General features: G+C 50.7%; 1 protein-coding gene and 1 long non-coding RNA gene across 4 annotated transcripts; one reads left to right on the top strand and one right to left on the bottom strand.

Annotated features, from left to right (window-relative positions):
- The first annotated feature begins 4,606 nt into the window (after positions 1 to 4,606).
- On the top strand, positions 4,607 to 22,985 carry LOC133216900 (uncharacterized). The gene is made up of 3 exons (XR_009726751.1): positions 4,607 to 4,824; positions 22,172 to 22,291; positions 22,859 to 22,985. It is a non-coding gene; the product is annotated as an uncharacterized LOC133216900 (long non-coding RNA).
- Positions 22,986 to 26,370: 3,385 nt separating this feature from the next.
- LOC133216901 (endothelin receptor type B-like) lies at positions 26,371 to 36,801 on the bottom strand. Of its 3 annotated transcripts, none has more exons than XM_061361996.1 (8): positions 36,416 to 36,801; positions 32,767 to 33,294; positions 30,917 to 31,029; positions 30,232 to 30,436; positions 29,425 to 29,574; positions 28,355 to 28,488; positions 27,587 to 27,695; positions 26,371 to 26,816 (listed from the first exon to the last, which is right to left on the bottom strand). In XM_061361996.1, exons 2-8 carry the CDS (start codon positions 33,277 to 33,279, stop codon positions 26,667 to 26,669), a joined length of 1,374 nt encoding a protein of 457 aa, XP_061217980.1. In that variant the 5' UTR covers positions 33,280 to 33,294; positions 36,416 to 36,801; the 3' UTR covers positions 26,371 to 26,666. The 3 variants fall into 3 exon arrangements, with proteins under 3 accessions (XP_061217980.1, XP_061217979.1, XP_061217978.1); XM_061361995.1 differs by having other exon boundaries at positions 36,398 to 36,801; XM_061361994.1 differs by having other exon boundaries at positions 36,492 to 36,800.
- Positions 36,802 to 70,237: the final 33,436 nt, after the last annotated feature.

Genomic DNA, 70,237 nt, shown 5'->3' on the forward strand with positions numbered 1-70,237 from the left:
AGCGCTCCTCAGTTTGTGCTGAGTGGCTGGGGCCTTGCTGTTGGCTGCACGGACAGTGGCTGCTCTTGCTTGTGTCCCTGCAGCCCTGCTGTGTGCTGGTTCCTGCCGTGCCACTGGCTGCTGGCGGGGTCCCTGGCTCGCAGTGCTGTACCTGTGCAGCACTGTGTTCGTGCTGCCTGAGCTCTTAGCTGTGGGAGCAGAGGCTTTGGACCGTGCATCTCTGCTGGCGTAACTGGGGACGCGGCGCAGCTGGGAACCAGATTTGAGAAGCTGCCGTTGGTTGCTGCTTGCGCTGCTCCCATGGCCAGAAGCTGCAGAGGCTGCTGCTGTTACAGGTGGCTGCCTGCAGGAGCTGCCGACTGCTCTCCCTGAGCGAGGTGGCAGCTGGGGTGCCATTGTCACCGATGGTGACAGATGGAGGGTCTGCTCCTGTCTCGACCCCCTGGTGCTGGGCAGCACCACTCGGTGCCCCAGGCTGCCCATCTGCAAAAGAAGGTGAGCTGAGGCTGTGTGACGGTGTCCCCTGTGCCCGTGTCCCAGCTGGCTGAGCTCAGGCAGTTGGGCTCCCCTGCCAGCCCCAGGGCAGGGCTCAGCCCCGCAGGCAGCTGCCACCTGCTCCCAGAGCCGGCTCGGGAGAGGGCTGGCCACCCGCAGCCCACGGTCACTGCCCAGAGCACGCCCAGCATGCCCGGGCAGCCTGCGGGGCACGCATGGGGGGCTCAGCTTGCTCCCTCCTGCACCTCCCGCCCGCCCCTCAGCATCTCCCGGGGTCGGGAAGACGTTTGGCCCCGTCTCCCTGGGGCTCCCTACCTGTGCCTGCTGGCTGACGACAGGCCGAAACCGCTCTGGGTAGGGCACCCGCGGCAGCGTGATCCCGTGGCGGGATGAGGCCTGGCTCCGGCTGCCCTGCGGCGCTTCCTCGGGCTGCCTGTGGGCCACCTGCAGGCAGGAGGAGGAGGAAAAGGTGTGTGATGGAGGCGGCTGCCTTGGCACAGCGGCCCGTGCAGTGCGGGCAAGCCTGGCGCTGTCACCGAGGCAGCTCCGAGCGGCCCCGTCCCACCACCGGCCTCTCCCTCCTGCCCCCGGCCCTCACCTGCCGCCTTCTCTGCTCGCTGGGCCTGCCCTCAGCGGGCTGGGAATGGGCGTTCGCCTCTTTACCCACGGGCATCTTCCACGTCCTGGGACGCTGAACTGCCGGGGGCTTCCAGGGGATTGCTGCCTCCTGAGGGAGGCTGCTCCTCTGGACTGAGGTACTCCAGGGCTCTCGCTCCTCATCTACCCCACGCTCAACACCGTGTCACAAAGACCTGGCGGTCGCCATGGAGATGCCCATGCCCGTGACTGGTACCACCGAGTCCCAACCGGTGACGGGCATCTCCACAGTGACCAGCGAGGCTTTGTGATGGTGGCACTATAGTGTCAGTGACCACTGGGCACACCAGGGCTGCTGCAGGCAGTCAGAGCCAACCAGGTTGGAGAAGACCTTTCAGATCATCAAGTCCCAGTGTTCCCCAGCAGTGCCAAGGTCACCACTGACCCATGGCACTCAGGGCCTGGTCTACACAGCATGTGAACACTTCCAGGAACGGCAACTCCAGCACTGCCCTGGACAGCCTGTTCCGGTGCCTGACTACACCTGAAGAAATGCTTCCTAAGCTCCAGTCTATACCTCCCCTCCTCACCTTGAGGCCATTTCTCCTTGTTCTATCCCTTATTCCCTGGGAGAGGAGAGCAGGAAACTCCTGGCTCCAGCCTCCTCTCAGGTAGCTGTAGAGAGCAATAAGTTCCCCGCCCCAGCCTTCTCTTCTCCAGACTAAGCCCCCTCAGTTCCCTCAGCCGTTCCTCATCACACCTGTGCTCCAGGCCCTTCACCAGCTCCGTTCCCTTCTCTGGCCCCGCTGCAGCACCTCAACGACTCTCCTGTAGCAGGAGCCCAGGTCTGAACACAGGGCTCGAGACGCGGCCCAGTACAGGGGGGCAATCATTGCTCTGCTCCTGCTGGCCACACCGGTGCTGATACAGGCCAGGATGCTCCCAGCCAAGTTCAGGACACGGGACTGTGCCTTGTTGAACCTCATAGCACTGGCCACAGCCCATTGATCCAGCCTGTCCAGATCCCTCTGCAGAGCTTCCTGCCCTACAGCAGATCAACACTCCCACTCAACTTGGTGTTGTCCACAAACTTACTGAGGGTGCACTTCATCCCCTCATCCAGATCATCAACAATCTGGTTCTGTGTTTCTATGATTCCAATGAAGAAATTAAGCAACACTGGCCTCAGTACCTGGGGGACACCAGTAGAGAGCAGTTGGCAACTAGATGTGACACCATTCACAGCTGCTCTTGGGGCTCAGCCATCCACCAGTGTCCAGCCCAGGGAAGAATACACCTCTCCTGACCATGAGGAGGCAGCTTCTGTAGGAGAAGCTTCTTGGCAGAGGCGAGCAGCTCCAGAGAGGAAGCTTCACCCCCGAGCGTGTGGACATCGCAGAGCCCAGGAGCCTCACTGCTGTATGGCCAAAACCAGCACAACAGAGGAACAACCCATTCCTGCACCAATGAAGAGGAAAACTGCTAGTGCAGCCAGGAAACTGTGGTGGAGGATAGGAGATTCTGCTTTGGAAGGTAGAAGCACTGCAGCAGGTTGCCCAAAGAAGTGGTAAAGGCTCTGTTCCTCCTGGTGAAAGAGACCAGGGCTGGAAGGTCCTTAAAGCTCCTCCAGTTCCAAGCCCTGCCACGGGCAGGGACCCCTTCCACTAGAGCAGCTTGCTCCAAGCCCCTGTGTCCAGCAATTTAAACTGCCCTGCCAGGGATGGGGCAGCCACAGCTTCTCTGGGCACCCTGTGCCAGCGCCTCAGCACCCTCACAGGGAAGAGCTTCTGCCTAAGAGCTCAGCTCAATCTCCCTCAAAAGCCCTTCTGTGCGCATTCAGCTGAGATAACACCCGAGGTCCCTACAGAAACACCAGCTTTAACGGAACAAATATTCTGCAAATGTTCACTGTCTCACAGTTAGACTCCACCTGAGCTCTGTGGCTTCAGGAGAAGTCGAGGTGGGCCTCGTGTTACTTAGCAACTTTCAGAGGAGAGAGGGAGAGAGAAAGGGGGGTGTTGGGGAGGCAGAGAAAGGAGGGAGAGACCACCAGTCTGCCAATGGGGTGTTTGTGGTGTGGAGAGAGTGCCCCAGGGGCTCACACGTGTCCCTGTTTATTGGCCCTGGTTCCTGGACTCCTGGAAGCTTCTCTCGCCCAGTTGCAGGAGTGCCTGACACAGCAGACAGTCAAGAGAAGCTGCTCCAGGCCCCTGCCCATGATTTCCCTTTCTGACCACTGGGACCTTCTGTTGATGCATTCTGTCTGTGCCTGCACAGCCACAGGCCCCGAATGAGGAAATAGCTGGGCACATGAGGTTGATACATGGGTAGACTCCACAGCTCGTTAGAGTTGTAAAGTAGGTATGCTTTTATTCAGCGCTGAGGCGCATGGGGGACTGCTCTTCCAAAAGCATGCGCGCCCTTCGTTTGCCACTCTGTTTGTTTATATTACATATAATGATTACATAAACATGAGATTGCTTCACACCTAATACATATGCAAAACCTATTCCTGTCTAGTATTATAATGAATTTTCTGGCATTCGTCCCATTGATGCGCCTGTGCAGTGCCTCCTGGTGGTGATCGTTAGGGGGTCGTGAGGATGAAGGCCTGTAGTTCCTCTTCATCACTGAGAGTAACCTTTTGTTCTCACACAGACTCAATAGGGTTTCGGCTCCTATCCAAACCTCAGGTTCGGTACAAGGCGGTTTTACGTATCTTAAAGCAGAAACTTGTCAAGTTTGCAAATTTTGTTACTCTGGTTATCTCTTGTTCCTTTTCTTTCTATCGATCCTATTTAAACAAGAATGTCTTAAAGTTATGAATCTTATCTACTACAATCCGGCCCAGCAGCTGTAACTCCTACAATTCTGCTTCACCGTTCTAGCAACTTGGACTCCTACAGTTCTGCTTCACCAAGCACAGTGACTGCTTAAGCAAGCAGGCACAATGTTAACCCTTTTTTCACAGGTATCAAGGTCAGGGAGGGAAGCGAAGGCTAACATGAGCTCATGTTAGATCTTCCAGGACAGCGTCTTTAGAGCTGGTTTCCAGCAAGATCAAGTTGTTCTCTTCTTGCTCCAGTTGCACTATGGAGCTTTGCCTGCCAGACGCACACAGGGTGTCCAGGAGTGCAAGGTGATTTCCCAACCCCAAACACAAACCAAGAGCTGTGTGCGCATTCCTGCACAAGTACATCTGGAGCCTCAGGCCCACCTCCCTGTCCTTCCTCTGCTGCAGCCCTGGGGACACAAGGCCATGGCTCGGGGCAGCTGCAAGACCCACCGCACTCGGTTGGTCAAACGCTGCAGGATGGGGAAGTGGGGGATTGAGCGGAGTCACTCATGTGCTGCCCATTTACAGTTCTGCTTCTGGAAACACTGCCAGCTTCTCACTGCATCGCTCCAGTGCTTGCGTGCGCAGGAGGAGCAGGAGAATCACAGTCTCTCGGCCCTTATCTCTGGCCTTAGCAACTCTAAGCCTCGCACTTTATTCCTCCAATCTGCTGCACCAGGCTGCAGCATGCACCGGGCTTCAAAAGCCAGCTGACATGGGAACCACTGCATCACACACTGTTTCATTGCATCGGGATGCGCTTTTCCTACTTGGCCAACATGTGCTGCCAAGAGCCAGCAGGACTGCAAGCGCAGCAGCTGGGAAGTGCTGCAAGGAAAGAGGTCGCTCCGCAGGCTTCTGTTACTGACACAAGGGAAAAGCTGGAGCGGGCAGAGGTGAGCACTGTGGGGATGGAGATCGGGTTTATCAGCCCGAGAAAATGTCCACAGCGAGCACAGGCTGGGGCACGATGTACTCAGCGCAGCTCCCTGGGGTCTGGAGGTGGCAGTGGGGCTCTACTCCTCCACTTTCGGGTTGATGCAGGAGCAGCGGAAAGCCCTGCGCAGAGCCTTCAGCGTCCTTCTGAAGCGGGATACTTGTTGCTCTTGGACATGTTCATGACTGATGTCACGAAATCCTTCGTTTGGGTCAGGGGCTTCCCCACTATAGGTGGAGGAATGGGGATGGACGCGTAGCAGGTTTCGTCGTGTTTGCAGCTGCCCCTTTTGCATTTTCATGCGGGTTTTCCACTGAGAGCTTTCAGTCCTCTCACAGGTAGTGGAGGACCTGGCACTGTCCATCTTGCGCCAACGGTGCCACCAGCCTGGCCTGGGTGCCAGTCGAGTCGAGGATGTAGTTGTCTTCTCCTTGGTGTCCTGAGCTGCTGCCGGTTCATCCCAGTAGAATGGCGCGGAGGTAAAGGTTTTGCTGGCCTCTCCTTGATGCTCTTCCGGTGCTTCCCTCTCTTTGTGCCCGAACATAAGCTGCAGAGCCCTGTAGACAGCTGAGCTCCTTTTTGGGGCCTGTCTCTGGGCCTGTGGTGGTAGCTGGCTCAAGCTTGCTACTGATCCTTGTGTCCAGGTCTGTCCTGGTCCCTGTCTATCTGTGCACAGGTGCCTGGCCTGTGCTGGTGTCTCTCTCTCAGCCATGTTCTGCCCTTCCAGACGTTGCTGGATAGTTTTCTCCCTCACAGCAAAAATCCTGTGAATGGTTTCCTTTGCGAAGCAGCTGGCTTCTTCCTCTGAAGCCAAAACAGAGGGTAGGGTGCGGAGCATAGCAAGTATTAGCCTCCGGGGACTCTCATCTTCCTCCTGTTCGCTAAAGGCATGGGAAGCTCGTGCTGGTGCCGCCTTCTCCTTTGCCACGGCAGCGAGAGGTGCGTGATGCTTCCCTTCCTCATCAGCTGGGGAGACAACTACTGTTACAGGCACTTCTTGATGTTCTCTAGACACAGTGGACACCATGTCTTCTCCAGCCTCATGTGCTGCTGGGACAAGAGGGGCTGTGCTGGGCTCTGCCTGAAGCTCTGCAGCCGCAGGAGACTCCGTGTCCTCAACTGCTGCAGGCCTTGTTGCTGCCATTGGTACACGCACAAGGTTTTCATCAATGTCCTGCTGTTCCAGAGGCTGCTTGTCGATTTCGAGGACGAGAGACAAAGCCTTGGGCAGGATGCCTCTCACAAAGCTCATGGCTCTTTCTGATCGTATCAGCTCAGAGGCAGTAGGGCTGAGCAGGGCAAATGGCTTTCTCCGTGCCTCTGCTTCTACCTCCTGCTCATCAAAGCCATGGGAATGTGGTTCCAGTGCCTCCTCCTGCTCTTGTTCCATGGAAGCGAGAGGTGTGTGGCACTGCTCTTCCTCAGCAGCTCCAGCCAGGGGAGGAGATGCCAGCTCGGTTTCCGTGGGAGCGGCCAGGGCAGGAGACACTCTCTGCACGTCTCCAGCTGCCTCTGATGTCGCATCTGTGCCCACGTTGCTGCGGATCCTGGATTCCACCTGGATGTCTGCTCGGGGGTCCTGGAAGAGCTCTGGCTCCAAAGGGCTGACGCAGATGTTGTACATGGTGACGGCTTCCCCTTGGGATAGCTCTTTGTCACTAACACATTCCAACTCCTCCTTCGCCTCCTCATCCTTCTCCTCAGGGAAGGCCGCTGGCTCCTCCTGTAAACACACAGCAGAACATCAGGAGCTGACAGCTCTCCCCAGCCCTGTCTCTCTCAGGGCTGCACGTAGCTGTGTGGGTGCTGTGCCATGGGCTGCCTTCTCCCCTGCTGCCCTATAACCAGCGCCAGGGCTGGGTGGTGCATTGGCCCGTCACATGGGCTCTGGGGCTGCTGCTGGGGGCTGCTCACTGGGGAGGTCCCTCACGGGCTGCTCTCCTTCAGTGCCTTTGCTCCAGAGGAGCGGTGCCGGATGGGAGAGCAAGAGCACAGGCAGGGGAGGGAGGGAATGTCAGCGGGATGACACAGGGAGCACCAGCAATGTACCTGCCACACTTGCTTTAGGATCTGGGGTTGCCTCCAGCACCTTGGGATCCCCAGTGCCGGCCACATGGGTGTCACTCACCTGGGGCTGAGAGCCCTGAGTCAAAGGTGAAGCTCCTGCTTCTCCTTCATCATCTGCTCCAGGCACAAGGTGAGATATCCCAGACTCTGCCCCAGGGATCATTGTCACTGAAGCCAGGATTTCCTCCTCGTGTTGTGCTGAGGAGACAACAGCTCTGCTGGCCTCCTCTTGATAGTCTCCAGACAGAGGAGAAACCATGTCTTCTCCAGCCTCATCTGCTGCTGGGGCGAAAGGGGATGAGCTGGGCTCTGCCTGAGGCTCTACAGCTGTAGGAGTCTCGTGAAAGCCAGGGGAGGCTGATGCCGGTGCCTCCTTCTGCTCTTGTGCCACAGATGATGTCTGTTCATCTGTTCCTGTGGCAAGGTGGGGTTTCTCACCCTCTGTCCCAGCGTTCTCTGTCAATGCAGCCGCTTCTTCCTGTTTGTCTCCTGCCAGAGATATTATGGCTCTTCTGGCCTCTTTTTGGTCTGCAGACATGGGAGACACCATGTCTTCTTCAGCCTCATCTGCTGCTGGGACAAGAGGAGTTGCACTGGGCTCTGCCTGAGGCTCTACAGCCATAGGAGTCTCGACGTCCTCCAGTGCTACTGGCATCACTGGTGCCACTGACACATCCACATGGCTTTGGGCCACATCCTCCTGCTCCTGAGGCTGCTCATCTGTTTCCTGGATGGCAGCCACAGCCTTGTGCACAACGCCCCTCACAAAGTGCCTGGCTGTTTCCTGCATAAACAACTCAGAGGCAGGAGGGCTGAGCAGGGCAAATGACTTTCTCTGGGCCTCGGCTCTGACCTCCTGCTTATCAAAGCCATGGGAAGGTGATGCCGGTAATCTCCTCCTGCTCTAGACAGAGGACAGAATAGTTGAAGGTGAAGCTGCTTACCTTCAAACCTTCTCTCCAGGCGCAAGGTGAGATATCCCAGACTCTGCCCCAGGGATCATTGTCACTGAAGCCAGGATTTCCTCCTCGTGTTGTGCTGAGGAGACAACAGCTCTGCTGGCCTCCTCTTGATAGTCTCCAGACACGGGAGAAACCATGTCTTCTCCAGCCTCATCTGCTGCTGGGGCGAAAGGGGATGAGCTGGGCTCTGCCTGAGGCTCTACAGCTGTAGGAGTCGCAAAGCCAGGGAGGCCATGCCGGTGCCTCCTTCTGCTCTTGTGCCACAGATGATGTCTGTTCATCTGTTCCTGTGGCAAGGTGGGGTTTCTCACCCTCTGTCCCAGCGTTCTCTGTCAATGCAGCCGCTTCTTCCTGTTTGTCTCCTGCCAGAGATATTATGGCTCTTCTGGCCTCTTTTTGGTCTGCAGACATGGGAGACACCATGTCTTCTTCAGCCTCATCTGCTGCTGGGACAAGAGGAGTTGCACTGGGCTCTGCCTGAGGCTCTACAGCCATAGGAGTCTCGACGTCCTCCAGTGCTACTGGCATCACTGGTGCCACTGACACATCCACATGGCTTTGGGCCACATCCTCCTGCTCCTGAGGCTGCTCATCTGTTTCCTGGATGGCAGCCACAGCCTTGTGCACAACGCCCCTCACAAAGTGCCTGGCTGTTTCCTGCATAAACAACTCAGAGGCAGGAGGGCTGAGCAGGGCAAATGACTTTCTCTGGGCCTCTGCTTCTACCTCCTGCTTATCAAAGCCATGGGAAGGTGATGCCGGTACCTCCTCCTGCTCTTGTTCCACAGAGCCCTGAGTCAAAGGTGAAGCTGCTTCTCCTTCATCACCTGCTCCAGGCACAAGGTGAGATATCCCAGACTCTGCCCCAGGGATCATTGTCACTGAAGCCAGGATTTCCTCCTCGTGTTGTGCTGAGGAGACAACAGCTCTGCTGGCCTCCTCTTGATAGTCTCCAGACACGGGAGAAACCATGTCTTCTCCAGCCTCATCTGCTGCTGGGGCGAAAGGGGATGAGCTGGGCTCTGCCTGAGGCTCTACAGCTGTAGGAGTCTCGTGAAAGCCAGGGGAGGCTGATGCCGGTGCCTCCTTCTGCTTTGAGGCCCGCGTCCGTGTCTGTTCCATCCTGTCCCCCCTGCAAGGTGGGGTTTCTCACCCTCTGTCCCAGCGTTCTCTGTCAATGCAGCTGCTTCTTCCTGTTTGTCTCCTGCCAGAGATATTATGGCTCTTCTGGCCTCTTTTTGGTCTGCAGACATGGGAGACACCATGTCTTCTTCAGCCTCATCTGCTGCTGGGACAAGAGGGGCTGCGCTGGGCTCTGCCTGAGGCTCTACAGCCATAGGAGTCTCGATGTCCTCCAGTGCTACTGGCATCACTGGTGCCACTGACACATCCACATGGCTTTGGGCCACATCCTCCTGCTCCTGAGGCTGCTCATCTGTTTCCTGGATGGCAGCCACAGCCTTGTGCACAACGCCCCTCACAAAGTGCCTGGCTGTTTCCTGCATAAACAACTCAGAGGCAGTAGGGCTGAGCAGGGCAAATGACTTTCTCTGGGCCTCTGCTTCTACCTCCTGCTTATCAAAGCCACGGGAAGGTGATGCCGGTACCTCCTCCTGCTCTTGTTCCACAGAGCCCTGAGTCAAAGGTGAAGCTGCTGCTGCTTCTTCATCACCTGCTCCAGGCGCAAGGTGAGATATCCCAGACTCTGCCCCAGGGATCATTGTCACTGAACCCAGAACTTTCTCCTCATGTTGTGCCTGGGAGACAATGTCTGTGCTGGCCTCCTGTTGAAGATCTCCAGACACGGGAGAAACCATGTCTTCTCCAGCTTCATCTGCTGCTTGGACGAGAGGAGCTGGTTTTGGCTCTCCCTGAGGCTCTGCATCCACAGGAAACTCAGTGTCCTTAAGTGCTGCCTGTGACAACGCTGCCATCTCCACATGCAATCTTTGGCTTATCTCTTGCTGTTCCACCTGCTTCTTGTTGGTTCTAGAGACCACAGCCACAGGTGGGAGCAACGGCTTCATCTTTTTGACCGGTGGTCTGACCTGCACAGCTGTATTCCTGACTTCGATGGTCTCCACAGCAGGTGCATGTCTCTGTCTATGTGGTGCTGCCTCCTTCTTGCCAGCATTATTAGAAGCCCATCCCGGTGCCATGGGAATGAGACGTGCCTGGTGCTCCTCTTTCTCAGGATCTCTGACCAGGCAGCTCCTCTTCGGCTGCTCCAAAGGCTTGATCTTGCTGAGCAAAGCGGGCAAACGCTCTGCAACAGGCCTGTAGTGCACACTGAGGAGCTTGGTGTTGATGCACGTAGTGATGCGTTTCATTGGGATTGGTGGCAGGTGCTCTGTTGCTCGCCCAGCGCTCCTCAGTTTGTGCTGAGTGGCTGGGGCCTTGCTGTTGGCTGCACGGACAGTGGCTGCTCTTGCTTGTGTCCCTGCAGCCCTGCTGTGTGCTGGCTCCTGCCGTGCCACTGGCTGCTGCCGGGGTCCCTGGCTCGCAGTGCTGTAGCTGTGCAGCACTGTGTTCGTGCTGCCTGAGCTCTTAGCTGTGGGAGCAGAGGCTGTGGACCGTGCATCTCTGCTGGCGTAACTGGGGACGCGGCGCAGCTGGGCAGCAGTTTTGAGAAGCTGCCGTTGGTCGCTGCTTGTGCTGCCAACAGAAGAGATGCTCCCATGGCCAGAAGCTGCAGAGGCTGCTGCTGTTACAGGTGGCTGCCTGCAGGAGCTGCTGACTGCTCTCTCTGAGCGAGGTGGCAGCTGGGGTGCCATTGCCACCGATGGTGACAGATGGAGGGTCTGCTCCTGCCTCGACCCCCTGGTGCTGGGCAGCACCACTCGGTGCCCCAGGCTGCCCATCTGCAAAAGAAGGCGAGCAGAGGCTGTGTGACGGTGTCGCCTGTGCCCGTGTCCCAGCTGGCTGAGCTCAGGCAGTTGGGCTCCCCTGCCAGCCCCAGGGCAGGGCTCAGCCCCGCAGGCAGCTGCCACCTGCTCCCAGAGCCGGCTCGGGAGAGGGCTGGCCACCCGCAGCCCACGGTCACTGCCCAGAGCACCCCCGGCATGCCCGGGCAGCCTGCGGGGCACGCACGGGGGGCTCAGCTTGCTCCCTCCTGCACCTCCCGCCCGCCCGTCAGCATCTCCCGGGGTCAGGAAGACGTTTGGCCCCGTCTCCCTGGGGCTCCCTACCTGTGCCTGCTGGCTGACGACAGGCCGAAACCGCTCTGGGTAGGGGACCCGCGGCAGCGTGATCCCATGGCGGGATGAGGCCTGGCTCCGGCTGCCCTGCGGCGCTTCCTCGGGCTGCCTGTGGGCCACCTGCGGGCAGGAGGAGGAGGAAAAGGTGTGTGATGGAGGCGGCTGCCTTGGCACAGCGGCCCGTGCAGTGCGGGCAAGCCTGGCGCTGTCACCGAGGCAGCTCCGAGCGGCCCCGTCCCACCACCGGCCTCTCCCTCCTGCCCCCGGCCCTCACCTGCCGCCTTCTCTGCTCGCTGGGCCTGCCCTCAGCGGGCTGGGAACGGGCGTTCGCCTCTTTACCCACGGGCATCTTCCACGTCCTGGGACGCTGAACTGCCGGGGGCTTCCAGGGGATTGCTGCCTCCTGAGGGAGGCTGCTCCTCTGCACTGAGGTACTCCAGGGCTCTGCTCCTCATCTACCCCACGCTCAACACCGTGTCACAAAGCCCTGGCGGTCGCCATGGAGATGCCCACGCCCGTGACTGGTTCCACCACAGAACCACTGTGGCATCTCCACAGTGACCAGCGAGGCTTTGTGATGGTGGCACCATAGTGTCAGTGACCACTGGGCACACCAGGGCTGCTGCAGGCAGTCAGAGTCAACCAGGTTGGAGAAGACCTTTCAGATCATCAAGTCCCAGTGTTCCCCAGCAGTGCCAAGGTCACCACTGACCCATGGCACTCAGGGCCTGGTCTACACAGCATGTGAACTCTTCCAGGAACGGCAACTCCAGCACTGCCCTGGACAGCCTGTTCTGGTGCCTGACTACACCTGAAGTTATGCTTCCTAAACTCCAGTCTACACTTCCCATACTCACCTTGAGGCCATTTCTCCTTGTTCTATCCCTTATTCCCTGGGAGAGGAGAGCAGGAAACTCCTGGCTCCAGCCTCCTCTCAGGTAGCTGTAGAGAGCAATAAGTTCCCCGCCCCAGCCTTCTCTTCTCCAGACTAAGCCCCCTCAGTTCCCTCAGCCGTTCCTCATCACACCTGTGCTCCAGGCCCTTCACCAGCTCTGTTGCCCTTCTCTGGCCCCGCTCCAGCACCTCAACGACTCTCCTGTAGCAGGAGCCCAGGTCTGAACACAGGGCTCGAGACGCGGCCCAGTACAGGGGGGCAATCATTGCTCTGCTCCTGCTGGCCACACCGGTGCTGATACAGGCCAGGATGCTCCCAGCCAAGTTCAGGACACGGGACTGTGCCTTGTTGAACCTCATAGCACTGGCCACAGCCCATTGATCCAGCCTGTCCAGATCCCTCTGCAGAGCTTCCTGCCCTACAGCAGATCAACACTCCCACTCAACTTGGTGTTGTCCACAAACTTACTGAGGGTGCACTTCATCCCCTCATCCAGATCATCAACAATCTGGTTCTGTGTTTCTATGATTCCAATGAAGAAATTAAGCAACACTAGCCTCAGTACCTGGGGGACACCAGTAGAGAGCAGTTGGCAACTAGATGTGACACCATTCACAGCTGCTCTTGGGGCTCAGCCACCCACCAGTGTCCAGCCCAGGGAAGAATACACCTCTCCTGACCATGAGGAGGCAGCTTCTGTAGGAGAAGCTTCTTGGCAGAGGCGAGCAGCTCCAGAGAGGAAGCTTCACCCCCGAGCGTGTGGACATCGCAGAGCCCAGGAGCCTCACTGCTGTATGGCCAAAACCAGCACAACAGAGGAACAACCCATTCCTGCACCAATGAAGAGGAAAACTGCTAGTGCAGCCAGGAAACTGTGGTGGAGGATAGGAGATTCTGCTTTGGAAGGTAGAAGCACTGCAGCAGGTTGCCCAAAGAAGTGGGGAAGGCTCTGTGCCTTCTGGTGAAAGAGACCAGGGCTGGAAGGGACCTTAAAGCTCCTCCAGTTCCAAGCCCTGCCACGGGCAGGGACCCCTTCCACTAGAGCAGCTTGCTCCAAGCCCCTGTGTCCAACCTGGCCTTGAACACTGCCAGGGATAGGGCAGCCACAGCTTCTCTGGCCACCGTGTGTCAGCGCCTTCAGCACCCTCACAGGGGAGAACTTGTCCCTGATGTCTTAATGTGAATCTCCCTCAGAAGCCCCTCTGTGTGGATTCAGCTGAGGTAACACCTGAGGTCCCTACACAAACACCAAATTCAATGGAACAAATACTCTGTAAGTGTTCACCTTCTCACAGTTAGACTCCACCTGAGCTCTGCGGCTTCATGAGAAGTCGAGGTGGGCCTGGTGTGACTTAGCAACTTTCAAAACAGAGAGAGAGAGAGAGAGAAAGTGGGGTGGTGGGGTGGCAGAGAAAGGGAGAGACCACCAGTCTGCCAATGGGGGTGTTTGGTGTGGAGAGAGTGCCCCAGGGGCTCACACATGCCCCAGTTCATTGGCCCCAGTTCCTGCACTTGTGGAAGCTTCTCTCGCCCAGTTCTGGGGGTGACTGACACAGCAGTCAGTCAAGAGAAGCTGCTCCAGGCCCCTCCCCATGACTTCCCTTTCTGACTGGTGGGGCCTTCTGTCGATGCATTCTCTCTCTGCCTTCACAAGCACAGGCCTTGAGCAAGGAAACAGCCAGGCACATGAGGTCAGGGAGGGAAGCAAAGGCCATGTGCGTGATCATGGTACAGCTTCCCAGACACAGTCTTTAGATCTGGTTTCCTGGAAGCAGGGGTGTCGGTGGTTACTGCACTGGGACGGCAATGACAGTGGTCAGTCCCTGCCCTTCCCGATGCTCCATGCCCTTTCCGGAGCTTTGGCATCATCCATGACACCCCCACCCCCCCCTTCCCGTTAACACCAGTCTGGGAACATGGCGCACCTGGCGGACCATTACCGAGAGTAGTGCTGCCGAGCTGGAGAACTGCTGCTTCTTGCTGAAGCTGCGCAAGCGGACGCCAGACAAGAATGTGGCGTGGTCAAGTGACACCATGGACAACAAGCACCTGGGCCACCTCTCTTCCAAGTGCTGCTGTGTGGGGGTTGGAATGTATTGAAAGTGTCAGGAACCATGGGAGGGAGGAACTACCACAGGCAATTAAGAGTGACCCATCCCTGACTGGTACTTGGAAGATGTTGGAACTGACAAGGAACAAAGATGTCAGAACTCAGAAGAAGAAAATCCAATAGACCTTTTGCCCAATGTCATAAATGTAACCTCAAGGCAAACACAGATCTGTTTTGCTAATTGCTTGGAAGCATATAAATACTGTGTAATCCTTGTAATAAACTATCCAGCTTCTACTCTTCCTCTGGGTCCTTGCCTTCAATCCTCACAAATGGCACCCAAACAGGGACTTGATGGAGAGCCGTGACTTGGCAACTGGTGAGGAAGCCCAGCTGAACTCTGAAAGACCTGCACAGCAATTGAATACCTCTGGCTGAGGTAAACGGCTGGGAACATGGGAAACTCAATATCACCTGAGCACAAATCAGTGCTCAAAGTCATGGCAATGTGCTGGGGCTTGGCCTGTGCTTACAGGGCCTTTTCATCACTAACCAGCACCTTCAAAAGGAAAAAAATTTCCCTAGATCTGACAGCAAAGCAACAGTCAGCGCAGCTACTCCAGCTCCAAGCACAGCAGCTACACCACCCCCAGCGACAAGTACAGTTGCTACTCAAACCACAGTGATAATCACTGCAGCTAAACCAGAGGACCAATTTGTACCAATATCAGTTGCCCCTGTACACAAGAGAAAAAGCAAAAAAGAGGCAATAAGCGTGAAGCAAGATAAAGAAACAATGTACTCAGCACCCGGTACAGCATTTGGTCAGGAGTCATCATCACATGACAAAGAAGAAGAAGAGGTGACTTCTTGACCTCAGATCTCAACTGAGCTACGAAATATGCAAAAAGATCTTACCCATCAACCAGGGGAGCACGTCATCACCTGGTTGCTCCAATGCTGGGACAATGGGGCCTAAGGTCACAAACTAGAAGGTACAGAAGCCAAGCAGCTGGGATCACTTACTAGAGAAGGGGGAATTGACAAAGCAATTGCAAGAGAGAAAAAGTCCCTCAGTCTTTGGAGGCAGCTCTTGGCAGCTGTGAAAGAAAGGTTTCCATACAAGGGCGATGTTATGAATTGTTCGGCCAAGTGGACTACTTTAGACAAAGGCGTCTAGTCTCTGAGGGAATCGGCCATCGTCGAGATGATCTATCACATCAAGCCAAATAACAGGGATATACCCATAGACCCAGCTGAAGTTGAAGGTACACGACCCATGTGGCAAAAATTTACATGGAATGCACCATCATCATATGCCCATTCATTGGCAACAGTAACCTGGAATGACATAGTACCACTAACAGTGGATGAAATGATTCATAAACTCTGAGAGTTCAAAGACAATCTCACCCCTTCCATCATCTCAGCTGCGGAAAAACTGTCCCAGAATCTCAAACAATTGAGGTACGATCTATCTAATCTATCCAGCTCTTCACGTGTACCAACACACGTCTCAGCTATTAGCAAAAGGCATCTTATTGCTCGAGAGAGAATATATAGAAGGTATATACCACGGGCCACCCTATGGTTTTACCTGCGGGATCATGGAGAAGACATGAAGAAGTGGGATGGAAAACCTACTTCAGCTTTGGAGGAATGGGTGTGTGAATTGAAGAGGGGAACAAGGGTCAAGGCTGATCATCCCATGAGAGCTCTGGCTTCAGTCTCTGGTGAGCAGGTTCTCAGATGGAGTGGAAGAGCAGATTTTACTCCAGCTCCTGTGATAACAAAGAATAATCCCTTTCAACACGACTTAGGTGTCCAGCACTGTGATGACTATTAGAGGGGCCCTGCCTCCAGCCAGGTGGAGGTAGGGGACAATCAGATTTACTGGACTCTGTGGATCAGATGGCCTGGCACATCAGTTCCACAGAAGTATAAGGCTCTAGTAGATACCAGAGCACAGTGTACCCTGATGCCATCAAGCTGTCAAGGGGTAGAACCCATCTATATTTCTGGAGTGACAGGAGGATCCCAAGAGTTGACTGTACTAGAGACTGAAACCAGCCTGACTGGGAGGAAATGGCAAAAGCACCCCATTGTGACTGGTCCAGAGGCTCCATGCATCCTCAGCATAAACTACCTCAGGAGAGGGTACTTCAAAGACCCAAAAGGGTACTGATGGGCTTTTGATATTGCTGCTTTGGAGACTGAGGAAACTGAGCAGCTGTCCACCTTGCCTGGTCTCTCAGAGGATCCTTCTGTTGTGGGGTTGCTGAAGGTCGAAGAACAACAAGTGCCAATTGCGACCACAACAGTGCACCGGCGACAATATCACACCAACTGAGACTCCCTGATTCCCATCCATAAGCTGATCTGTAGACTGGAGAGTCAAGGAGTGATCAGCAGGGCCAGCTCACCCTTTAATAGCCCCGTACGGCCAGTGCGAAAGTCTTAACGGAGAGTGAAGACTAACAGTAGGCTATTGTGGCCTGAATGAAGTCACACCACCATTGAGTGCTGCCGTACCAGACATGCTAGAACTTCAGTATGAACTGGAGTCAAAGGCAGCCAAGTAGTATGCCACGATTGATATTGCCAATGCATTTTTCTCAATTCCTTTGGCAGGAGAGTGCAGGCCAGAATTTGCTTTTTCTTGGAGGAGCGTCCATTTCACTTGGAACCGACTGCCCCAGGGGTGGAAACACAGCCCTACCATCTGCCACGAACTGATCCAGACTGCACTGGAACAGGGACAAGCTCCAGAACACCTGCAATACACTGATGACATTAGCATGTGGGGTGATACAGCAGAAGGAAGTTTTTGAGAAAGGGAGGGAAATAATCCAAATCCTGCTGAGAGCCGGTTTTGCCATAAAACGGAGTAAGGGCAAGGGACCTGCACAGGAGATTCAATTCTTGGGAATAAAATGGCAAGATGGATGTAGACAGATCCCCACAGATGTGATCAACAAGATAACAGCAATGTCTCCACCAACTAGTAAGAAAGAAACACAAGCTTTCTTGGGTGCTGTGGAGTTCTGGAGAATGCACATCCCAAATTACAGTTCAGTTGTAAGCCCCCTCTATCATGTGACCCAGAAGAAGAATGATTTTAAATGGGGCCCTGAGGAACAACAAGCCTTTGAGCAAATTAAACGCAAGATTGTTCATTCAATGGCCCTTGGACCAGTCCGGACCAGGCCAGATGTAAAAAACATACTGTACATCCAGCTGGGGAGAATGGTCTTACCTGGAGCCTCTGTGGGGATGGTTGCAGCAATGGAAGCAGAGCAACTGGCAACACAGAATTAAACCCATCTGGGCTGCTGCACTGTGGCAAGGTATCACTGGCTGGGTGCAGAACCTGCTGGTGAAGGTACGCCGTGTAAATGCCTATGCACCCAAGAGTCGGGCCACTGAGGAACACCAGAACAACCAACAAGTAGCTAAAGCTGCTAAGATTAAAGTGGCTCAGATGGAATTAGATTGGCAACATAAAGGTGAATTATTTTTGGCCCGGTGGGCCCATGACACTTCAGGCCATCAGAGCGGAGATGCAACATATAGATGGGCCCATGATCAAGGGCTGGACTTAACAATGGACACTATTGCCCAGGTTATCCATGAGTGTGAAACATGTGCTGCAATTAAACAAGCCAAATGGTTAAAGCCTCTTTGGTATGAGGGACAATGGCTGAAGCATAAATATGGGGAGGCCTGGCAGATTGATTATATCACACGGCCACCAACCTGCCAAGGCAAGCGCCATGTGCTTACCATGGTGGGAGCAACCACCGGATGGCTGCAAACATACACTGTGCCCCACACCACTGCCCGGAACACTGTCCTGGGCTTTGAGAAACAGATCCTGTGGGGACACGGCACCCCAGAGAGAACTGAGTCAGACAATGGGACTCATTTCCGGAATAACCTTATAAAAACTTGGGCCAAAGAGAGTGGGTATATCACATCCCCTACCATGCACCAGCCTCTGGGAAAATTGAAAGGTACAAGGGGCTGTTAGAAACTACACTGAGAGCAATGGGTGGGGGAACTTTCAAGCATTGGGATACACACTTACCACAGGCCACGTGGCTGGTCAACACCACAGGATCTGCCAACAGGGCTGGCCCAGCCCAGTCAGAACTTTCACATACTGTAGAGGGGGACAAAGTTCCTGTGGTGCACATGAAGAATTTGCTGGGGAAGACAGTCTGGGTTATTCCTGCTTCAGGTAAAGGCAAACCCACTTGTGGGATTGCTTTTGCTCAGGGACCCAGATATACTTGATGGGTAATGAGGGAAGATGGGGAAGTCCAATGTATACCTCAAGGGGATTTGATTTTAGGGGAAAACAGCCAATGAACTTAATTGTATGCTGTTGCCTGCTGTGTAATACTTTTACAGCCCATCAACTAGATGTCTTCAGATCACCAGCAACTGGGTCTGACTTTCCTCTGACCATCATCCCAACCGAGAATGAACTTTGATAGAACCAGACAAGTTCTGCAGTAAAGGAACGATCAGTATCAGCAGGCAACAATCCAAGACTGCACACAGCCTCTCCTGCCCCAGAAGACTGCTACAAGAGATGGAACCTGACATCATGGACCAAATGGACTCAGCAGCATTATAGGAATCAGTCCATGCACTAAGAAATGACTTCTTTGTCTGTGTGTGTATGTGGATGTATATATATATAAGAGAGATGGCATATTGAAAATGTGGGATCTGAGCATGACCTGAATTGTATGGAATAAGGGGTGAATACTGTCCTGGGTTTAGCAGTAGCAGACATCTTTTCTCCTTCTTAGTAGCTGGTGCAATGCTGTTTTTTACTTTTGGCCTGGGAACAGATCTGATAACACTGATGTTTTTAGTTACTGCTCAAATGTTTGGTTTGACCAAGTGTGAGTCTCATGTTCTGCCAGGGAGGAGAGGAAGCCAGGAGGAAGCAGAGACAGGACACCTGACCCAAACTAGCCAAAGCAGTATTCCATACCATAGCACGTCATGCCCGGGATGCAGCTGGGAGTTACCCGGAAGGGCACTCACTGCTCAGTCAGCCTCAGTCGGTAGGTGGTATCGTATTCTCTTCGCTTGTTATTTCCCTTCTCAAGCAGCAGTGGTTTGTGTTATACCTTAGTTACTGGACTGTTCATATCTCAACCCGTGGGAGTTACATTCTTTTGGTTCTCCTCCCCATCCCTCCAGGAGTGGGGGGGAGGGAAGAAGAGGGGTGGGGTGTGAGCGAGCAAGACTGCGTGACTGACTGGGTTTTAAACCACGACACCTTCTCCTCACTAAGTTGCACCTCAGTTGCTGCTGGAAAAAGGCAAAACTACCTCTGTGCATGCCTGTTGGAGTATTTATATCGGAGCTGGTGCCAGATGCTCCTTACCTATCCCGTCTCTTAACAGGATTAACTTTCTCCTTGTGCTGTTAGCCCGGAGAGCACTCGGGCCCCCCCACACACCCTGCCTACAGGCTCAGGAGCCCCATTTAAGCTCAGTTCGGGGCTTTCAATCCCTCCTGAGCTATGCTGTATGAATATGGGTCTTCAGCTCATCCTGTACTGGACTGTTGGATGCTGACCCATGGACTGACTTCCTGACCTGACATCAGCCTCTCCTCGTTGTACACTGTAGACCTGCTTGGTGGTCATAGGTTTCGTCTGACCCTCATTACCCTCAGCTGCCCTGCAGATTGTCTTCCCGGCCTGGCCTCAGACCTATTTCACCCCCACAAAGCTGCCTGGTGACTTGGACCCTTGGCTGGCCCTGGCTACCACCTTTGCACCCGCCTTACTCCCCTGCTTGGATGCTGTGGGACAGGGCTGGCCAGTGAGTTCTCTGCCCTATTGGCTGGCATACAGTTCATGCTTTCAGCTCCCCATCCCTTAAGGAACAGCCAACCCTCACTGTGCTTATGGTTACAGAGGAAATTGAATGACAGACATGAGACAGACTTCTGAATGTCTTATGTGGCTCTGGGTAAAATGATGTACAGAGGGATGTACAGCTGGTCAGGCAGTACCTATGTCACCTCTTGGGCAAGTGCTGTCAGAAAAGAGTAGGAACAGCCAGTATTAAGCAAGTCGATCATCTTTAATGCTTCCATCAAGATGCAGGAATTGATGCTGGAAATTAATAATCCTGCTGCCCCCATTAAAATATACAAATGGCTTCACTCTGATTTTATCGAGCTGGGAGGCACTGGGGGTTTGTGAAGACTCACTGGTAAGGCTCAGAAGAGTTCCAGCAGGAAGTTCAGTGCATCATCTCAAATGACAGCTGCATTGCAAATGTCATGTGGATTCCTCTGATAGATCACCATGACAAGAAAAAGAGCAGCCTTCTTGTGAGGGGCTGTGCTTTCTGCTGTGTGCACAAATGTTCTACCAACCACCTTGGCTTGTGAAAGCAGATGTCGTGCAGTCTGCAAACATCTTGTGGTGCCCTAGAGCCATCTGCCTCCTCTGCCCAGCAGAACTGCAACAGGTCTGTGTGGAGAGAGGTTTCCACGCTCCGAGGAACCCCTGCTTGAGCAACATGCCAGCCAGGTCTTTCCCCTGCAAAGCTCCAGCTGCAGCTCAGAGATAGATGGAAGGGTTAACCATGAATAAGGTTGCACGGGTAGTGTCCTTTCAGGACATCCTTCATGTAAGACCCTCAGTCATGTTAGAAACATCCTGAGCCCCAGCAGGTCTGAGATGGCCCAAGCCTCTGACTTCCCTGAGATTTGCTGTGGATTGGCCTGGGTTTCACTGCTCTCTTCTCCTCTCGCCCTTCCTTCACCCCTGATGTGGAGTTCTGTGGCTACTGCATCACGCACCCCTCTGAAAGGAAGATCAACTTCCGAATCCAGACCAGAGGTATGGGATGTGCATTGTTTTCATGCTCAGGGCCATTCTTTTATGGAAACCCCTCTGCTCATGTCAGGTTTCCACCATGAGTCATTTCAATAAAGAAAACCACTCTTCTCCCTCTTCTCTGCAGGCACGGTACTGTAGTGCTGGGGTAAGGTCGATCTGCTACGTCCTGTCAGAGGTGATGGGTGCTTCATTTGCCCCTAAATCAGCAGAAGTTTTGGAAGGCCAACCCAAAGTGTGCTGGCATACTGCAATGAGATAATTTGCTTCTGCTTCTCCTTCTTGCTTGTCTGTCAGCTTTGGTCATCAGGCTGTGAACCAAAGCTCTCTTGAAAAGCCACATCAGCCTATGCTATCTTTTGACTTGCCTCCCAGAGGGGTCTGTGTTCCCTGTTAATAGGCAGCACTGACAACTCTGAGCCTCAGGCCATCACTCACTCCTTCCAGCACACCAACCCCTTCAGCTCAGTCCACTGCCCTCCATCTAGGCTCCACAGCTTTGTCTGCTGCCGCAGGAGGACAGTGTTATTTCATTCCTTCCTTAGGGGGCTGTTCCCCTGAGTATCTAGTTCGTGCTTGCTGACACTTTAATTTCCTAAAAATGAGTAGTGCTGAGGCTCTTCTTGTCAAGGGAACCCCTTCCCTGTGGAGTTACCTGCAGGATTTGACTCTGCCCTTCCTGCACCATAGCCTGGGCCTTAGCTCAGCTCTCAGGGTGCTGATGGTGGGCTGGTAGGAGGGAAGTGTGTGGCATGTGCCTGGTATAACAGCCTGTTCCCATCACGGGGGAACAACCACACTGCCCAGAGCAGTGAGGGAGAGGGCCACCAGTCCCTTTGGAAACCACTGACCCATCTTCTTTCCCAAAGGGGCCCTTCCTGCTGTTGAGCCATTCCAGAAAGGGCTGAACATGTGCTCAACACCTTTGAGGTGAGACTATTCCTGAAGAGTTCAGGGGGCTTTTCTGTCTCTTGGTCTCAGAGGTGAGAGAAAAGGGCTGACAGCTGTGTTGTAGGTATAAAGAACCTACAGTTATCTCAGACCTTCTCTGCATGACCTGCAGCATGGCCTGGCTTCCCGTTTGTTGAAGTGAATGTAAAGCTCAGTCACTTCTGAAGGTACCTGGAGCTCTGTCAGAGCTGCTCAGGGCCCTCTGCACTGGACAGAGAAGTCACAGCACAGAGCAGGGTGGTGGCAGGGGGTGTATGAGCCACTCAGGTATGTGCTGTTAACATCTGTTCTTTGCTCTTGCTTGCAGAGGAGCATGAAGAAGTACAGGGCCCAGAGGGAGGAAGAGATACAGTAGCATTTAGGGATGGCAGTCTCCATGGACATGGGTAATGTCTGTGTGTTGAATTCCCTGTGCCAAGTATTTCTGGTTGTGTATTTATCCTGGGTTCAGCAGTAGCAGTCATTTTTTTCTCCTTAGAAGCTGGTGCAGTGCTGTGTTTTTTACTTTCAGCCTGGGAACAGCACTGATAACACCGATGTTTTTAGTTGCTGCTCAGTAATGTTTACTCTGACCAAGGACTTTCTGAGTCTCATGCTCTGCCAGGGAGGAGGGGAAGCTGGGAGGAAGCAGAAACAGGACACTTGACCCAAACTAGCAAAGAGGTATTCCATACCACAGCACATCATGCCCACTATAGAAACTGGTGGAGTTACCCAGAAGAGTTGGATCACTTCTCAGTCGGGCTGAGTATCAGTTGGCGGGTAGTGAGTGGTTGTGTTCGCTTCCCTTGTTTATTTATTTCCCTTATCATTATTATTATTGGTGGTAGCAGTAGTAGGTTTGTGTTATATCTTAGTTACTGGACTGTTCTTATCCCAAACTGAGGGGGTTACATTTTTTCCATTCTCCTCCCCATCCCTCTGGGAATGGGGGGGAAGGAAGAGGGGGAGTGAGAGAGAGACTGCATGGCTGACTGAGTTTAAAACACTACAGTGTTTTATGACTGCTTTGATGCAAACCTGTATTTTCTCTAATAATGAAGATTATGGAGGCTGATGTTGCAGAGGTGACACTGTGTTCAGCTCAGCAAGGTATGAAAAATGATAGAAGGCAGTTCTTCCACTCTCTCTTTCCAAGCGTCATTGCTGTTTTCTGCCCAGGATTTTGAGATCACACAGTTTTCAGGTGGCCTTTTGCACAGGGCTAGTCTGCCCCACGTCCACAGGGAGCAGAGGGGCTCAGCACTGTGCAAAGTCCAGCTTTTAGAGAGGCAGCACCTTATCCCAGTTTCAATCTTTCTGTTGCAGGCACTGCTGCCGTTGACTTCAACAGATACAACCGGCTTTCCTTTTTAAACAGAGCACTATTCGCTTGCAGCCCAGAACCCCTCTGTGCTGGGCCGCATCCCCAGAGCATGAGCAGCAGTTGAGGGAGGGGATTCTCCCCCTCTGCTGTGCTCTGGGGAGACCCCCATGCAGTCCTCATCCAGCTCTGGAGCAACACCACAAGAGGGATGTGGAGCTGCTGGAGTGAGTTTAGAGGAGGCCACGGAGATGCTGTGGCGGTTTTGGAGATAGGCTGAGAAACCTGGAGAGGGGCTTTTTACAAGGCAATGTATGGACAGGACAAGGGGGAATGGCTTTAACCTGTCTGAGGGGAGATTGTCACTTACTGAGAAACAGCCAGGAGAAAGCCTCCTTTCAAACACCACCACATTTTATTAACATACAGAGGAATAAGAAGGAGTATAAGAGAAACAGTGTTGGTTTTGCATACTTGGGGATAGGGCTTTGCAAGATTTAGGCTTTCCAATATTAAGATTTTCAATACTGGGGCTGGGGCTGTTACTCAAGGAACAAAACAAAGGGTTTGAGATACCATAACTTAGAAAGACACACTCTGTGGTTAAAGACAATATCATCTCTGGATGAAAGATACACTCTGTGGTTAAAAAGAATACTATCTTTGTACAACCTATGACTAAACAGGTGCAGGTTGGTTAAACATAAGTCGGGGTACCACATGTCTGCCAGAGAGTTATGAAATCGAACCATAAAAAGAGATAAATAAATGAGAGGAAGGGGCATACAAAATCGAGTAAGGGGAGATGTAACCAGAGGTGGGACAGTTGGCATGCAGATTATACGCATCGGATAGTCTGTAAACCTTGGAATACCCAACCAATGGGGAAACAAGGGAGGGAACTTGTAGATGGGATAGGAAATGTAAATCATTGTTCTGACTTTGCTGTGCATGCCTACTTGCCAGGATACCCGTTTTTGCAATGACATTAATAAACCACTGCTTCACTGCTGTCTACCCTGAGCTTTTAGAAGAAAAGTTTTTTTTCTCACAGTTTCCTCCAGAGCCCAATGTCCCCACCCAGAGCCGCTTCACAGCTCTGCAGGGGGCTAACAGAGGAACAACCCCTTCCCGCACCAATGAAGAGGAAAGTTGCTAGTGCAGCCAGAAGCCAGTGGTGGTGTATAGCAGTAGGACATTCTGCTTTGAAGTAGAGGCACTGCATCAGGTTGCCCAAAGAAGTGGTAAAGACTCCGTCCCTTTCAGATGAAGAGACCAGGGTTAGAAGGGACCTTAAAACTCATCCAGTTCCAACCCTGGGCACAGTCAGGCACACCAGGCACACCCAGGAGTTGCTGTGAGTGGACCTGCCCTCGGCACAGCTCACCTATGAGAATGGGAGAGTGACCAAGATTTGCAAATAGATCCCAGAGTGATTTGGGTTGGGAGGCTCATCTAATTCTTACCCCCTGCCATGGGCAGGGACACCTTCCACCAGAGCAGTCTTCTCACAGCACTGTCCAAACTAGCTAGGAGGGGAATTGCCTGCAAGATTATAAGCAAAATCATTAAAAAGATTATCTTTTTACTGAAGTGTCTACACTGGGAGTTTTCAGTCTTCATCCTTTTTCTTCATTAACTTCATTTGTCCTCCAACACAACGCAGACAGCTCTGGGGCAGAGCACAGCAGCAGCGCTGTGGCATGGACACAGCCACATCTGCTCCTCTGGGTGGGTTGGTTTATGGAAAGGTACTGGTCTAGCTACTCGTCAGCCATTCTGCTTTCCTTGAAACACATTAGTCTTTCAGAAATGTCATTTGTTTGTAAAATATTTGCATTTCGGTGAAAGCAAAGCTAAGAAAACCCAACACCTGGAAAATTCTTTTCTTTATTTGCAAGTCTGTTCCCCCTTTGTCCTCTCTTTGGTTTTTCCCTAGGCAACATGAAAAGGGGAATGAAGAAAAGAAAGAGAGAGGTAAAAGAGAGAAGGGAAAAACAACAACAGTAATAAAAACTTGGTAAGTAGAACTTTCTCATACAGGTTTTAAAGTTTTGGCAAGATATGCAAGCATGATTTTTTTAGAAAAACACAGTGGGAAAGCACTCAGAAATTAATTAAATAATAAATTTGTGAACACTCTTTGCCATATTTTGGTTAGCTCTAGCAGCTCTTTTAGCTGATGTTGGATCTCCTCCGCTGGCTTTTCCACCACAGTTTGACCATGAGGATAAGCAGGAGTGTCATCCTTACAAATGGATGAACCTGGTGTCATGATGCTGTGGCCAAGAGACATCAGGGTCCAGCTCTGCTGCCCTTTGGAGCTTGGCCTTGTTGGCAGCAGCAAAATGCCCCTTCTTTCCCTTCAGAGCTGTGCTTTTTCAGGCAATCCCCCTCCCCAGAGCCAATGGCTGAAGGAGTCTGTGGACCTTCCAGCTCCTGAAGGCAGCAGCCGCTGAAGGCTGGATGCTTTTCTGGAAGGACCCAGCTCCTGGATCCTCTCCCTTGCATCCTGTGGCAAGCAGAGAATTAGCTGCTTCCAGGTTCAGCAGAGGGCAGAAAAGGTGAGGGCTAGTTCCTTGGTTGCAGCCTCCTTCACATTTGCGCCTTACCTTTCCCGGGCTTACACACTCTTCCCTGAAGGACAGCCCCTCTGGCCAGCAACCGTGCCCAGCTAGCAGGAGCTCACCTGCCCTCAGGAGGGGGAAGATGGAGCTGATAGAAAGCCACTAGCTTCCACCAGGGGTATCTGCTCCTCTAAGCCATGTGGTTCCATACAATCCCTTTCTTGTGCCATACACGGGTGGGGTGAGCATCATCCTTGGGTGGGGAGCCTGGGGAAGAAGTGAACTGGGGAGGACTTTTAGGGCTCCTTGGGTCAGGTTTGTCACTGAAGCAGTAAGAGTGAAGCAAAGTTACTGCCCATCTCTCCCTACCATGAACAGGAGGAGATTCCACACAGTCAGTGGGTCTAACAGACATACACGGGGTTTCCTGGCTCTGTGCAGGGACAAACTGTCCCACAGAGGGAGATGATAAGGGATGTTACCAAAATTTTCTTTGGCTTTTTCAGCTGAAAATTGTCACTCATGGTCCTCTCTCCCTCCTCCTCATTCCACATTCATCTCAATGTGACCATATCTCAACCATCCTTTCCTTTTCTAATACATCTCTCGACCCCACATTTCCAACCAAGACAAATGGCCATAAGTCATTTGCTTTTCCTGCAAGGAAATGAAAAATCATGTGAGGATCTGCATCCTCTTCCCTCTCCTCCAGAAGTGGCTCAGACCAGGGAATGGATCAGAGTGGTACAGAGCCTATGTTCAGAGCTAGTCCCAAGGGCCTAGTGAAATGCTGCAGCTCCTTCCAGATGGGTTATCACATGAAGACAAAAATTGTTCAGGCCCAGCCAGGAAACAGCCATGCGAGAGTAATGGAGGAGTCCTGCCATCCTGGCACAGAGCCTTCTCCTCTTGGCCCTGCCAGAGGTATAGCTTTAGGAAGAGCTGTACTTGTTACTCAAGCGGGAGCTGCTCCGGTCCACCCCAAGCTCCTGCCCATTGGCTTTCCACTTCCCAACAGAGCCCTTGTCATCCATTGGTGTGATGCTCAGAGTGGATCTCTGGCACCAGCAGCATAGGCAGGACTGTGAGGAGACAAAAGTGGGGAGAGAGAGGTTTCAGGTGTGGGCTACAGGGTAAAACAGGAGGAAATACTCCCTTACTGATGTTGGCAAGTCAACCTGCACAGTGCCAGGCTGGGGATCGCAGCCTGCACTTCTGAACTTTGCTGTCCTGCAGATCTGCTGGGAGCAGGTTTTCCATGATAGGGCCGGTGTGGATTGGAAGCAAAGACACCAAAATCTTGGGTACTTTTTGCAATCGTGTTTTCTTATTCTTGTGGGACAGAAAATACAGGTAATGCTTATCTGGGTTCAGCTCTTTTTGACACAGCATCTAGGAAGTGATTCCCTTCCCATCCGTTTCTATCCCTTCCTTTCTCAGGGCTCCACTACTCCTGAATATTATCTCTGAATAACTTGGGATCAACGTTTAAAGTACCCCTTGTCTCTGGTCTAACGGTTTGTGGGGATGTTTCTGATTCAGAATGAGAGGGACTTTTTTTGCTTGTCCTGCACTGGCAAAAGCATCCCCATCAGAGGGCAGTGAGCTCTGGCATACTGGAAGCTTCAAGGAGAGGCACCTAGCAACGGGAAAAACTGGGAGAAATATGATCAGTACATGAGCAAATGGGAGAGCCCTGTGGGCTGGTAGCAGTTCCTTTCCACTCATCTCAGGAGCAGAGAAGTCCGCTGCAATGGGGGTTCCTCTGTCTGCACTGTCTAGTCCATGAGAGCTTATGCAGGGGTCTAGGAACAGTCACTGTAGCCAGGAGATCTGGAGGGATCAGTCCTACCTGGAAGCAGTTCTTGAATTTCCGGCTGACAAAGTAGAGAGCCACAGGGTTGATGCAGGAGTTGAGGGAGGCCATATTGATCCCGAAGTAATCCATCACAAGGAGGAAACTGAGGCCAGAGGGAAGACAATAGGGTAGGAGTGTTGGAAGCTCACAGAGCAGAGAACTGAGCAGGGTTTCCAAACTGCCTGCACATTGCTTGGCCCAGAGGCCTGCTTCCATGGAGGGCTGGTGACTGACAACATAGAGCTCAGCACAAAACAGTCCCTCCCACAAATGGTCAACTGCCCCATGCTTTTTCTTGCAAGGAGCATTTCCTAAGGAAACCAAATCATGAGATCTGGTTTCCCCTGGTGACTTCGGCATTCTCAAACTCAAGCAAACTCAAGTAGCCATATCTGGTCTGAACTGGATTTTGGTGTGATGGGTACAGAGGAGAGGGGAAGACAGGCACCTACCATGTGTCATAAAGCGTGCACAGACCTCAGATGTGCTGCATCCCCTGTAGCCCTGCAGGGAATGTTTCTCTGCCCAGGAGCCCTCTTTAACCCGTAGCTTTATAGAAACATTTAAAATTTTAATTTCTCCTCTTATAATGGACCCCCACACCCTTTGCTTCTGCCTGGGAGAGCAATGCCATCTAGAATAGGAGATACTGAAATGAAGTGTTTGGAAGGCAACTCCACCGGGCTGCTGTGAGAGCCCACAGGGCCTCCACCAGTGCCCATCAGGACTACCAGCCCGGTGCCCTCTTGCTGCTGTCCTTACCTGAGCAGTTCACATCTGTTGGGGTCTGTCTGGTCATAGATGGTCTTCTTGAGGATGCGGCTGAGGTGGAGCGGAAGCCAGCAGAGCGCAAAGATCACCACTAGGCAGAACACTGTCTTGGCCACCTCCCGGCGCTGCAAAGAGAAGGTGGTCGGGGAGAAGGAGTCTGGCTGAGCATTAGAGTGCAGATGTAGTAAAGCACCATCTCCCCATGCTGAGCAAGGGCCCTTCAAGTAATTTCTGTAGTCTGATGATGCTGGGTACCCATTTTGAGTCCAAAGAACAATCTGCAGGTTCCAAATCCTGTATCATGAAGAAGACTCTGAGATCCAGGCTGCAGTAGTGTGTAGGGTATGAGCAGCACAATATGGACCAGACTCACACCATTGCTCTTGGTGACTTTGCTGGGGTGACACTTCCCGGAACATGAGGAGTATATCATAATCCAGGAGGATACCCATCATCCATTCACTATTCACTCTATATTACTGTGACAACCAGCTGGTCTGCCTCAAGGGATGACTCTGCAAAGGGTAGGAGGGGACAGTAAACTACTCTTTTTCCCGGTACACTTGTCTGTGATAAGGCATATTCAGCATTCAGTCCAGTCTGGTGTGATTTGGGCTGGCACAGCATAGCCAAGGATAAATGACCATAAGAAGCTGGAAATCAAGTTGGTCTGTGGTCATAAGGCTAGTGGTTTGGGATGTCCTTGAAGCTGGGCACTGCAAAGCTGAAGGCCTATCTCCCTTAATCCAGTGTGCCAATATCTGTTGACCACCCTCAGGCTATGTTAGCTCACAGAACCATAGAATCACAGAACGGTCTGGATTAGAAGGGACCTTAAAGCTCCTCCAGTTCTAAGCCCCTGCCATGGGCAGGGACACCTTCCATTCGAGCAGCTTGCTCCAAGCCTCATCCAACCTGGCCTTGAACACTGGGATCCCCACCAGGGATGAGGCAGCCACAGCTTCTCTGTGCTCATACATGTCCTTCACAGCACATGTTCCCTTCAGTAGCTCTCCCTTCTGTTTGGAAGATACCAGTTTCTACCTTCTTGGTTTTCTTACCCGTTTCATGTGGTCATTCAGAGCAGTTCTCATGCCGTTTCTCTTGTTCAACATCTCGCATGACATGAGAGTGTAGAAGATGCCAGTGCATACCAAGGGGAGGCAGAAATAGAAGCCAAAAAGCCACCAGTCTTTCACATCACGGTAGAACTACAGGCAAAGGGAAAAGCAACTGGAAAGTGGGAAAAGGTGAGGGGATAAGTGGGGCATGAGATGACTCAGGCCCTGATGGTGATGCTGGCCCAAATCAGACAGTTCTGATGTGTGGAAGTGTGTCAGCTCCTGTGCTAAGTGCACATATCTTCCCGCAAGGCATGTGTTCTAACATAAAGCAGTAAAGGCTGGTTTACATCTGACTGATAGTCCCAATTAGCACTCTTGTGCAAGAGCCAGTTGCAAGGAGCTCTTGTGTATAAGAGTTTTCATTCCCTTGCTTGCCCTTAGGTGGCCCTGTGATAAAGGATACCCATGCAGACTGGTTGTGGAGACCCTTTTTGGCCTGCTGGGACAGTGAAACAGGTTCTGAAGCTTCCTGAGATATGTCAGGACCTTCTTATGTGGATGGTGAAGACATGATACAGCGTAAGGATGATAAGGTCTGTTTTCTGGCCCCATATTCAAAGCAAGTCTGCCCCTTGCCACTACAGTCCTTTGTCTGATACTGCTCTCCCTCTGCTCACCCTGATGGCTAGAAGAAGCCATATGCAGAACCTTAGATGAAGGTTAGATACCAAGGACAGAAGGTGCTTCTGTTGCCTGTGTCTCCCTCCCCCTTGCAGTACAGCTGGGGTGCAACAGAGTACTTACCATCATGAAGCTGGATTTCTGTTCAGAGGCAAGCATGCACACCCACAGGTGGTGTTCCCAGTAGCTGAGCTCCACCATGTCAAAGGCTATAGCTTCAGGCACTGCAAGCACGATGGCCACTGCCCAGATCAGCATCACCTCCACTGCCTTCCACATGGGGATTCCTATCCCCTGGATCCGACTCCAGGATGCCACTGCTCGGTACCTGCCCAGTGTGGGGAAACACAGCAGGAGTAGATTAGAGTGGGAAAAGCAACTGTCAAGAAGGGGCTGAGAAGGTACAGATTAGAGTTGCTCCCAAAGGCCCTTCCCTTATGCCTTCCTTCTCCACCCTTGAACCTTCCCTTTCAGTGAAATGGGAAAGATCAGATAAAAGGGCTTGATGGCAGCTATCCTTGGCCAACATCTACTTGCCACTGGGGAGATGCCACCCTTCCCCACCACCCCAGCAGTTGTTCCAGCAGATCATGACCTTCCCCTCAACCTTTTCCAGAAGGAGGATATAAACTGTCACCAGAGTCAGTTCCTGTTGGATTTCAACTCTATATGATAGCACTTTGTGCCCACTTCTGAATTTGTCCTGAGACAAAGTTGCCCTCCACACTGTCTTTTAGTTACAGAGTGTGCCTGCTGTAAGTGAAACATGGGTCAGGCTGGGCAGTGCAGCTGTAGAAGTGCTTCTCACCTGTCGATGCTGAGAGCACAAAGGCTGAGGACTGTAATGCCCACCGAAGCCTTCTGGATGAAGGGGACCAGCTTGCACACCTGCACGCCAAAGGGCCAGTCCTTTGCCAAGAGCTGGGGAAGAACCACAGCGTTAACAAGCTGCTTCAGGAAATCACATCTAACTTTCTGGACAGGTAGGTGATTACCCACAAGGTGTGAGAAGCCCACAAAAAGCATCTGAAAGCCCTCTGAGGTTCCCTCACTGGGATTACACAGTGTGTGTTGTTCAGTGTTTTGTGTTGAACTGGGAACCGTTCATTTCCCCAGGGGCTCATTGTCAGGTGTGCTGACAGTTAGACAGAAGGATGGTCCAGACACCAGAACCTGACCCCAAACTCTGAATGGATCTGAATCCTAAACGCTGCAATGGGCTTTGGGTTGCAAGGACAGCTTCTTTTGGTGCTTTCAAAGCCACCCTTACCATACTCTGGCCCTCTACCACACTTAGATTCCTTATAGAACACATGCTGGGGCCCCAGGCTGAGCTGGGGCAAGCAGTGGGTTTCAGTGGGGACAAGATGCTCTGAAGGCAGAAGAAATCCTGGGCATTACCTCATAAGGGTGAGAGTGAACCTGGATTCACAGCCTGACACCTGGAACCCACCCCAAGGTTATCCCTACTCAGAACCAAGCTCTTTAGTTTGGCCTCAGCAGCAAGACAAATCAATCAGGAGAACATGTCTGTTTCAAGCTATAAAACCTATATAGTTTTCAGTCCATTTTCACTTGAAGGGTATCTACTCACAGTGATTTCAAACCCTCTAACAGCCACATCTGGTTGTTCTCAACTTCTTCCTACTTCAAATTTCTCTGCCTTCTCCCCCCAGCATCCAGCCAGCCCGATTCAGAACTCCTCTGGGACCCTGTTTTCACTTTCAAGGCCAACGTGGAGCTCCAATTCCATCTCAGAGCATCACTTCCAACCCTTCATAGAAATCTATGGCTCCAAAAACTCAAGCAGTGGGTGAGAAAGAGGTGTCATAGCTCAGATGCATCTCAAAGATACTGTAACACAACTTCTGCTCTATGCCGAGGTCTCGTTCAGGTCTGCTGCAGAGCTCAGGTTCCCCTGCTTCTATTTTGTGCCTCTTCTCTCAAGTTTAGGAGGCAGTGCTCCTGCAAGAAGTGCCTGGTTTATAATGCAGCTCTCTTCCTTGTTTCAGGAAGAGTCTCCACATTTATCTAAAATAAAAACTATATTTGCTTGAGGCTGATTAACTGAGCTGTACGTTGAGAAGTGCGCCCAGTGCACAAGAACAAGAATTTTTGTTCAGCTGAAATTAACGTTGCGTTGTAATGTCAGAAGACTGCAAGTGATTCTTTTCTTGTAATTTTAGATGAGACTTAAAAGATCTGGAAGGTTGTATGCTTGTGTGTGTCTGCATAATACAGCTGTAGCTGGGAACACCTCTGCTTTCCCAGGAATGTACTCAGATTTTTGTCTGTTTATGTGTTTCTCATATTTGGACAGCAGAAACACCCTCCCTGCTTCCCTTGCCAAAATGCAGTGCAATAAGGAGCAGGCTAATTTTGATGCCTCCGTCCCCCAGGCACAGAGGCAGGTGAGAGCAGATCATAGAATCACAGACTGGTTTGTAACAGAGGGAACCTTAAAGCTCCTCCAGTTCCAAGCCCCTGCCATGGGCAGGGACCCCTTCCACTAGAGCAGCTTGCTCCAAGCCCCTGTGTCCAACCTGGCCTTGAACACTGCCAGGGATGGGGCAGCCACAGCTTCTCTGGGCAACCTCTGCCGGATGCCTCCACTGCAATTGCCAGGCTGCTGCAGAACTCCTGCTGCATGGAACCTACCTTATACACATTGATGGGTAGAGCAATGAGGATGTAGAGCAGGTCTCCAAGTGCCAAGCTGGCAATGAGGACATTTGGCCCATTCCTCATACACTTGTTCTTGTAAATGATCCTCAGGAGTGTGGAGTTGCCAATGATCCCCACTATGAAGATGGTGCAGGACACTATGGTGTTGATGTATTTGAAGATGTGTCTGATATCTGCGGGCTTCAAACACACAGGCAGCAGGGGTGGCTCAGAGCTGGTGCTCCCAGAGACGCTCTCCGAGTGGTTCGACTGCCTGTTATCCTGGAACAGGCTTGGCTGGACCAGGCTGTAAACCTGCTCATGGCTAAGCACCTCAAAGGGGATGGTGCTCTCCTGGAAAGCCCTTGGGGTCTGACTGTGTGCCCCACAGAAGAGGCAAGCCAGGAAAATGGCCAGGGTGGTAGGAGCTGGGATTTTTGCCATTGAGGACTGAACATCAAAGCTGGCTGCAAGAGTCCTCATAATGCTTGTGGGATGCCTCTGCATGGGTCTCAATTGGATCTGCAGATGGAGAGAGGGACAACGGAGAGAACAGGATGAGCAAGGGAAGGATGAACGAGAAAGTCCATCATCACAATGAGCAGAAATAACTCCAGATTAGATCCCCTATGGGCAAAGCCAGACCCCTGCATGTGGGAGTCTTTGCTCCTAAAACTAAACATGCCTGCTCAGTAAAACAAACTACAAGGAAAACAGTCTTTTTATGCCTCTTACGCAGTATTTCAGCAAATGAGGGCACTTGCCTTTTCCAAAATCAGCTCCTGAACCTTCTGATCTTGGTATTGCTGCTCACATGGCAAATATGGCTTCTATTTTATGCCCACCCTACACTTCTCATTCAGTTCTGGCTGAGTGAAGGAGCAGTTCTGGGGCACCTGACCTGTCAACACCAGCACATCTGGGCAATTCCACAAATGCCATCACAGGGTGCACAGACCCAGCAGAACCTTTTCTTCAGTCTGTGTCATGGGAAGTCTGGAGCCACACTAATATCCCTCTCTTCAGCAGAGCCCATGGGCTACCACAGGCCACCTTCCAGTGCAAAGACCCAGCACAGCCTTGCTGGGAACTGTGATGGGAAAACACTACAAGAGTTTTTCCAGAAACGCCCTGTTGATACCTGACATCTTACTCCAACTTATGTGTGAGCAGTAGAGCCCCTCCTTCCCCATCCTCATCATTGTCAGTTGAACCACTTCCTTTCCAAATCCACTGTGTCCATTCAACTTAATACTCAGGGATATGAATCTCCCTGTGCTGTTTGCAGCTTTGACTGCTGAGCACAGTAAGAAGTCTCCCAGGCTCAGCAAGGCTGGAGCACTGCTAATAATTATCACCAGAGTGGGTTCTGCTCAGCCAGTACCTTCTGGCAGGACTAGCTAACTGCTGCTCCACAACCACGGGAGGAAGCTGGGGAGGCTGTAGCACTGTCCTGGCATGATGGGAATTTATGGAAGGGGCTTCTGGATGACCCAGATATGATCACCTGTGGGAAGTGAGCCCGGAGAGGGAGTGGAAGATGTCAGCACCCTGCGAGTGTGTCCCCCAGACAGGGAGAGATCTCGGGTGCCCTGGTTGCAGTGGGTGAAGAACTGTTTCTCAAACTATGAAGCTTTACAGCTTTGAAGGGAGGAAAGACTGCTGTGCTAAGCTAGAAACAGGAGCTTTCTGGTGCTCCCCTGGGATGGGCTCTGCTTTGGAGGAGCCAGTTAGGGGTACCTGCATAGGATTAGAGATGGGACTTCCATCTTCTCTCTGACTCCACCCAGCAGAACTGGGATCTGAGCCCAATCAGCTGTACCCCAGGGATCTGCTTCCCAGGACAATTCAGTCAAGTCACTCCTGAGCTGTAGCACAGTTCCCCCCCACCCCAGGACCAGGGAGACCCCAGGACCAGCAAGGTGGGAGGATGCTGTTCCCACCTTGGTAAGGCTTGGCCAAACGCGCCACCAGTCCCATCAGGTAAAACCACAGCTTCTCTAGATACAGCTGTGCATTCATTGTGTGTTGTGGCCTCAGGATGGGCTTTTTTAAAATGCCTGGGCATGCAGATAGCTGCATGCTGGGAGAAAAAAGGAAGGGAAAGAATGGGTAAATAACCTGGTGGAGCACAGACCCGACTCTGGAGATCTGGGTGCAAATCCCTGCTCTGAGTTGGTGCAGGGACTTTAGTCTGCACTTTTGCTAAGATCCTCAGCTCTCTGTCCTGCCCCAGGCTACACCAAGGGCAGTTGTCTCATGGGTGGATGCCCTGACCGATGCTCTCCTCTCCTCCCCACCATGCCCACAGGATTGTAGCTTATCAGAGAGGGCACGCAGCTCAGAACTCCTGCCTGGGATCCTTGAAGGTCTGGGCAGCTCACAGCGAACACCTTTGGATGGCACAGACAAGTGTGTGCCACTCAGGGCTGCCGGGGGCAGAGGGGTTGGAGAAAGCTCCTCGAGTCAGCAGCCACCAGACTGCCACCACAGCATCCCTGGAAAGTTGTGTCCTGTGCCCTCTGCAGCAGTGGCTGCTGTTATCTGCTCCCCTGACGCAGGACTACAGAGCCTGGTGTGGCTGTTCAGCCCCTGGGTATTTGGCAGAAAAGCTCATGTGAGTGTCACAGGACACGGCTCACTGGACCCTGCCCGTTCCCTTCACAGCACAGTGCAGCACTTCCCCCCCCCCCCCCCCAATCTTGACTTAAAATCAAGCAATTCAGTAAAAGAGAAGCATTGTTTTCTCCTGCTCAGCAGCCCATGTACTTCTTGCCCTCCATGCTCTCGCATCTCAGACTGCTTAGGAGCATAACCCTTCCTCAGTTGGGGGGGAAACTGAGGCACGACAGAGGATCAAGAAGACAGTTCAGTGCCTAGATGTGAAGGCAATGCCAGCATCACTTGACCCCTAATCCTCTGGACTTCGCTCATGTTGCTGATCGTCTGGGGAAGCAACTCGGTGCCTGAAGAGGCCATCCCCATCCCACTTGCCTGGCTGGGGTTCTTCTGTTAGCAAGCAGCTTAGACACATGGAAGTGGAAATGCCCTTTATGTTGTGCTGAGTTCAAACTGCAGCTGAAACCACTGGAGTCAGGATATGAACATTGCAGAATGATTCCCAGAGAGAAGATGAGACTAACAAACACTGTCATAGCCCTGCACAGCTTCTGCCTGAAAGGTGCCATGTGCAGGCGGGGGGGCTTAGGTTTCCTCTTGCCTGGGAGCCCACCACATCCCAGGCAGCATCCTCATCTCAAGCCACCCTCTCCACCACAGCACACAGGGCAGGCTGCCATCAAGAACAGCTCTGCTTGTGCTATTCTGCCAGACTAACCTCACCAAACCCAAACCAGATCTTTTCTGCAAGAAAAAGCATTTATTGCAGCAAAAATGCCATGGGTGGGGGAAAGGAGGGATAAAGGCAGATGACAACACCACATCCCCAGCTGCTTCCCTGACCAGACCCCAGTCTGGTCCGTAAGCAGAAGGACCTCCCCCCCCCCGCCCCAGACAAGGTGTGCTGGATTTCATCTTGTCCATCCTCTCCCTGTCCCTGCTCAGGCACCATGGTCCAAGTTTGGGAGCTGAGAGGGGGGTATCTGAGGAACATGCAAAAACTCACCCTGACACGAGAAATCACCTTGTTCGCAAATCACCATGCACACAACAGCAAAGTTTCTCAATGGAGTTCAGTCACCTTCCTTGTGACCACAGACTTCAGGTGCTTCTGGGATCAGCTTCTTTCCCTCTCACGGCTCCTTCCCACTTCACAGGCTGCTGGGCATGTCCTGCAGGTCCCGGGACAACTGCAGTGTTGTAGATCCTGGGGCTTGCTGTTGCATATGGGCTCGTGCTCAGGGGAATGTTTCTTCCCTCTCACGAGTTGCTGAGGTCTCTCTGAACGGAGGGGTTGGTTATATACAACATCCCAGGGCTCCCCCCGAGCCCAGCCCCTGTGACCAATGGGCGAAGCGCGGGACAGGGATGGAGGAGGGTGAAGCAGGAGAACCGCAGCGCTGCCCTGGGAAGGAGGCGAAAACAGTCAACAAGGAAAGCTCGAGAGGGAGGGAGGCAGCGGGGGAAGCTGCCGGCCACAGAGCAGCCCCAAGGCTGAGCTTTGGGGAAGGAACCTGCATCCCTGACCACCTTCAGAGAACAGAGACATCAAAGGCTTCTCTGCCCAGGGTCTGTGGGGGCAGCTGCTCCATTTGGAGCTTGTGAGGGAATGCTGGGGAGCAAGGAAGGCAGAGGGGACTCGTGGTTTCCATTCCAGCAGACAGCAGAGTGTAACAAGTCCTTCCTGAGGTGCTGAGGAAAGACAAGCCTCACTTTTCCCTCTGTTGGTCTCCCCGAGCCCTGCTGTAGGTGAGCAGGCTGGGAACAGGTTTCAGACCATGCTCTCATCTGCAAGCAGCTGTGCTGTTGTCTTTTCACATGGCAGCTCTGGGGTCTTTGCTGTGGTTCCTGAGCACCCTGAGCTGCCTGAAGAGCAGTGTCTGATGGCTCAGGATGCAGGGCAGGACCTGAGCACTGGTGCTGCTGTAGAGTCACACCAGCCTCCCCCATCCACTACACATCCAGTCCGGCCTCTGGGCACTGTCCTGGCTTGAAGACTCCTCTCTGCTCTCCACCTGCCTTTGAACAAGAAATCATGAGCAGTGACTTCATGAGATTCCTCTTGTCATTCTCCAAACCATATGATCCTGCAGACAATTAGTGCTGCTGCACAGCCTGCAGACAAACCTTCTCCCAGCCTCCTGGGCTGGTGTCTTTAAAGGGCATCAGGAGGTGATCTCCCACCATTCGCTAAGGGAGGCTACCCCTCTGCACCCTTACACTCCCAGACAGGTCAGGAAATATGCACCTCAAATAGCCCATCCCCACCCAGGGCAGAAGTCACGGCATCTCAGGCGGTGCCTCCTTTAATCCTGTGGCTGGTTTGAAGGGCTGCAGCTTTTCCTTAGCTCTTTCCCCAGGGTTCATGAGCCCACATGGCACCCCTCCTGCTGACCCCACTGGAGAGGTATCCTGCAGCCCTATTTTGGGACAGTCATGTTTCTGCATGTGACAGGGGAATGAATGGGCCTTTATTTTCTGCTGGATTCAAAGGAGGGCTCCAGCCCCCTTCAGAGACCCCCAGAAAAACAGCAGTTTCTTATACAGAGTCAAATAGTGCCCTTGAAACACAACTCAGCTTCAAGGCTGATGTCAAGAGTCACTTAAATTATCAGAATGAAGAAATTAATCTGAAGCAAGTCAGGGTTCAATCCAGCAGCAACCAGCAATGCAGCTCCGTGCAGGCAGGCAACAGCTCATGAGGTCTGTTTTGCACAGACTGCCCTTAGGCTTTGAAGACACATCAAGTATAATTAATTTGGTTTTCTGCTGCCAGCTGGGTTGCCATTCAAATGCAAGCAGCATAGAAGATGGTTTGGCAAGACTGGCAAGTCCCGAGCATGGCAAGCTCAGAGGAGCCAGAGCTCAGAAAAACACCGACTCCTCATTGATATATTAGATGAGGAGACTGATTCTTTGTCTTCATACTACCTTTAAGCCTGGTCAATTGATCTGCAGCCTGGAGCTAAGATTTCAAACATACTCTCAAGTCCTTGAGAAAGCATCTGGATGAGATTCTGCTAAAGACCATCATCCATCTGTCAGTGTCTCCTGCTAATGCTTCAGTCATACTTGTTGAGAAGATGGACAGATCTGCATTGCAATGAAATACCACAAACTTATATATCACAAGAAAGAACAGACAGCTTTTGCTTTGAGCTGCTGGAAGGATGTGTTCTGAAAACTTACCTTTGCAGGCAAACTTCAATGGCTTCTACAGTTTATTTTGTATGCAAGCAGCTAAAGTGGAAACATCGCATTTTTGCACTGGGTGTAGCTGTCTCAAGTACCTCATTCATCTCTACGTCCAGTGCTCATCATCTTACATCCTTTTGTTCCTCTTAGCATAGGCTTTGGATCAGCTCGTGGCCATCTCCTTCAACAGCCTTATGCCCTTCCCTAGTCCTACCTGACCTACCCTGTGATTCTTCAGTATCACAAGAAAAAGAGCTAATAGGTAAACCCTAGGAAGCATGAATTTCTTATGTCACAGCAAAGATCTCGTGAATCAATGCAACTAAGAGTGCTTCCATGATGGAAGAGGTAAGATGAAGTGAATGGCAAACAAGTTTTGGGCTGTTTGTGCACTCTGGGACTGTCTCGGAGCAGGAACTTTAGGTCTAGCATTCCCAGTTTGGAATACTCATTGGAATTAGTTCCCAGAGCTCTGAGCTAAAGCGGAGTTTGTTCCTGGCCTGTGAGCTGCAGCCCTCCTGCTCATCTTGGAGTAAATCATCCCATGCATGACTTTGCCTGGGAGCTAAGGTTTAACTGTTCAAAGCTGCAACACCAAAGTAAAGCCAAATCCCATGATACTGTGTCACAGCAAGAAATCAGCTTCCTGGTGTGATCAGCCTATCTCTGTGGTGCAGAGAGAGGCACAGATTGGGGCATTCATCCCTTTTGCCAACTGTGGGAAGATGTTGATGGCTTTTGAGTCAAAGCCATTGGAACAGCAGTCCTTAAAGCTTTGAGAGAAAAACAATCCCTTCTGCTTTAAGGCTGAATCAATGCATTTAACATGCAGGCAAATAAGTTTGGAGCTGTCCCACAAAGAGTCAGTTGTGCTCTGTTTTTTTGTGTGTGATCGCATGAGAGGTATCAGATCACACAGGTGTGGTCTTCTAGCAGAGAGATATCTGAAAGAATTGTTTAAGAGGTTCATTTTAGACCCTGCTTATTTATGGACCCATTCACACTCTTTCCCCCTCCTGCAAAATGAATGCAGATGTTTATTCAGGCCTGGGCTGGAGGTGGCTGTCAGAACCTGAGGGTGCTGATTGGTCTTAATGGCCTTGAGCAGTCTCACCTGGGCCCTGGCATCCTATACCAGTTCAGCTCTAAAAGCCTTCCTCTCAGCCCTAGCTGTGCTCTGCTTAGTTCTGTTGAGCCATGCCCTGATCTCAAAATGTGCCTATTGCTATGAGCTTACCCACTGATTTCAGCTCTTGGTTGGACCTGGCTGCTTTCTCTAGCCCTGCCCCGCTTGCCTTGATCAGGTACTGTGGGGCAGGTCCTGGCTGGTGGGGCTCTGTCTCACTAGGTGGGATATCCCTTTGGCTCCCTGTCCTCGAGGGAGCTACTGGTCTTTGTGGTTCCCTGGTGAGGGGTTGGTGCTTGTGTGTGGTAGGGGTGCACCTCAAGGAGCAGACATGTGGGGAAGAGTTTTGTGGCTGAGTTTGGGGTGTCGTGGAGGGAGCTTATCTCTGCAGGGAGAAGCTATATCCAAGTTTGCCTCCTGAGCTCACCTTTAGGAAGGAATGGGAGTTACCACAGGGACCATCTTGTTGCATGTTACAGCTCCTTCCCATCCTCTCTTCCCTCCCATTTCCTTTGTCCTCCTGCCCTTCTGCAGTGCTTTGGTTGCCTCCACTCCTTATATCTTGCAGCCAGCATTTCCTTTATGCTGCTGCTGCTGCCTGAGAGGTCTGGAGTGCTGGAGAACTGCTCTGGCATCTGTCCAGGGGTGCTTTTCATTCTGGTCAGGCTCTCCAGTGCTACTATCATTTTGCTGATTTACGTTCTCATATCCTTCACTCCCTCCAGGCTGGTTTCACCAAACTTTAACCCCTGGCACAACCAGCATAGCAATGGACAATAAAGAGAGCAAATGATGGTGCCAACACCTGTCCTGCCCTTTACTTGTCCCCTTTCTTATGGGGAGTCTGAAGAGATGCTCCTTTTGCTTGGGAAAGCTTCGAAGCAGTGGAATGAAAAGTCCTACTTTCCCCATATACTTGTCAATCATCCCTCCTGACCTGTAGCAGTCTAAAAGGAGCTACAGATAATCTTGTGTGTAGCCCCAACTACAAAACCTCCAGGAATTCCCGGGTAGATCCCACCAAATCCTCCTGATGTGCTCTTTTGCAAAGGGCTAGAAAATAGCAATTGCTTGAGTACTTGCATCTGTGTGTATGATTCTGTGTTTGGAGCCACATCCCTTCCCACCAGTCAGGATGGGTGGTTGGAGGAATGGGTTGTTTAAAACACATGGGGTGCTGGGATCTTCTTTCCCATTTGAGGAGGGAATGTCTCAGAAGGCATCTCTGCACCGCAAAGCCAGATCACTGCTGTTCCCATGAGTCCAAGATGACTCCACACTCTGTTTCTTTTCTTGTAACTTCTCTTATCAGTTGGGGCCAACTGAAGTCAAGCTGTCTGGGGACAAGAGGGCATTTGCAGTCCCGCTTCTGAGGCACAGAATGTTTCATGACAGTAGTCACAAATAGAAAGGGATGCTTGCCAGCTCCTTCTCTTTGACAGTTGTCCTTTCTGTCTGAGGGTCCATGTGTGTACGTGAGTTTCTGCTTGCCATTTGATGAATTGGGGCTTTCAGTGAGCAGAAGCCTCTTGTCATCTTCAGATTCCTTAGAAGACAGCCCTGATTGGAAGCTATCAGAGTTCAGAATAACTATACTACTCATGGGTGGAGGGAGCCTTCAAGGAAGTCTCAGAAACGGTGGGCATCTCTACTCCAATGAAGTTGCTGAAACTAGTGTGAATGGAGGATGTTGATGGAAAGCAGACTTGTTTCTTCAGAAATCCCTCAAATCTTGAGGATTCTCCAGAAACAGAGAAGAAGCATCTACCAGGCTTAGAGTGGTGTTCAGACCAGCTTAGCACTATTGGTGGGATATGAAGGGCTGAGAGGAGTTTGGACTCCTCTGGGTTATTGCTCTTGAAATAATTGAAGATAATTATAAAGATTAATGGCTTCTTCCTGAGGAGCCACCAATGCAAGTTTCATCTCCTGCAAGTACTGTTGACCTTTCCAGGAAATGGGAATGAGGAAATACAGCAGGAGATAGATTGGGTAAACAATATGTAATTTAGAGTCTTTATGAGAAGAGCAAGATTGACCTACATTCAACCATACCACCCCCCTCACTGCTGCTTGCAAGCAATGTTAGTTGGCTGCTTACCAGTGGTAAAGTGAGAAAGGGTAAAGTATAAAATGCCGGTAACTCTGGCATCTCTCCTAGATGTCCCACTCGCTATGTTTGAGTGTGTGTTGATTGTGGAGTGGTCATCTTGTCCTTGCAGGGTTCATGCAGGAGGGGATGTCCTGGGAGAGGCAACATGAAACTCAACCAGAGTCTAGAGTGAATCAAGTGATACGAGTGTATGGAAGGGCCTGGGGAAGGTTTTCATACTGCTGGACTGGAGCTGGGATAATACTAAAGGGGTAAGGAAAAGAAAAAATGCAGAAAGAGGAGTTGCCTTGTGTATCAAGGATGGCCTGGAGACAAAACCCGGTCACGCATGTTAGGACTGACTGATTTCATGTGAGGCTCCTCAATAGTGTTTCTGTGTGGAGGAGACACTGATCCTCTGTGGAGGGCTGTGTGTCCCAGGAGAGCTGCTGGGTCACAAGCAGCACATGTGACTGGAGACTGCACCCCCTGTGTGAGCCCCACCATGGCCAATCCATCTTGATGGTGGAGTTAAGGACAGTGGGTGTGGGACATTCTGTCTTGAGAAGCATCTTCCTGCTCCATTAACTCCCACAAACAGAACAAAGAGGGAAAGAAAACTATTGGGTGGGAGGCTTCATGTTGAAAATACTTTCAATATCCCATTTCAGGCTCTTTAAATGCTTTCTGGGGAGCTTTATGTGCTCTTGCACACAGCAGCTGTGCAATATAATTCTTGCTTCTAGGGATTGATGAGGAGAAGGCTTTTCTTAGGGAGACATCCCATTGGTCAACCTACTGACTTCCTTTAGGATTTAAGATAGGAAAGTAGTGTATGGGCAGTAGATGATTCCCTCTGATTAGCTGCTAAACATATGATGATGGGAGGTTCATTTATGCTGAGCTGTCTCCACCAATGAATTCATCGTGGACCCTGGAAACACAGCAGGTGAGACAGCCCTGTGTGTTCTGCTGACAGCCTCTGGAGGGAATGAGCTGGTTCAATGTGCTGGGTGCCGCAAAGAGTCTCACTGTGCATCTGTCAGTAGATCAAAGACAGGAGAAAAGCCCCAACAGAGAGCAGCTGAAGTGACAATCAAGAGGAAAAAAGTTGTCTTGATGTTATGATAAAAAGCTATAGGAGAAAACAACACTTCCTACAGAGCCAGGAGCTTTATCACAGTAAGAAAAGTACCCAGACCTTTCCAGACTCTTTTCTGTCTCCTTCATGTAAACGACCATCAGTCTTCTCAGATCTTCCTCACATGTAAGAAATCTGATGGAATAAGGAATCCCAGAAAGCATCTAGTCCATCACTTCCCTCACCCACCATCAGCCCTATCCAACCCACTGGTCATGGCTTGCATGTATTGTTCTTACAACCCTCTCTACTGAAGATGTCCTGATATCCAGAAGGTGCAACCAAATGCTTCACAAGCCTTTTCACTTTAAGTTTTTCCTATGTTAGGGTGCAGCCGGCCAAGCTTGGGCAAGTAGTTTCTGTCCTAGAGCAGTTTCCCTCAGAGTAAGAGCCTGTCTCTGATCAATGGAGGCATGATCAGGTCTTTGAAGACCCCAGAGGGAGATTCTCTGCGTAAGACTAGGAAAAGGTCATCATTAGAGGAACTGAATCCTGCAGCCAGGTGTTTGTTTCCCCGTTCTGTACAGTTTGGTGTGATGAGTGTGTCATCCCAGTTGTGGAGGTGGTGTCAATACTGACCAAGTCATCCTTCACAGGTGGTGATTGGTCAGAGCTTTTATACTGAGCCTCCCTGGGATGTGTCAGCTATTGATGTATATCCCACAGAAATATTTGTGATTTGCATCATCTGTTTTGGGGTAACTTCAGGTAAGGTCATAGCCCTGCTTCTTAATTAATGGGGGGAGTCTGAATCTACAGGCCCTGAATTGCCCTGTGGGCACCCTACAGGTTCTTAAAGGCTGATTGACCAACAACTTCACATGTCTGGACTAAGGTGATGGGAACACCTTCTTCCCAGCACCCACCTAGACTCCAGTTTTAGGGAATGCTGCCGTAGCTGTGCTTGGTTCGTGCAGTGCTAATGCAGAGTAAAGGGATCTTGTTGGTGGAGGGCTGAAATGAGCCCCCAGCACTTCCCACTTCAGGAGGTGAAAGTAAGAGCAGAATAACAATTGAAAAGCCCCAGGCACCTAGTTCACCCTCCTCAGCTTTGATGGCGCAGTGACATTGCTCAAAGGGTAAGCTGGGTCCTGCCTGTTTATTTTAAGCTGAAAGCCAAAATGGATATGCTAGTTACTTAAAAGTTTGTTTCTGTGTTCTGCTAATTATCAGCCTCGGAGAGCACCCAGAACCTCTCTGGGGCCCAAAGCATTGCAAAAACACAGAAAGGTTAATTGAAGACAATGGCAAAACAAGAATCGCAGCTTTAACCTTCCTGGTCTGCCCTTGTTATGCTAACAGCATGGTGCCGGCAGATTTAATGACTCCTCATTACCCTGCTAGCTAATTAACCTTCTGCCCTGAAAAGCAGAAAGTCTGAAAAAGAACCTCTTGCCCAGGAACCTCTTCTGCCAGCAGCCCATAGGATTAAAGGAGACATCTCCAGTGCTGTCAAGCTCAAATCCTGCATGGTTTCCAAATGATTCCCATTAAATCAGGTCAGTGGTTTGGTGTATGTATTGGGATGGCTTCATGGCAGGTGGTGGTGCTGGTTGTAGGACAGTCTGCTTGCTCAGCATCCCTGATGCTGAGATGGAAGCTGTGTGGCTCCTACAGAGGGAGCTGGGGACAGGCAGAAGTGTAACTTGTCATGGCAAGGATGCTCATGGGAGCAGTAGGAGTTGATGGGGGTCAGAGAGGTAGTCTAGGGAAGGCAGAGACCTGGAGAGCTGCACCCACAGCTGTGCAGGCTAAGGAGTGGAGATAGTGCCTGGTCTTTCTGGCAATGACCCTCTGCTGGCAGTGGTTGCAGCTATCACTATAGATGCTGGGGATTGTCTTGTAAGGTAACAGGGAGCTGCTGGTTGTCCTGGTTAACGGAGCAAAAACCATTATCCCCTGCTTCTGCTGGGTCAGGTTTTATTTCACTTATGTCAAATATTGCTCACAGGTGAAGTCAGGGATTGCCTTCTTCATTTCACCTCCCTGATGCCTGCTACTGGACATTGGGGTTACAAATAACAGTTTGCTGGGTTCTCACCCAGCTCACACCTTTGGGGATCAAACCTGTAGCTACAACTGGTTTGAGTGTAATTAAGATATTTTCCATGCCCTATGAAATGAATCACTGACAGCTTTTCAGTCATGAACATGATGGTAGATGTGCTCACAACAGTGAAAGTTATGTCACCTGTGAGAAAGCTGAGACACCAAACACAAGGCCAATCCATGTCTTTTTGGCTTCTATTAGAGGAATTACAGTGTGTTTTCTTAATATCTCAGCCTGGGACAAGTCTGTAAGAGCTAAGTACGGACAGAGCATATAACATTGTGACCATAGTCTTCAGCAGGACTGTTGAACTCATTGGTTAGCATTAGCTCTCCTTCTAGGAGGAGCTGGGCAACCATGGAACATTTGGGGAGTAGAGAAAGAATGAGCAGGATCATCTCAGTGCGCCACAGCCATGTGATGGGAGAAAAATGCAGAAGCCAAAAGTGCAGTGGTCTGCAAGGCTTATCTCAGCTTTACTGGCATTACGCAAGTCTCTTTTGATGTGTCATTGACCTGCAGAGAAGAAAGGACTTTGTGGAATTAATTCCCCAGGACACTTGCCCAGAGTTTCACTTCTTTGCAAGCTGCTGGTTTGCTCATATCCTGCCTGTCTGTATGGAGAGATATGGGGTCATTGGCATAGGCTGTCCCAGACCACAGTAAGTCCCAGTATCCGTATGGAATGTTCATGTGTGTGTGTTAGACATAGGGTGCATGAGAAGGTCGATGCAATGACTCCTTGTACTTTTCTTCTCTCCCCCTTCCTGGAAGTTACTAATGTTGTTGAAGCTGAACAATGAGAAAATGACTCTTAAGGCCAAGTGCTTGTGGTGGGGGGCTGGTGGCAATGGTGACACACTAAAGGGACACCTTCCACTAGAGCAGCTTGCTCCAAGCCCCTGTGTCCAACCTGGCCTTGAACACTGCCAGGGATGGGGCAGCCACAGCTTCTCTGGACACCCTGTGCCAGTGCCTCAGCACCCTCACAGGGAAGAGCTTCTGTCTAATATCTTACCTAAATCTACCCAGCCGACTGCCCAGGGCAGGGGAGAAGGTTTCTTTTGGATTCTGGGCACAGCTCTCCCTTCAGCTGGGCTGTCTCTGGCTCTGCTATTCAGCTCCTGCTGGTGATGGAACCTTCCTTTTCCAAGCATGTGGAAGTGAACAAAGCTACGTATCTCCTCTGGGCTTCACCAGGCTGATTCCAAGCCAGGTTGGAGAGGGCTTGGAGCAAGCTGCTCTAGTGGAAGGTGTCCCTGCCCGTGGCAGAGACCAGACCATTGGGTTACAAACCCAGATGGTGCTGACGGCTGGGACCCTGCCTCAGGTCCCCAGCCTGGATGAAGAAGGTCTGCAGTCCTGTGTGCTACCAGAACACTGAGAGCCAGCACAACACTTCCAGTCTGAGCCTCCAGCTGCCCGCATCTGGCTGGGCCCCTGGCTGCCGCCTGTGCTCCTGCCTCAGGGCAAGGGGCTGGTGTTGGCCAGAAGATGGTGCTGGTAGGAAAGTGATTGAAGGTCTGGCTCCGCTTCTGCTGGTAGAGGAGTTCAGATATTTTCTATTCCACACACCACCCCCCCCCCCCTCCAAGAAACACTGTAAAAATAACTCAGCATCTTTAATGGTCCCAGACCTACCATGCAGGGCCCATAGAGTTATTTATTACATCCAGCAGGTTACTGAGAGCTAAACTGCAGTAACTCGAAACCTGTGAGGAGAAGGCTGCTTCTGGGCAGAGGATTCTATGGGCAACTAATGGAAGCATAACCCTGATTGATAATGGTTTTAGGCTTATTTATTTTCCCCCAACATCTTTCTCATCCTCCTGAAGGGCTGGGCTAGGCCAGGCTACTACACAGTGGGGTAACTCTGGGGATTCCCTCCAAAAAGTAGGAAAAGGGGGGGGGAGGAATGGCCCCATCCTGGGGAAGGACTCTTTTGGGGTGGTCTTGCTCTGAACATGCAGGGGTTGTTCTCTCTGCTGCAGTGCTGGGCATGCCTGTGCGGTGCTGCACATCACCCCTGCAGTGGGCTGAGGAGCCTTATGGGCATCTCTGGTCCCTCCGGCTGCTCATGCTGTGGCCGATCTCTGCTTCTCCTGCCCACACTGTCTGGTAGTACCTGTAGAGATCTCAGCATCTGGAGTAGGGGATGACCTGCCCCTGTGCCAAGGTAAGAAGCAATAAAGCCATCAGCTGTCGCAGTGCAGGCTCCTTTCTTCCTGCATGACCTTGCCAGGAGCCTGGGGTGGTGACAACCCCATAGCCTTGAATATATGGGCAGCAGAGACTGAGCCTATGATAATGCTGTTGTTTGGAGATGTCCTCCTGAAAGTTGCTTGGGATGAAAACAGCACATTTCCCTGCACCAGATGCCAGTGCTGGAAATGGGATGCATTTCCCACTTTCACAGTCATAGACTCACAGACTGGTTTGTGTTGGAAGGGACCTTAAAGCTCCTCCAGTCCCAATCCCCTGCCATGGCCAGGGACACCTTCCACCAGAGCAGCTTGCTCCAAGCCCCTGTGTCCAACCTGGCCTTGAGCACTGCCAGGGATGGGGCAGCCACAGCTTCTCTGGGCACCCTGTGCCAGCGCCTCAGCACCCTCACAGGGAAGAGCTTCTGCCTAAGAGCTCAGCTCAGTCTCCCCTCGGGCAGGTTCAAGCCATTCCCCTTGGCCTGTCCCTACATCCCTTGTCCAAAGCCCCTCTCTGTACTCATCAGCTCTGATTAGGTGCTGGAAGGCTGTCAACAGCGCTGAAGTCGCTGAAGTCCTTGCAGTTAACATCTGTAGCAGCGAGCTGAGCTCTGCTTCACTTGAGTCTGTTGTTGCTGTGCTGCATCCTCAGCCCACTACTAGCCCTCATGTGAGTATTGAGCAGCCCTTACCTAAGGCAGAGCGCACTGTACTTGGAGCTGAATGGCAAGAGCGGCTGCACAGCAGCCAGTTTCCATGCTGGATTTGTTATTTCACTCTTCCAGGCTGGGGTAATTTAAGTGAGAGATTTCCAGCAATTTAGGGAGACTTTGAGTTTGGGGCATGTGGCTGAATGCCACGACCAGGAGGAAGCTACTGAAGTGCTAACCAGGAATGAAGGAGCTGCTTTCTGTGAGTGATGGTGGATCAGGGGCTTGGTGCTGAGCAAAATATTCCTGCCTCCTTCTGGGAACAGAAGCTTTTCCCTTTCCTGAAGGAAAAAGGAAGCAGATGAGGCGGTAGAAGCACCCTGTGCCCCTCATGCCCTTGGGACTCCTGTGCACATTGCTGAGGTGTGCTTGGATCTGCTGAAGGGCCTGGCGGAGGTTGCTCTGGGGCTCCATGCCATCTGAACAGATGAAAGGTTTGCATGTGCTAAGACAGCCCCTTGTGCAGTGAGCCCTGGTTTCCAGGGCCAGAAGGTGTTGCTGTAACCCCATTAAGGGAGAGAGGAACCAGTATGCAGTCTGGGGTCATGCTGGCAGTGAAAGGACCTTTCCCTTGGCATCCCTCCATTGAAATGAGTCTGCTGGGGGTCATGCAGCAGGACCAGAGCTGCTTGTGGGATGTGGTCTTGCTGCAATAACAACCCAACAGTGACCACAGCTTGATCCTGGAGGCAAAAGGCTAAGCCAAATTGGGTTTATATTCCCTGCAAATCCAAGAACCCCAATTCACAGAAGGGCAAAGGGCTTCTTGCCAGCATGAGTAATTCCCTTTGAATAGCTGGGTGCACCCCCAAACCCATGGGGAAGACGGAGGGGGTTGACTCCTGGAAGGGTGTTACAGGGTGGGAGAGGGGAGGACTGGAATTTATTCTGAGCTCATCAGAGAATTAAATCATTATCCTCCAGGATGAGGATATATGGTTACATCTTTCAAAGCTTTCAGCACATAGGTGAATGGGTGGGAGCTGGTCCTGAGTGCTGCACTGCACTGAGTGAAGCCAGCAGAGAGGAGATGGTCCTTACATGTGTCTCAGGAGCAGGGGCTCCTACAAGGAGCATTGTCCCTTCTGCAGGGGAGGAAACTCAGTTTGGACATCCTTTCAACTGCAGTCTCCACTGGGATCCCTGGGCCTATTATAGACTGATTAAATATTAAAACAATTCATTTTGTACTTAAACTGTTCCGAAGGCTCCTGCTGATGATGACTTTGAAGTCTGCGGTGAAAGGGTTTGCTCTCGTTTTCTGCTTCCCCCCTCCGTCTCCTCCATCCCCACCTTTCCCCAGGCAGGAAGGGGAGGGTGAGCCCTCACAGGGTCTGCCTCTCCCAGCACCAGTGGTTGGGTCTGGCTTGAGATGGCGAAGGGTCCTTTGCTTGCTGGTGCTTGGTGCTGTTGGAGGAGGAGGTTGCTGGTTCCTGGAGGCAGTGGTTGCTGGTGGCAGGACCAGTAGAGCCCCTGGAGGGAGCAATTTGTGTCTTCTGGGCATGGATGCTGAGAGGAAAAGAGCCAGTGGAGAGGCTGGGATGGCAGCCTGTCCCCTCCTCCATGGGGACAGCAGGTCCCTGCCTGGTCCTGCTGGTGTCCAGAGAGCTCCCAGGAGTGGAGGTGTCAGCACGGACCTGGTCTTGTGGCAGGAGGTCCGGGCTGGGTGTCCTGTACACTGCTTCCTTCTGGAGGCTGGTGTGTGGAGGTAAAACCACCCCACGCATCACTTGCTATCTTCAGGTCCTGAGCCTGTAGCATCCTGGATCTGGGTACAAAGCCTCTTTTGCCCTTGCTGACCCCAAGTCATACGATGTCCCTGGACAGTGTTGAATGATTGGGGTGAGGTCAGGGATTGTCCACCTCTGCACTGGGTTTTGTCTATCCTCCTTGCCATTGCCTGGAAAGAGCAAGAGCAGCTGTATCCAGTCCCAGGTTCTGGCATCTCGGACAACCCTGTGCCTCAGCAGGAAGGAGAAGACACTGCTGGGACATGAGGGTTTGCTCATGGTCTGCTGAGGCAGGGTCCAGGGCAGGATTGCTGTTCCCAGAAGGGTGCCAGAGCACCTGGAGGGCTCAGAGCTTCAATTTCAAGCTGCACCCTGCCTGTCTGCCTGGTCCCAGCTCAGGAGCCAGATCACAGCAGTGCAGGAGGACCCGAACCTCCTCTGTCTGCTGCAGTCAAAGGAAAAGGTGAGTGGCAAATATTACACACACACCCCCCCTAGCCAGATCTGGCTCCTTCCACCTTTTCCTCCCCCTCTCCAGCCCCATCTTTTACATCTGTTGTATGTGAAATCCAGCAAACTCTCAGCAGAGCTCATTACTCACGGCCCATTGCTCTGAAGAGGGCCGAAAGGTCCTGCACGTAATGATTTGGAGGTGATTTGTATTTAAGACAGTTGGCTTTCAGATGCTGGGGGGGAGGGGAAATTAAATAATTGAAAGCTAGTGGGGAAGGGAAGGAGAGAGCCCTGGATAGAGAGAGAGGACGAGAGTTTCTCACCATCTAGAAGGGTTTCAGCTCACCTGCATCTGTTGCACAGATGCAGACTTAAAACCTAAGACAAGAAAGTCTTCCTCATGTCCATGCAGGGTCAGAGCATTCCCCAAGGATGAGCTGGTCTGAGGTGGATGATCCAAGAGGCTTCTCCAGGGATGGCTGTTGCTGAGCTGCACTGAGCAATCAGGGTAAAAGGTCTGGCCAAGTAGGGCAGGGACCCTCTGGCCCTAATGTCTTGGTGGGATGTGATTGCCTTGGCCACACCAGACTGCCCTTCCCTCCCCTCCTGCCTCTGCCTTTCTTTGCTGCTGACTCCAGCCCTCAGCTCCTGGCATTTTTTAAGCAATGAAGGAAATTTTCCAGCCCTGATCCAAATGTTTGGGAAAACTTGCTGGTAAACTGCTCCCACAGCAGCTACAGCAGGACAAGGCTGAAGGACATAGTGCTGGCCATGAGCCTCTGCAGGGCAGACACACAAAGAGCATGGCTTGCTGATGGAAACTTGCATTAAGAGCATCACAGGATGTTTCTTGAGATGTCAGAGCAAAAGGAGAACCCCCTGGGGCAACTTCTGGTTGATGGGGAAACTGAGGCACAAATGGTAGAAACTGTTCACCTGGGGAAAGGCCAGTGGTCTGAATGCTACTGGCCTAAAAGTTCAGTAGGGTGTGATACACGGACTGACTCCATAGCTTGTTAGAGTTGTAAAGTAGGTATGCTATATTCAGCTGAGGCGCATGCCTTTGGAGGAGCTATCCCCCATGCGCCTCAGCTGAATAAAGCAAACCTACTTTACAACTCTAACGAGTTGTGGAGTCAATCAGGTATCAGGTGGGATGTGGAGCTTAGGCTTGGTCTAAACCAGCCGTGTTTTGCTGGTTTTTCTTCTGAATCTTTCTTCTTGTCTTTCTTCTGAATCTTCCTTCTTCTTTCTTTCTTCAGAAAGCTGATTTCTTTCTTCTGAACCACTTTGTTCTGGTTCTACCTAAAACCAAGAGCAACAGAAGGCTGCTGGTTTGTGCAGTCCTTTCCCCACTGGGTGCAGACCTCAGGTCCCCCCCAGTGCCATGAGGTCTCAGCAGGGTTTGGCACCAGGCTTTGGCTTCTGGAAACTGGAGACTGAACAGTCCCTTCTGCACTTGACCCCCAAGCTTCCTTTACCAAAGCCTGATTTTAACCTTGACCCAAACTTGTGCCTTGCTGTGAATGAGAAGAGGGAATCTGTTCCCAGCCCAGGAAAGCCTCAGATACCGATATCCTTCCAATATCCCTCCTATGCCCTAAGGAGATGCCAGCAATCCCTGAGGTGTGCAGATGGCCCATTAGACAGTGCATTAGGGCTGGGCAGGTGACTTTTAGTCAGACTGGTCAGCTGAAGATCTAAGGCTGAGGTCAGATTAGGCTGCCTGAGCTGAAGCTAACGAGCTGGGAGACAGCCGGGGGAATGGAAGTCAAAAATCAATACCCTGGGAAGAGCTGATGCTTTTCCATGTGCCACTCATGTGTTTACTGACTCTGTGCAGAGAGTTGGGAAGTTTTAGGAACTTCTAGTGCCTGGTGTTGAACCCCTGGGTGTTCTCTCCCCAGTTTTCTCTCCTAGAGTTCGGGTGCTATTCACACCTTGTGCATCTTCCCAGAGAGTTATAATTTCTCCTGAAAAGGCACCCTGTGCCTGATGCTCATATAACTAGGTGAGTCTAAGAAAACAACACATTTTTGTATATATAAAAGTCTTAAAATTCCTAAAGGGGCCAACAAGAAACCTGGAGAGGGGCTTGGGACAAGGGCCTGTAGGGACAGGCCAAGGGGAATGGCTTCAACCTGCCCGAGGGGAGACTGAGCTGAGCTCTTAGGCAGAAGCTCTTCCCTGTGAGGGTGCTGAGGCGCTGGCACAGGGTGCCCAGAGAAGCTGTGGCTGCCCCATCCCTGGCAGTGCTCAAGGCCAGGTTGGACACAGGGGCTTGGAGCAAGCTGCTCTAGTGGAAGGGGTCCCTGCCTGCAGCAGGGGATTGGAACTCGAGGAGCTTTAAGGTCCCTTCCAGTCTGGGATTCTGCAATCTCAAGTCTTCAAAGGAAAAGGACACACCAAAGGGGCTACCTCTCATTTGGAATCAGAGGAAACTGAGGCACGAAGGGTGGATGTGGGTCATTAGACACCACCCAGCTGGCTAGTGGGGATGGGAAGAGAGTCAGCTCCTGGAAGGCCTAAGTAGATTGATGTGGAGTTAATGCCATTGGATGGGAATTATAAAATGCAGGGGTCTTTGTACATTTGTGTCACCCCACCCCACCCCAAACACCTACATGAGCTTTAAGGTCCCTTCTAACACATTTGAGATTCTGTGAAAAATAGTTTTTCTAAATCTGGTGCCTATTCAAACAGGAGCCAAGCTCCCATTGTCCCAAAACTTCCTTCTAGGATATAGTGACAGGAAGGGCAAAGGGCTGGGGAAGGTGGTAACTCCCTGCTGCTGAAGGTGCTGGTATTCAGGTGCAGCACCCAAATACCTTTCCTTCTAGGAAAGCTCTTGGGAAAACAACCCTTTTCCATTCATTTCTTTGGGGCGAGGACAAGCAGCACTTCTGTTCTCCTCCCCCCCTCCACTGCCCGTCTGCGCTGGAGCCGGCCATGCATCTGGTGCCGCCTGCGCTGCCGGGGCAGCCGCGGCTCGGCGGGAGACATCCGGCCATGCCTGCGTCCCTGCCTCTGCTCCGAGCCCGGTGGTCAGAGCTGATGGCTGGGGGGAGCGGGCCAGCCCTGCAGGCACGGGCAGAGCAGGGCTCCCTCTGCATACGCTGTGATTTAACAGCACTGGGGCGATGCTCTGCAGCCTGCGGGGGCAGCTCTGTGGTGAGACAGAGGCACCTCCTGCCCCTGCGAGCCCAGCCGTGGGGCTTACAGCTTGGATTGCACTTGGGTGTTTCTGCATGGAATGCTCAAATCCTGAGGGCTGGTAGGCCAGGCTGGGAGGTGGTACCTCTGCCTGGGGGAGGGGTGGGAAATGGGTTCTTGGCCCCAGCGGCATGAGTGGTCATATAACTTAAGGCTGCCCATCAGCATCCCTCTGGCCACCCCGCTGAGAAGGTGCTGAAGGAGAAGCAAGGCATCGGAGGAAAGCTCTGAATGCTGCATTGCAGGCTATGACAGCACTGGGGAGACTGGGGATGTGCCAATAGCTAGTTCAGGCTCAGAATTCACTTAAAATGAGAGTTCTGTGTCTCCAGAAGCCTCCCTGTCCCTCCTTAAAGCCTCATCTGCACAGGACAGATGCTGCTCCCTGGGCTGCTCAGCTAAGCCCTCCTTGCTTGTCCCCTCTCCTGCTACATCGCTGGTGTGTGCATCCCTGTGTGTCTCCCCTTGCCTCCTATGGGTCACAGCTATGTATGAAAGAGGAAAGGTGTGTATGCAGAGGCAATTCCGATGGCTTTCTAGCTTCCAGCAGCAGAGAGTTAAGGGTCTCTGGAGCCAGCAGGTTCAGTTGGGACATCGTAGGTCTCTGCCCCAATTGTGGGTGTCATCTCTGCTTGTGCCTTCTCCACATCCCATGCTTTGGGACGTGGGAAATCATTGCCTTTGTTTTCATTAGACCTGCTGCCAGATCCCTGCCCAATCTACAGCCTTACATCCCTGCATCAGCTTCTCTGAGATGTGTTGGATGGTGAGCCTGAAATTTATACTGGAGATTCAAGGTTTAAATGGAGAGATGGAGGAAAACTTACATGCACACATCTAGAAGGTAAGGTGGCCTCTTGCATTTTTCCTGGTAACACTTATTGCCCAAAACTTCTGAGAAAATTCCTTAGGTTACATGTTCAAAAAAAGAAAAATAAGGGCAGAATCAAGGCACAGAGGCTGTGAAAGCATTGCATCTGTAGAAATTGGTTTTCCTGGGAAACAAAATCAATGCTAACCAGTATATCACAGAGCTACACAAGAACAGCTGGAAGAAGCCCTAAATATTTATTATTAATACCAAAGTTGTTTATTTTCCACATATTAAATAGGTCATAGAACTCATTTAATCAAACCTCTGTGTATGGTGCTGGCTCTGCTGGATTGGAGAAAGAGATTGCTTTTGAGGTCTGAGCAGAGTTGGGAACAGAGGACTCGCTGCTTGGGCTGGGCAAGCTGTGCTCCTCCAGTTAGAGCCCTAGGTGAGAACTGCAGGAAGCTGAAAGTCTGCTTCCCATGTAACACTGTGTTCTCTCCTGGCATCTCCCAGGATGCAGTCTGGAAATGTGACCAAGAGGTGTGCTCAGAGCAGGGGATGCAGGTTCAAGTCTCAGCCCATCCAGGGATTCCCTGTGTCAGGATGGATAAACCACTTACACCAGGGTTCAGTCTGGAGTAGGATTGCACCAACCAGCCCTCTGGGATCCTAGAAGTGACTGGGAGGCTCGTGGTGGCAGCAAATGTGCTTTCCTCCCTTCAGAGACAGCATTAAACAAATACCTACAAAGCTGCCTGAGCTTCAGAGCCTGAAATCTTGAAGGTAGCTGGATGTTTAAGTGCATCAGGACCTGATTGCTGCCAAGTCCAGGTGTCAGGGGGGAAGTAAGTGTTCTACAAAGCCCCTACATTTTACAATCCCCATCCACTGGCATCAGCCCCACATCAATCTACTCTAGCCCTCCAGGATCTAAGAAAAGCTGAGTATCCTCTTTGAATTTCCTCCCAAAACCAGTGAAGCCCCTATTCCTACCCTCATAGCAATGTGAAGTACAATGCCAGGCTCCAGAACTGACTCTCTTCCCATCCCCACTAGCCAGCTGGGTGGTGCCTAACAAACCATCCTCACCCTTCATGCCCCAGTTTCCCCTGATTCCAAATGGGAGGTAGCCCCTTTGGTGTGTCCTTTTCCTTTGAAGACTTGAGATGGCAGAATCCCAGACTGGTTTGTGTTGGAAGGGACCTTAAAGCTCCTCCAGCTCCAACCCCTGCCACAGGCAGGGACACCTCCCACTAGAGCAGCTTGCTCCAAGCCCCTGTGTCCAACCTGGCCTTGAGCACTGCCAGGGATGGGGCAGCCACAGCTTCTCTGGGCACCCTGTGCCAGCGCCTCAGCACCCTCACAGGGAAGAGCTTCTGCCTAAGAGCTCATCTCAGTCTCCCCTCGGGCAGGTTCAAGCCATTCCCCTTGGCCTGTCCCTACAGGCCCTTGTCCCAAGCCCCTCTCCAGGTTCCCCGCAGCCCCTTTAGGCACTGGAGCTGCTCTAAGGTCTCCCCTTCAGGAGCCTTCTCTTCTCCAGGCTGAACATATGGACCAATTTGCAGCAGAAAGCACTTCTTCCACCCTGCCATGCTCATTGTGTATGTACCTGTCTGGCCCCATGGCTTTGTCACATGTGTGTGCACATTCTTCTTTGCACATGGCAGCTCCGGCACCAGGACCAGGCTCCTTTCCGTGCAAATCCTCCTCACCACGTATTTACATGGAAGGTGGTGCCTTGCTATACATTAACATTGAAAACCAAACAGCCAGCCCATCAGGAGCATCGCTCTGAGGGATGGCAGCACATTGCAAACATCAAGTAAGTAATTTGTCCAACATCGGTGATAATAAGCTACACAGAGCAGTAAGAACATAAGCACAGGCAGGGCTTTGTGTGTGTATATTTTTATTCCCTTTTTTTCTTCTTTTTCTTTTTTTCTAAAGGAACCTCTGAGGGGAAAAAAAAAAAAAAAAAAAAAAAGAAGAGACATGAATGATTCATAGATGCAAGGGGGGAAAAGACGGAGGGAGAGGGGGAGAAAGAGAGAGAGATTAAGAGAGAGAAGCTTCAAAGTGACTGGAGCCGATTTGAAGTCCTGAGCGTTCCTGTGCTGGGTAGGCCAGTAATTCACCAGAGAGGCCCCGTCAAGCTCCCTCCGCCCCGGCCTCATCCCTGCCGCCTCCTCCTCCTCTCCTGCAAACGCAGCCTCCAAATCACAAGTTCAAAGTTCACCATCATCTAATGATGTGGAGGCCTCGCAGACCCTCTGTGAGTGGCATCTGTTTATAGGCACGGCCCTTCCCTGGTGGTTTAGCCTGGCTTAAAATAAAGCATAGAAATACAGAATTGGAACCAAGGAGGAAGAGTGGAATGAGATGCAGGGCTCTTTAAAAAAAAAAAAAAGTATAAAAAAAAGTATAAAAAAATCTGCTACTGGTGCTTTTGATTCTGAATATTAAAAAAGCGCATTAGACTTAAATGTAATGAGAATATTAACGCTACTGCCTTGATTTGTATTCACTGGCTACCACAGATATACTTTGGGAGTGGGAAAGGAGAATACAGCTCACACCCAGAGGGAAGCTGTTGCCGTGGTTAGGGAGCGATGAGCTTCGATGATAGAGGGAACACATTTGGCCCTCTCCATCTCTCATCCACCTCTCATGATGCCATCTGTTGGAGTGATGGGGACTTTGAAAGCATCTCCATGCTGGAAAAACTGGTGGTGTCACCACCAGCATGGTTAAAACTCGTCATCCTTTTGAAATTCAGGCATTTCAAAACTTGCTTTTTCTGTACTTGGATAGGGGAATTCCTTGTCCAGGGAATATGAGTCTTGAGATGATTTATTTGTCCTTAGTTTATTCCAAGTCACCATTAAAATTCTGCTCCTTCATAATGTTGTAATTGAATTAGATGCACATTCTGTCATGACAAATCTGCAGAAGAAACAAGTGATGTCTAGGACCAGTCCTGTAAGACCAGTCATTGCTTATGTGTCACAAAGTAAATGACACAGTAATGAATGGCTAATACTCTCATTAGCATTACATGCTTACTTTATTTTCTTAATCAAAGGCAGTAACATTCACTGGCCTAATGAAACAGTTTGATGTTTTAATACTTCAGAATGATGGGACAAAAGATGAGGGCACAGTACTAATTGGGGTAGTAGCTGATTGTCGGAAAACCATTTGAAATGATTTCCTGAGCTAAAATAAAGATATCAAACACTGCAAATGTTCCCGTTTGCAAGAGGAAATGAGCAGAAATAAAATTAGAGGCCCTAAATTAATGGCTTTGGGTAATATGGTTTAGAGTGAGGTGTCCGTGCCCATAGTAGCGGGGTTGGAACTTGACGATCTTGAGGTCCTTTCCAACCTTAACTATTCTATGATTCTATATTATGACATGAGAAAGATGAGCAATGAGATATGCAGAACTCCAACAGAAACATAAAGAAATTCTATTGAACAACTAATGCTGTTAGACCAAAGTTAATATTTAATTTCAAAGTGGACTTTCAGGGATTTCTGAATTATTTTTAGGAACTGAAATATTCCAAACCCATTTGAAATCAAAATCAAGTGATTTTGCACGAATGTGTCTATTGTGAGTTGGGCATTTTAGAAGGAAAACCTTGGTGCTGAGGTTTTCTAGGAGCCCCGATCCCATCAAGCGCTGAATAGACGTTGAAATATTTAATGAATAGCTGCAGTGTAGGCAATGATGAGCTGTTTACAGACTTCCATTGAAGCAGGAATTGCTTCCAAACTGGGAAGGAGGTGGCACAAAGCAAGGAAAAGTTTGTGCAGGGGGTTCTTTTAAGGTTGGGCTAAGGAAACAAGAGTTTGACTTAAATGGGAGCAAAGGGGGAAAACCTCTGTTCTGAGCAGGAAACTCTCTAGTCATTGCTCAGACCTGGGTTGCTCTGTGGCTTCCTATCAAGCATCCTCCCCCTTTTCCTCCTTGTTTAAGCTACCATCTGTAAGGAAAAACATAAAGGAAAGCCTTGACGTCTATTACAGGAGGTGGCATGGTCTGTTGAACCTTTCAAAGACTTCTTGTGACCAAGAGCTTGGTGCTCTTCTCTGTCCCCGACTGATTGAAGTCTGAAGCAATAACTGGGGGTTCCTCAATCTTTGGCAGCCCTTTGGCTTGAACCAAATGCACTTCGCCTGTGGTGAAGAGCTGGGACCTAAAAACTTGTGAGTTGTTGCTCCAGACACCACAATGCTTTCAACAACACCAAGGAGCAAGGGATTTACAGGGATTTGGGACTCTCTGGTTGTAGAGAAACATATGTCCTCCATTTAGGTATCTCCATACTCTGCTTGCCTATGCCAGGAAGAAGGGATGGGGAGAAATCCTGCTTCAGCAGAAAAACCATGACAAAAGTTATGCTGCAAGCCCTGACCTAAGCTGTAAAAGACCATGGATGGAAGAGGGCTGAAGTCTGCCCATCTGCAGAAGGTAGTGACCTTTGGTGTTGTACCTGAATCTCTACACTGACTATGGAGCAGACCAGGACAGTCGATGGTCTGAATCTTTCCTTGTCCTCTTAAACTGAAAAGCTCAAGGGGGTGGGCCAAGGATGACTCTGCTGTTGTTGTATTGGGATTCCCTTTAAAATGTCATCTCCATGTGATGAATAATTAATAGGAACTTATGCAAACCTGATTTTATCAACTCCTTGCCAGCAAAGTTTGAGCTAAAGTTGCAGCCTTCTAGCAGAGGCTAGTGGAGCTCTTGGTGTAGTGGAATCCAATGATGCTTGGCCTGCTGGTCCAAGCAGAGAGCTTGGGCTGCTTGTGCTGCCACTCCAGCCTGAAACGTGATTTTCCCTAGAGGAAAATTCCCATTGCAATGCACAGACACACAAGAAAGCACAATTAACTTCACTGGAGGAGCCTTATGCCTCCCTTCCTTGAGTGTTGTGTAATTAAAACCTTGGTCTTGTTAATACATTAGTAAGATGTTTGCATATAATTCATCAAATGTTTATGAAAATGCGTAACAAATAATCCTGACAAACAAGCTGCTTAATTGAGATAAGGGATGGGAAGCCTTGTGAATTTTTAATAAAAAGGGGGAAAGCAAGCGTGCTACGTTAATCAGATGAAGTTATCTCATTCGATATATTCAAGTGACTTCTCTAGAGCACATTTTATTTAATATATTACACAAAAGGAATATCTTGATCCCACAAAGAGATTTGCATGGGAAACCCTCTCTTGCAGCAAACATACCATTGGCTTGAGGCATTCCCTCAGCTATTGATCAAGGTCTTAGTTTTTGGTTCTTGACAGAAAACAACAATTAAACCTGCCTGGGATTTGCAATTCCTGTAGCTGGGGGAGGAATGACTCATGACAGCCGATGCCCGGGTGTCTTCCTCCAAGTGAGTAGTTAACTCTATCACATAGCATCAGTGATGACGTCAGGACACAGGACATGGTGGTGAACTGAGCTTTGTTTCCACCTGATCTAAGACCCCATAGAAGCAATACTAGGCAGAGAGCCTTTTGTTTACCTCAGATACGATAGCTGTCTGCTCCTTTTTGCCTCTTTTCACCCAAGTTAATGACTGTGGGGTGGTTTATCTTGCCTCTCGTGAGATATCTGAAAATCAGATGTCCAAACCAAAATTAGACATCCCAGCCAATAAGCTGCAAGTCCTTTTTTTTTTTTTTTTTTATCTCATTATAAACAGTAACAGGGAAGGAAAGAGGACCAGCTCACACTTAAATGCTTTGTATACAGACGTTTCAGTGAGGACAGAGTTATCCTGATTGGGCAGGGCTCTGAGCAACCTGATCTAGTTGAAAATGTCCCTGCTCATTGTAGGGGGTAGGGCTAAATGAACTTTAAAGGTCTCTCCCAGTGCAAACTATTCTATGACTCTATCCCACTGTGGCCATCTCCTCTTGGAGCAAGAGGCTGTGAGACAATACATCTTGTAGATCTCCCTCTTAGCATAAGAAATCTCCACAAGCGAATTAGGTGCTGGTGTGCACTTAACTATAGATACAGAGTCTGAACCCAGATTTGCCCATTTTGTTTCCTCCACCTCCTCACAATCACATTGGGATAATACGAATGTTTAAATGTGAATTTAGTGGGAGGAGGAAACTGTTCAAAGTGCAATGCTCAAAGGTCAACCTGAATTTTTTAATCACTGGTTTAATTAAAGTTTTGAAAGTAATGTAATGGACAGGAGAAAAGAAAAAAGTAAAGCTTAGGAATGGAGGACAGAATGGAACAGAAGGACAGAATGGATGGAGAAGAAGGTCTTTGAGAGGTTTACAGCTGGTGTTAATGAAAGGCATCTTTGCCTTGGGAGAATGGAGGGGTAAACTTGCACATTGAACATTGAGTCTGGACTAGAGCACCAACACATTGTCTTGCTTTGGCTTCCCTGCAAGGTCCTTCTCCTGTTCCAGATTCTGCTGGTGCACACCATGTCTGGCAGCAGACAAGGCGGAAGCTGCAATTAGGAGCACAAGGTGAAAATTGCTCCAGCCCAACAAAACTCATCATAGCACGTTTGACTGTGCTCCCAAAGTACTTGCTCAGAGCAAGCCAGTGATGAAGAAACATAGGCTACGTGGTTTAAAAAGCTCCCAGCCCAGAGTCAGCATTTCTGCCCCGACCTGCCTCATGTATTATTTAGCACAGGACTTGTTGATGCGCACTTACATTCTCCTCCCAGTGGAGTTGATGATCTTCCTCCCCCTGAACAGCCTTGCCGCTCTCTCCCCACACAGACACCACGATCAGTGGCCTGTGGATGGAGCAGGGCTGGGCTGGTGCTCACCCCTCGAGAGATAAGGATGTGAGGTTAAAGGATGGAGGTCGTGGCCATGGCTGGCAATGGAAGGAGAAGGACTGGGAGAAGGGTCTATGGGAGAAAGAAAAGTGGGAGAAGTGCAGTTGGAAGTGAGTGGTGTTAATGAAATATTCAGCAGTGGTGGGCCTAGATGCATTGCCGAAATTGCAGAAGCAGAGATGATTAATATTTAACAGGGTAAGCTGCCACTTGGCTGCTCTCTGCACATAGATTCCACCCCCACATGCACACACACCCCCTTGGTCCTTCTTCCCACCCTCATCCAACTCCCCCAAACCCCCACCCAACCCAAGCCAATGGCTCCCACTCTTGTGGTGTGGTCAGGGAGGCTCCTAGCCCCCTCCATGAGGTCTTCCCCCAGGGGAGGACAGGGCCAAAACTTGCCTGGTGGGAAACGTGCCAGGAGGAAGGTTGTCAAGAGAAAGCACATAATTCATTTTTCATGGGGTTGGGAGAGCAGGTTGTCCTATTTAGTCACATTAGATGCTCTGTTAACACAACAGAAAGGAAAAAAAAAAAAGAAAGAAAGAAGAAAGGATGAATAAATGCTGGTAGTGGAAGAAGGCTGTTCTCTTGGAAAATAGGGACTGGTCTTTCAGAGGGTTAAGTGTTTTGGCTCCAGCCAAGTGTCCTTTGGGATTTTCCATGTAGATGATGGACAGCTAAGAACTCAGGGAGTTCATGAGGCTCTTCATGAGCTGTTTTGCTGCAGGTGGAATGGCCCAAAGTTGGCTGATATTTGGGACATTCTCACCTAGCCTCTCCATCTGGTATGGAGACAGGTGAGTCCCAGCAGACTGGAGAAGCTCCCTATAAACATCCCCAATAGTAGATCCCCCGTTGTCCTTGTGCAAACCCTCCCCAAGCTCTTATTTACACCTCCTCAAGAGCTGTGTTGTGGTTGTGCTGTTACTGTGCTCACTGAGCTGTCTGCAGTCCCCATGGGTTGAGCTTTGTTCAGACCAGTTTACTTCCATCTTCTGCCTTCTGTTATGTGTTTAGGTACCTGCATCTCAGCATCTGACCCAAAGAAGAACATGAAGGATACCCTGGAGATCCTGCTAGAGACTGAAAAATGGGAACACCTTCCAAGAGCAGTTTGTATCTTAGAGGGACAGAATCAACTTCCAACAGGAAAGGAAACCTCAGGTAATGTGCCTCCTCAGTTCAGTGTATAATTTAAATAGAAAGATAATATTTAGGAGTATAGTTAGGAGTAATCAAGTCTGTTGAGGAAATAGGACGGCATAGTCTGGACCTGCCATTTCTCCTTAGGTCTCTACACAGTTTGGCTAAATGGATGCCCCGTGCAGACGGGTGCCTGTTTTGAAACCTGGACGTTTCTCACACCATGTTTGCAGCCCAGAGCACACCCTACACTGACCACAAATCCACAGCAGATGAACAGTCCCAGGAAACCCCCCCAAGAGCAAGGAGTCATGTACTGTGCTCTGAAATGTGCCACATATACAGTGCAAATCTCCTACACAGCTCTGCTACATTCTTGTCATGTGCAACCAGGGTGGCAGAGGCAGAAAATCCATCCCTCTCCTCCCTCCTGGAGCTGCTGTCACATCATGAAAAGGGTTAATCGGGACAGATGCAGGATGTGAAAACCGGACACAGGCAGGGGCTGGATGGCCTGTGGCAGGAGGAGGAACCCCTGTCGAAAGTCCCAGAACTAGCAAGAACAGACAACTTGAATTCTATTGTGTAAGTGGGGACTTGTCCATGATGGTATAGTAATAACTAGAATTAGAAAGGAATAAAGAGTGAATTCTTCCTTCATCCCAAGTGTGTTCCCTCCAGGGCAAAGGTCAAGTGCATTGTGTGGCAGTGTTTGGATTCAGAATAAAATAAGTGACAAGGGCGAAAACCTGGGGCATGCACAAGGACTGAATAAAGAGGAGTGTGGGCTAGACACCAGAAACCACTTGCTCACCCTAGGGGTCATTAACATGTGCAGTAGGTGACCTCATGACATGGCGCAGGGGCAATAGAGACACTAATGTGAGTCATTTAAATGCTGGCTTGAATGTATTCAACTATTGATAAACACGTCTTTCTGAGCATACCTATTGGTAAAGTGACCAGCTCCTCCGGTAAAATGGAGACAGGGCCCCTTGCTGGAATTTAATTTCATCTATGTTCTTCATTTCTCCATGGAAAAAAGGGGTTTGTTGGTGTCTCTCTTCAGATTGTCTCCCCCTCCCATGTAGATTCCATAGGCAGAGCCTACTCATGCATTCCTAGAATAACTGGCTGATTTCATTCATTTATTTATTAGTCAAGAGCTTCTTTGAGGTCCTATCATCTCTTCCTCAACTGAACTTCAGATAGTCTGTCTTAGAGCTCAGGCTTTTGGGGTTTGAGCTGCAGGCTGATGTCTAAAGTTGGATCTGGATTTGGGATTTTGGTTCAGAGCTGTTCCATGCTGTGAAACAGCTGTTCTCAGAAAACTTGAGATGTTCTTCAGAGATGCACATTCAAAGCAGTGGAAATCTTATGGGAATAAGTGCTGGAAGATAGCTTCATCCATCTGCTTCAAAGCCACATGCATAGGTGTCAAGACTGTTGAATTTGGATCTAAGCAGTATCACAACTCCTAAACTAAACCATGACCTCATCCAAATTAATTCTTCCTTCTGATTACATCCTCAGCTTTTTCATTCAGCTTTCCTGTCTCTAATACCATCGATTCCCCTTGAAACTGTTCAGTAACCAGCACCTTGGTGTGGCAAGGAAGACACAGTTCTGCTCAGCAGGTTCTCCTCCGAATGCAGCCTTGCTGGGATGGAGTGTGTCCTGGTATTTGCACCTTTATCAAGATTTTATCATGGCATATTGAGGAAGGCTTCTTGCAGACCTTGGCAGACAGAAAACTCAGGCAAAGGCTAACAAGAATTGCCATATTAACTACCCTGGCCACAGCAAAGTTGCTGCAGGGTGGAATGTTTGAAAACAACTGGTGTACTCTTATACCAACATGACCTTTGAGAGTGCCAGCCCTGTAACTCAAGCATTAATAATGGATTACCAGTCAACCAGCTGCAAGGGAACCACTTCTCCCTGCTTAGATAATTCTCTTCCCTGAGAAGAAGAGCTATTGATTTTGATACTGATTCCTTCCTCCCCAGTGGAAGGGCTACAGCCCACTGCCACTGCCTGTGACAGTGAGCTCTCTCCTGATCTGCACACACCAAACACATCAGCCACATTATTCTGCTCCAGGAACAGAGACAGCCCCCTAGGACCACTGAGACTGCCACTGAAGCTATATGCACTCTTATTTCTCACCAGAAGATTCAGCTTTGCTTTTCAGTGTTGGTTTCTCATGAGACTGCAACAAGTAACTTCTCTGAGCACCGTGAACCTGGCTAGACCCCCATTGACTTTATACTATCCACAGCATAAAGGATAGGGATGAATACCAGCTTCGATCCACCACATGCAACGCAAGCTGGTTGTGCAAACATCCTCACACATGAATGTCTTTGCTTTGCTGTCTTCATCTATTCTGCTCTCCTGAGTCCCCATTTGTGCCTGCAATCCCTGGTGGGGCTGAAGGGACATAGAAGATCATGTTCATGGTAAGGAAGTGTTATAGTCACGGACTGAGCTGGAAATCCATCCATTTGGTTGTAGGCCAGCCTGAAACAAGAACCATGTGCAAGTTTGTGGCACCTTCAAATAGAACTCTTCACCTGGATGCATGACAGGATTTAGGGTGCTGTTACAAAATGGTGGGAACAAGTGTCCTCTTTTATCTGCAGCCCTGTGGGAAGCTGGCAGTGGTGATACAGCTGTGTGGATGGGTGCTGAGCCCTTGGACTGGGTAAGGGAAGTGGCACTTGGGCTGGTTGGGAAGGGGAATCTTAGGGATCCAGACCAAGAAATAAACCCCCTCTTTTATAGCAGAAATACCAAAATGAGACATTTGGGTAGTTTGAGTCTTGTTTGTGGAAAGAAGTCAAACTGAACTGAAGTTAAAATAACTTTATGGTACAAATGGGAAGGAACCCCTAGAATTTGCTAGTTTAGGGCATAAAATTGTTTCTGAAAAACACAAAGAAACAAAACAAAACAAAAAAAACAAAACAAAAAAAAAAACCAACCTACAAACCCCAACTTTTTACTTGCCAATAACCTGCTGACTGCTTGTTGTCTTGTCCTCTATGGACATGTCTTCAGCCCAAAAATCTGAGCAACCTGTGCCAGTTCTCACCACCCTCACAGGGAAGAACTTCTGCCTCATCTCAGTCTACCCTCTGGCAGGTTAAAGCCATTCCCCCTTGTCCTGTCCCTACAGGCCCTCGTCAAATACTGACAAGCTCAAATGTGCTCCTAGGTGCCATCAAACCGCATACCTGCCATGCATGTTGGGGTTTCACCAACAGCATGGTGCTCTCCACAAGATGCAGATTGGACTTGTGGGTTTCTCCAGCTGAAAAGCCAAGCAGCAGATGGGGACACACTGTCCCATAGCCCTGTGCACACACAAGGATGTGCTGAGGACTCATTTGTGTTTTCTGTAAACAACACCATTTGGTTTTGGGCTCTATTTGTTTTCATCTCCAGGTGGTTAAGGCTGTGTTATCTTCAGACCACTGCTTTTGAGTTAAAGTCTGTTGGCACCCCCTTCTTCAGTATTGGCTGTGACAGTCCAGGAGAGGAAGGCTTCTGTTTAACACATTGTGCACGTAACCTGACATCTTGCCCAGTTTTAATATGCTGTTTTATCAGGTCATGCAGTCCCTTTGAAGGTTCTTTGCATATTTCCAGAGCACAATACCTACAAACAACTTCTGCTTCCTCCCTTCTCAGTTGCTTTTGGCCATGTTGACAATCTAAATACTACATTGCCCGATCAGCAGCAAGCTTCTCATTTGACTTGTGTCTTCTTAAATTAAAAGTAAAACAAAGCAAGAATCTTCTGCCATGAGACTCCTGCCCTGGAAACCATGGTCAAAGTGATAAATCTGGTTTCTCCTTCTTCAGGAACTGATTTTCCACTTGCTTAAAGCCGGTAGATGCTAGGGTGGTGTTTACCCAATTTATACAGCAGGAAATAATTGCAATTTTTGCTGCACTCTTTTTATTTAGTGCATTTTTAAAACTAGGACTTCAAAACTAGCCAAATCAGGTTGCTTAAATCCCAAGTGAGACTTTGCATCCAGCGAAATAACAAAATGTAAGGAACTATTTGAGCAGTTATTGGGGTAAATACATGCACCAGCCAAGGATGGCCATGGCTACAGAGCCACCCTGCCCTTGAAGAGGTGCCATGTAGAGATTTCTGCATTTTCTTCTCTACAGCTGTACATGCTGGTATGGATGTAGCCTTGGGTGTCTTGTCATGAAAAGCCAACCTCACTGAATCCTGTGGATCAAGGAATATGCTGTTTATGAAAGTTGTGCTTCAGCCAAACACGAAGCTTCGGACTCAGTTCAGGAGCAACCCAATGAAACCCCATGGTCTGTGGTGCAGCAAAGACTGATGCATCTTCCAGTTCCTGGGAAGTCCAGGGGATCTGTGGCAGCTGGTGGAAAAAGAAGTGTCTCTTTGGAAGGTGTTTTCTCCCATGTCTCACACTTCACAGTCAAGGTGAGTGAATGAGCTTTGGGCAGCTTAGGCTGAGATGTCTCATGTTTGGATGGGTGAAACTGTTTGAGGTGTATTTTGCCTATGAGGCTCTAGGAAAGACCTCTGGCCTGCAGTGTCGGTGTCAGAATTGATTAGGAAGATGCCTGGTGACACCAGGATACTCAATCTGCCCCATCAGGTTTTCTGCCCACAGCCAAGACACCTATGCTGTGGTCAGCACAAGAATCACAGAATCCCAAGGGTTGGAAGGGACCTCAGAAGATCATCTAGTCCAGCCCCCCTGCTAGAGCAGGGTAACCTAGAGTACATCACACAGGAACTTGTCCAGGCGGGCCTTGAATATCTCCAACGCAAGAGACTCCACAACCCCCCTGGGCAACCTGTTCCAGTGCTCTGTCACTCTCACAGTAAAGAAGTTTTTCCTGATGTTCACACGGAACCTCCTATACTCCAGTTTACACCCATTGCCCCTTGTCCTGTCACTGGACATCACTGAAAAAAACCTAGCTCCATCATCCTGACACTCACCCTTTACATATTTGTAAACACTGATGAGGTCACCCCTCAGTCTCCTCCAAGCTAGAGACCCAGCTCCCTCAGCCTCTCCTCATAAGGGAGATGTTCCACTCTCTTTAGCATCTTTGTGGCTCTGTGCTGGACTCTTTCAAGCAATTCCCTGTCCTTCTTGAACTGAGGGGCCCAGAGCTGGACACAATATTCCAGATGCGGCCTCACCAAGGCAGAGTAAAGGGGGAGGAGAACCTCTCTTGACCTACTAACCACACCCTTTCTAATGCACCCTAGGATGCCATTGGCCTTCTTGGCCACAAAGGCACATTGCTGGCTCATGTTCATCCTCCTATCCACCAGGACCCCCAGGTCCCTTTCCCCTTCGCTACTTTCCAGCAGGTCAACCCCCAACCTGTACTGATACATGGGGTTGTTCTGCCCCAGATGCAAGACTCTACACTTGCCCCTGTTGAATTTCATCAAATTTCTCCCTGCCCAACTCTCCAGCCTGTCCAGGTCTCGCTGAATGGCAGCACAGCCTCCTGGTGTGTCAGCCACTCCTCCCAGTTTAGTGTCATCAGCAAACTTGCTGAGGGTACACTCAGTTCCCTCATCCAGGTCATTGATGAAAATATTAAACAGCACTGGTCCCAGCACCGACCCCTGAGGTACTCCACTAGTCACAGACCTGTTTGGGTTATTGTCCTTAGTCAGACTCAGGAGGTCCCCCAGTGTTTCCCTCCAATTATCTGTGAAGTTTGACCATTTCTCATATTGATCCCCTTTAACCTCCTTGAGGTTTTCCCTCACATTGTTGTTCTTCTGTCCTCTGACACTGGCATCTGTCACATCCGGTGATTTCTTCTGTCAGGACCAGTAGCTTGAGCTCCAGGCAGCTCCAGTAGATGCAGTTAGGTGGTGAACAAATTGACCAAGCCCCATACCAGAACACACAAGGTTAGCTGGAGCCTGTGCTGGTTTTCACCCTTCTCTTTACTGGTGCTGCAAGAGCAGACGAGGCAGATGGCTGGCCTCATCCTTCTGAGTGCTCCTGCAGATCCACACCTTGCAAAGGATCCCCACAGACCTGGAACAGCCCCTGGGCAAAGCTAGGAGCCAGCATCCTGGCTCACACAGCCACCGAGAAGCAGCTCTACCACAACCAATTCCCTCTCCTTCCAACCGCTGGGGGCTGACCTGGCCCCCATAGCAGTGACCACCTCTTCTGCTGAAAGCAGCTGGATTTTGGCATGCTCCTGTAAAGGAAAGGAAACCTTTTTCTTTCCCCCTTCTTCTTCTTCTCCTGCATTTTGATGGGGTTTGAGATCTCTCGGAGGAGGATGCTCTTCCCTTTTTATCAATTAGGAGCACACATGCACTCTCTCCCACCCCTACTCTGCTTTCCTCCCTGCTTCCCTTGGCTGCTAGTTTCAGACAAAGATGTGTGAGTTCTTTGATCTGCCTGGCAGCCACCACTGGGGGATTGGCTTGGAGGTTAATTACACACAGGCCGTCTCCAGCTGTGGCAAGGAGCCATTCAGCTGGAAAAGGAGGTGTCCCTTCTCCCTCCCAGCTATAAACTTCAAGGGGACAGGAGGGCAAGGAAGGTACCACTGAAACCCCTTTTGATATGACAAACGGGCTCCTTGCTTGCCTCTCTGGTTCTTGTTTTGTTTGTCTAACTGGCATTTGAAATATGGATGAGCTCTCAGTCCTGAGGGTCCAGCCACCAGCTTAACAAAACCTTGCCTCTTTCCCCCCTTCCCCTTCCGCCTGGGTAGAACTGGATTTTAGCTCTTATGTCTGTCTTGCCTGTCTGTGTGTCCTTGTCCAGGAGCCCCCTTCCCATGACTCAGCCCATCGTGGATGGAGATGCAGAGGCTGAACCCTGCTCAGCGCATGGTCGAGCAGCACTCCACAGGGGTGCCAGGAACAGGAGCCTCATCCAGCAAAGTCATTGGAGCAGATGGCTGGCACCCGGCATGTTTGTGTTCAATCCCTCTCTCTGTGGCTGATTTACTCTGTGATTATCTTCTTTTTTCTTTCTTTCTTTCTTTCTTTCTTTTAAAGCCACTTAATTCCCCTTGTGCCTCAGTTTCCCAGTCTTCACAATAAAAGCAAGAAACATTTATTCGCTGCTTGGGGTTGGATTGAGGCTGACTGATTTGCTTGTCCAACATCCCAAACAAAGTAGTGCTTCAGAAGAAAGCTGTTGATGTAATCCCCCCTGCATTAACAAAATCCTTCCCAAAAGGAGCTTACAGGGATGCTTCAGGGCAAAGCGTGGTTGGATTTCAGTTGCTTTTCAGTGGCTTACAGACCCCTTCATTGGCTTCTGGGCTCCCCCAGCATATCTAAGTGTGGGTCTGGAGTTACAGGATCCCATGCAGTGAGCAGAGGGAACCTCAGGCACCCAGATCAACCTTTCACTGAGATCAGAAGTGGGTAATAGTCTACATTTTCAAGGGCATCATGCAGCCTAGACCACATCCATGTGGGAATGCCACCCCATGCTCGGATCCAGGCCTTCTTCTGAGCAGATCTGGGTCAAGATCCAAATTCCTCATGCAGTATGCTTTTCTGTGGCAGTCGAGAACCACAGTCAGCTCTGCTGGCTGTCAGTGGGAAATATCAATGGTCTGGGGCAAAACATGCCTGTCTTGAAAATGTGTATGAAGCCAACCTGCTTGTGTGGTGTTGGGACATGAGCAAAGGTCAGAGCCAGGTGAGCAGAAGACACACATCTACGCTTTGCTGACAAGGGGAAGTTTAAGTGTGGCTCATGCATGGACCTATGGGTGCTTGTGTCTGTTCCATCTCATCCTACCCTGAATTCAAATGAGCAACAAATCATGCAGACAGCCTGAGAGAGCTGGGCTGGTTCAGCCTGGAGAAGAGAAGGCTCCTGAAGGGGAGACCTTAGAGCAGCTCCAGTGCCTAAAGGGGCTACAGGAAACCTGGAGAGGGGCTTGGGACAAAGGTCTTTAGGGACAGGCCAAGGGGAATGGCTTGAACCTGCCCGAGGGGAGACTGAGACGAGCTCTTAGGCAGAAGCTCTTCCCTGTGAGGGTGCTGAGGCGCTGGCACAGGGTGCCCAGAGAAGCTGTGGCTGCCCCATCCCTGGCAGTGCTCAAGGCCAGGTTGGACAC

This window comes from Neopsephotus bourkii, unplaced genomic scaffold (assembly GCF_033783945.1).
Source record: "Neopsephotus bourkii isolate Nb327-2 ecotype Australia unplaced genomic scaffold, CSIRO-AGI_Nbou_v1 NB_1067, whole genome shotgun sequence".
NCBI lineage: Eukaryota > Metazoa > Chordata > Aves > Psittaciformes > Psittacidae > Neopsephotus > Neopsephotus bourkii.

Bases quoted from the DNA above. Each gene is read 5' to 3' on its own strand.
- LOC133216901 (XM_061361996.1), bottom strand. From the start codon at position 33,279: ATGCAGAGGCATCCCACAAGCATTATGAGGACTCTTGCAGCCAGCTTT. The intron at 28,489-29,424 runs GTAAGAAAACCA...TTCTCTTTGCAG, and splicing joins TGAATGACCACATGAAACGG to CGCCGGGAGGTGGCCAAGAC. The intron at 27,696-28,354 runs GTAAGGACAGCA...CTCTGGCCTCAG, and splicing joins AACAGATGTGAACTGCTCAG to TTTCCTCCTTGTGATGGATT.